Here is a 72,089-nt window from a genome sequence, read left to right on the forward strand (position 1 = left end):
TACGGGTGTTTTTGCCGTTTTGTATTTTTACTTCAAAATAAGGTATGTGCAGTGTGCATAGGAATGTGTTCATAGTTTTTTTTATATATATACTAGTAGCCCATTTGCACGAAGATTCGTGCAATAGACCTTCATTCACCTGGCTGCCTGCACCAGTTTTCTGCCGGCACCGGGGACCCAGGCCTTGGCTGTGGCCACCGCCTTCTGCCTTTTTCAGGGTCGGGGCTTGGCCCCGGGCGGTGGCCTTGGGCTCGGCCGCACCCAGCGTCCCTGCTAAGGATCGCAGGAGCCGACCCCCAGTGGTTTCCTGCGATCGGTGCAGGCTCCCCGCTGGGCGGCTTTCCCGGCCTTGGGCTCCGCCGCACCCCAACGTCCCTGCCACACCCCAACGTCCCTGCAACGGTTTCCTGGTGGGCGTGGTTAGTGGGCGTGGCTTGGTTAGTGGGCGTGGCTTGGGTGTAGCGACAGTGCGGTCAATTTGCATATTTGTCTATTATAAGGTAAGATATTTTATTGATTTCATACAGAGGAAGAAGGGAGAGGGACAGAGAGTTAGAAACATTGATGAGAGAGAAACATCGATCAGCTGCCTCCCGCACACCCCGCAACTGGGGATGTGCCCGCAACCAAGGTACATGCCCTTGACCGGAATCGAACCTGGGACCCTTCAGTCCGCAGGCCGACGCTCTATCCACTGAGCCAAACTGGTTTTGGCTATAGTGGTTTTTTTTAAACTATAGTCCGGCCCTCCCACGGTCTGAGGGACAGTGAACTGGCCCCCTGTTTAAAAAGTTTGAGGACCCCTGCTCTAGACCCTTGGGATACCACGTGAGGTCTGAGGGCCCCCCTGGGCGCTTGTTAGAAATGCAGAATTTCGGCCCCACGCTACACCTCCTCAATTTTGGCGGGGGGGGGGGGGGGGGCCCCAGGAACCTCACCATCCTAGAAGGTGACACTGGCAGAGCATGTGCCGTATATCACACACCGCACGCTCAACTCTGGTACCCCAACTGAGGTTCCTGAAGATGAGGCAACGGAATCACTTGGTCAAGGGTCAAGGTCCCCGGTAGAAGGTAGCCCGGTTGTACAGAAGGTCACAGAAGGCACGGAGGTGCCCAGGTATGAGGTGTGTGGGGCTGAAGTCACCTGCTAGCCTGTTTTAGCTGCCCCCCCATCCTACCAGGGACAGAGTGGCTGGGAGCAGTAAAAGTCCTGCCTGGGTTTTCATGGACCCAGGTGTGACCTTTGACCCAGGTGGGCCCCTAGAGACGAGCCAGGCCACCCACGCTAGTCCCTGGCCCAGGAATGCACCTTGTCGGCCGTGCCCAGGGCTGGAGTCTCCCCAGCCCTGCACAGCGTTGCCTGCTCCCTGGCCTGCAGGCCCTCACGCATTCTCCTTCCTCCAGGGAGGGAGGTCACGACCATCCATCAACTTCGGGATGATGACATCATGAGGACACAGACCAACTACGTGGAGGTAGGAGCCGGGAGCCAAAGGATGTGAGGGCGGGACCTCCTCCAGAAAGTGGGGGAGGCACTGGTGATCTAAACAGGCCCCTAACTGAGCAACTACTATAGCCCAAGCATCATGCAAGACACGTTTCTGTAATCCTCGAAATCGCCCCGCAAAGTCACACCCATCTGGTTTATGACAGGCTCAGCGTGAGGTCACGGGCCGAGGCCGATGAGTTGGGGACTGGGATTGAACCCACAGGACTGCCAAGTTCATGCTTCATCCACTCTTACTCGGTGGCTGACCAAAATACAGTGCTGTACCCCGCTGCCCTGACTTCCCTAACAGGCTGAGTACCAGAGGCTTGGGGAAGGACCAGGACCCTCTATAGGGAGTCATTTATGTTTATGGGGAGTCTGACCTCTGTGTACCTTTCGAGGAGGACACTCCATGTTTAGGTTCCAGCGGGAGTCACTCATGATTATGGGGAGTCTGACCTCTGTGTACCTTTCTAGGGGGACACTCCATGTTTATGATCTATAGTGAGTCATTCATGTTTATGGGGAGTCTGACCTCTGTGTACCTTTCATGGGGGACACTCCATGTTTATGTTTTATAGGGAGTCACTCATGTTTATGGGGAGTCTGACCTCTGTGTACCTTTCGAGGGGGACACTCAATGTTTAGGTTCTATAGGGAGTCATTCATGTTGATTGGAAATCTGACCTCTGTGTACCTTTCGAGGGGGACACTCCATGTTTAGGTTCTATAGGGAGTCATTCATGTTTATGGGGAGTCTGGCCTCTGTGTACCTTTCTAGGGGGACACTCCATGTTTATGTTTTATAGGGAGTCATTCATGTTTATTGGGAGTCTGACCTCTGTGTACCTTTCTAGGGGGACACTCCATGTTTATGTTTTATAGGGAGTCATTCATGTTTATTGGGAGTCTGACCTCTGTGTACCTTTCTAGGGGGACACTCCATGTTTATGTTTTATAGGGAGTCATTCATATTGATTGGTAGTCTGACCTCTGTGTACCTTTGGTGGGGGACACTCCATGTTTATGTTCTTTAGGGAGTCATTCATGTTGATTGGTAGTATGACCTCTGTGTACCTTTCATGGGGGACACTCTATGTTTAAGTTCTAAAGGGAGTCATTCATGTTTATTGGGAGTCTTACCGCTGTGTACCTTTCGAGGAGGACACTCCATGTTTATGATCTATAGTGAGTCATTCATGTTTATGGGTAGTCTGACCTCTGTGTACCTTTCATGGGGGACACTCCATGTTTATGTTTTATAGGGAGTCACTCATGTTTATTGGGAGTCTGACCTCTGTGTACCTTTCTTGGGGGACACGCCATGTTTATGTTCTATAGAGTCACTCATGTTAATTGGTACTCTGACCTCTGTGTACCCTTCATTGGGGACACTCTATGTTTAGGTTCTATAGGGAGTCACTCATGTTTATTGGTAGTCTGACCTCTGTGTACCTTTCTAGGGGGACACGCCATATTTATGTTCTATAGGGAGTCATTCATGTTTATGGAAAGTCTGACCTCTGTGTACCTTTCTAGGGGGACACTCCATGTTTATGTTTTATAGAGAGTCATTCATGTTTATTGGGAGTCTGACCTCTGAGTACCTTTCTAGGGGGACACTCCATGTTTAGGTTCTATAGGGAGTCATTCATGTTTATTGGGAGTCTGACCTCTGTGTACCTTTCAAGGGGGACACTCCATGTTTATGTTCTATAGAGAGTCATTCATGTTTATTGGTAGTCTGACCTCTGTGTACTTTTCGAGGGGGACACTCCATGTTTATGTTCTATAGGGAGTCACTCATGTATATTGGGAGTCTGACCTCTGTGTACCTTTTGAGGGGGACACACCATGTTTATGTTCTATAGGGAGTCATTCATGTTTATTGGGAGTCTGACCTCTGAGTACCTTTCGAGGGTGACACTCCATGTTTGTTCTATAGGGCATCACTCATGTTTATTGGTAGTCTGACCTCTGTGTACCTTTCGTGGGGGACACTCCATGTTTGTTCTATAGGGAGTCACTCATGTTTATTGGTAGTCTGACCTCTGAGTACCTTTCGAGGGGGACACTCCATGTTTATGATCTATAGAGTCAATCATGTTTATGGACAGTCTGACCTCTGTGTACCGTTCGTGGGGGATACTCCATGCTTATGTTCTATAGGGAGTCATTCATGTTTATGGGGAGTCTGACCTCTGTGTACCGTTCGTGGGGGATACTCCATGCTTATGTTCTATAGAAAGTCATTCATGTTTATTGGTAGTCTGACCACTGTGTACCTTTCGAGGGGACACTCCATGTTTATGTCCTATAGGGAGTCACTCATGTTTATTAGTAGTCTGACCTCTGTGTACCTTTCGTGGGGACACTCCATGTTTATGTTCTTTTTTTTCTGTAATTTATTGATTAAGGTATCACATATTTGTCCTCAAACCCCTCCCCTCCCCCTTACCATCCCAAAACTCTCCACACGCGTGCCCCCCCCCCCCCCCCCCGTTGTCTGTGATCACTTGGTAGGCTCATATGCAAACACACAAGTCCTTTGGTTGATCTATCTCCTTTATCCCCACCCTCCCCTACCTTCGCTCTGAGGTCTGACAGTCTGATCAATGCTGTTCTTGTTCTTCAGTCTATGTTGTTCATCATTTCCCTTAGATGAGTGAGCTCATGTGATACTAGGAATACAATTATAGGAACCGAAAATGAGACAAGCAATAATGGTTATGCTGAGAGGCAAATGAATCCGTCGATACTGAGTTTCTTTTGGGCCAACAGTTGTTTTGAGTCCCAATTTCTATGTCCAACAGTTCTTTATGTGTACATAACAGCAATGATATCTCAGTTCTGGATGGTGGACAAATGGTGGTAATGCAGGTCCGACCCTCTCTGGTTTGGTCCTGGGCAATCTGCAGTGACGCACATCTGCTGACTGCTAGTATGGCAAGGCATCGTCAGCGTCTTCCATCTCTGGACTGTTTCTCGTCTTCATGGCTGGAGCACTCCTGTCAATTCCTCTCTGTTGCAGGATTCCACATGGTCTCGGAGTTGTTTTCTGAAAATATACAAACATATTTCCAATCTCCATGTTTATGTTCCATAGGGAGTCATTCATATTTATTGGCAGTCGAAATCTGTGTACCTTGCGTGGGGGACACTCCATGTTTATGTTCAATAGGGAGTCATTCATGTTTATGGGGAGTCTGACCTCTGTGTACCTTTCGCGGGGGACACTCCATGTTTATATTCTATAGAAAGTCACTCATGTTAATTGGTAGTGTGACCTCTGTGTACCTTTCGTGAAGGACAGTCCAGGTTTATGTTCTATAGGGTGTCACACATGTTTATGCCTAGTATGACCTCTGTGTACCTTTCGTGGGGGACACTCCATGTTTATGTTCTATAGAGAGTCATTCATGTTGATTGGTAGTCAGACCTCTGTGTACCTTTCGAGGGGGAAACTCTATGATTAGGTTCATGTTTATGGGGAGTCAGATCTCTGTGTTCCTTTCGTGGGGGACACTCCATGTTTAGGTTCTATTGGTAGTCTCTCCTGTTTATGGCGAGTAGGACCTCTGTGTACCTTTCGAGGGGGACACTCCATTTTAGGTTCTATAGAAACTCATATTTATGGGGAGTTTGAACTCTGAGTACCTTTCATGGGGGACACTCCATGTTTGTTCTATAGGGGGTCATACATGTTTATTGGTAGTCTGACTTATTTGTACCTTTGGATGGGGACACCCCACATTTAGGTTCTGTAAGGCGTCACTGCTGTTAATGGGGAGTCTTATCTTGTGTATCTTTCGAGGGGGACACTCCACGTTTAGGTTCTATAGGGAGTCACTCATGTTTATAGGGAGTCTGACCTGTGTGTACCTTTTTAGGGGGACACTACATGTTTAGGTACACAGAGGTCAGACTACCAATAAACATGAGTGACTCCCTGTATAACATACACATGGAGTGTTCCCCTCGAAAGGTGCACAGGGGTCAGACTCCCGATAAACAAGAATTACTCCCTATAGAACATAAAGATGGGTGTCCCCCACGAAAAATACACAGAGGTCAGACTCCCGATAAACATGAATGACTCCCGATAGAACATATACATGGAGTGTCCCCCTCAAAAGGTACACAGAGGTCAGTTTCCACATAAACATGAGTGACTCCCTATAAAACCAAAACATGGAGTGTCCCCCTGAAAGGTATACAGAGGTCAGACTCCCCATTAACATGAGTGACTCCCTATAGAACCTAAACATGGAGTGTCCCCCACGAAAGGTACACAGAGGTCAGACTCCCCATAAACATGAGTGACTCCCGCTGGAACCTAAACATGGAGTGTCCCCCTGGAAAGATACACAGAGGTCAGACTCCCCATAAACATGAGTGACTCCCTCTGGAACCTAAACATGGAGTATCCCCCTCGAAAGGTACTCACAGGTCAGACTCCCCATAAGAATGAGTGACTCCCTATACAACCTAATCATGGAGTGTCCCCCTCGAAAGGTACTCAGAGGTCAGACTCCCTATAAACATGAGTGACTCCCTATAGAACCTAAACATGGCGTGTCCCTCGTGAAAGGTACAATGAGGTCAGACTCCCCATAAACATAAGTGACTCCCGCTGGAACCTAAACATGGAGTGTCCCCCTGAAAGGTACACAGAGGTCAGATTCCCCATAAACGTGAGTGACTCCCTTTAGAAAGTAAAGATGGAGTGTCCCCCACGAAAGGCACTCAGAGGTCAGACTCCCCATAAACATGAGTGACTCCCTTTAGAAAGTAAAGATGGAGTATCCCCCACGAAAGGTACCCAGAGGTCAGACTCCCCATAAACATGAGTGTCCCCCTCGAAAGGTACTCAGAGGCCAGACTCCTCATAAACATTAGTGACTCCCTATAGAACCTAAACATGGAGTGTCCCCCACGAAAGGTACAATGAGGTCAGACTCCCCATAAACATGAGTGACTCCCAGTGGAACCTAAACATGGAGTGTCTCCCACGAAAGGTACTCAGAGGTCAGACTCCCCATAAACATGAGTGACTCCCTATAGACCCTAAACATGGATGTCTCCCAGTTAAGGTACAAAGAGGTCAGACTCCCCATAAACATGAGCGACTCCCTTTAGAAAGTAAACATGGAATGTCACCCTGAAAGGTACTCAGAGGTCAGACTCCTCATAAACATGAGTGACTCCCTTTGGAACCTAATCATGGAGTGTCCCCCGCGAAAGGTTCACAGAGGTCAGACTCCCCATAAACATGAGTGACTCCCTATAGAACCTAAACATGGAGTGTCACCCTCGAAAGGTACTCAGAGGTCAGACTCCCCATAAGGATGAGTGACTCCCCATAAACATGAGTGACTCCCTTTAGAAAGTAAACATGGAGTGTCCCCCACGAAAGGTACAAAGAGGACAGACTCCCCATAAACATGAGTGACTCCCTCTGGAACCTAAACATGGAGTGTCCCCCGAAAAGGTAATTAGAGGTCAGACTCCCCATAAACATGAGTGACTCCCTTTAGAAAGTAAACATGGAATGTCCTCCTGAAAGGTACCCAGAGGTCAGACTCCCCATAAACATGAGTGTCCCCCTCGAAAGGTACTCAGAGGTCAGACTCCTCATAAACATGAGTGACTCCCTATAGAACGTAATCATGGAGTGTCCCCCAGGAAAGGTACAATGAGGTCAGACTCCCCATAAACATGAGTGTGCCCCTCGAAAGGTACCCAGAGGTCAGACTCCCCATAAACATGAGTGACTCCCTATAGACCCTAAACATGGATGTCTCCCAGTTAAGGTACAAAGATGTCACACTCCCCATAAACATGAGTGACTCCCTATAGATCCTAAACATGGGGTGTCCCCCGCAGAAGGTACACAGAGGTCAGACTCCCCATAAACATGAGTGACTCCCTATAGAACCTACACATGGAGAGTCCCCCACGAAAGGTACACAGAGGTCAGACTCCCCATAAACATGAGTGATTCCCTTTAGAAAGTAAACATGGAATGTCCCCCTGAAAGTTACAAAGAGGACAGACTCCCCATAAACATGAGTGACTCCCTTTAGAAAGTAAACATGGAATGTCCCCCTGAAAGGTACCCAGAGGTCAGACTCCCCATAAACATGAGTGTCCACCTCGAAAGGTACTCAGAGGTCAGACTCCTCATAAACATGAGTGACTCCCTATAGAACCTAAACATGGAGTGTCCCCCACGAAAGGTACAATGAGGTCAGACTCCCCATAAACATGAGTGACTCCCGCTGGAACCTAAACATGGAGTGTCCCCCGCGAAAGGTACCCAGAGGTCAGACTCCCCATAAACATGAGTGACTCCCTATAGAACCTAAACATGGAGTGTCCCCCGCGAAAGGTACTCAGAGGTCAGACTCCCCATAAACATGAGTGACTCCCTATAGAACCTAAACATGGAGTGTCCCCCACGCAAGGTACTCAGAGGTCAGACTCCCCATAAACATGAGTGACTCCCTATAGAACCTAAACATGGGGTGTCCCCCGCGGAAGGTACACAGAGGTAGACTCCCCATAAACATGAGTGATTCCCTATAGAACCTAAACATGGAGTGTCCCCCACGAAAGGTACTCAGAGGTCAGACGCCCCATAAACATGAGTGACTCCCTATAGAACCTAAACATGGAGGGTCCCCCACGAAAGGTACAATGAGGTCAGACTCCCCATAAACATGAGTGACTCCCTATAGAACCTAAACATGGAGTGTCCCCCGCGAAAGGTACTCAGAGGTCAGACTCCCCATAAACATGAGTGACTCCCTATAGAACCTAAACATGCAGTGTCCCCCACAAAAGGTACTCAGAGGTCAGACTCCCCATAAACATGAGTGTCCCCCTCGAAAGGTACTCAGAGGTCAGACTCCTCATAATCATGAGTGACTCCCTATAGAATCTAAACATGGGGTGTCCCCCGCAGAAGGTGCACAGAGGACAGACTCCCCATAAACGTGATTCCCTATATAACCAAAACATGGAGTGTACCCTGAAAGGTACCCAGAGGTCAGACTCCCCATAAACATGAGTGTCCCCCTCGAAAGGTACTCAGAGGTCAGACTCCTCATAAACATGAGTGACTCCCTATAGAACCTAAACATGGAGTGTCCCCCAGGAAAGGTACAATGAGGTCAGACTCCCCATAAACATGAGTGACTCCCTCTGGAACCTAAACATGGAGTGTCCCCCGTGTAAGGTACCCAGAGGTCAGACTCCCCATAAACATGAGTGACTCCCTATAGACCCTAAACATGGATGTCTCCCAGTTAAGGTACAAAGAGGTCAGACTCCCCATAAACATGAGTAACTCCCTATAGAATCTAAACATGGGGTGTCCCCCGCGGAAGGTACTCAGAGGTCAGACTCCCCATAAACATGAGTGATTCCCTATAGAACCTAAACATGGAGTGTCCCCCACAAAAGGTACTCAGGTCAGACTCCCCATAAACATGAGTGTCCCCCTCGAAAGGTACTCAGAGGTCAGACTCCTCATAATCATGAGTGACTCCCTATAGAATCTAAACATGGGGTGTCCCCCGCAGAAGGTGCACACGGGTCAGACTCCCCATAAACGTGATTCCCTATATAACCAAAACATGGAGTGTCCCCTGAAAGGTACACAGAGGTCAGACTCCCCATAAACATGAGTGACTCCCTTTAGAAAGTAAACATGGAGTGTCCCCCACGAAAGGTACACAGAGGTCAGACTCCCCATAAACATGAGTGACTCCCTTTAGAAAGTAAACATGGAGTGTCCCCCATGAAAGGTACAATGAGGTCAGACTCCCCATAAACATGAGTGACTCCCTCTGGAACCTAAACATGGAGTGTCCCCCACGAAAGGTACAAAGAGGACAGACTCCCCATAAACATGAGTGACTCCCTTTAGAAAGTAAACAGGGAATGTCCCAATGAAAGGTACCCAGAGGTCAGACTCCCCATAAACATGAGTGTCCCCCTCGAAAGGTACTCAGAGGTCAGACTCCTCATAAACATGAGTGACTCCCTATAGAACCTAAACATGGAGTGTCCCCCACGAAAGGTACAATGAGGTCAGACTCCCCATAAACATGAGTGTCCCCCTCGAAAGGTACCCAGAGGTCAGACTCCACATAAACATGAGTGTCCCCCTCGAAAGGTACTCAGAGGTCAGACTCCTCATAAACATGAGTGACTCCCTATAGAACCTCAACATGGAGTGTCCCCCACGAAAGGTACAATGAGGTCAGACTCCCCATAAACATGAGTGTCCCCCTCGAAAGGTACCCAGAGGTCAGACTCCACATAAACATGAGTGTCCCCCTCGAAAGGTACCCAGAGGTCAGACTCCCCATAAACATGAGTGACTCCCTATAGAATCTAAACATGGGGTGTCCCCGGCGGAAGGTTAACAGAGGTCAGACTCCCGATAAACTTGAGTGACTCCCTATAGAACCTAAACATTGAGTGTCCCCCGCGAAAGGTACACAGTGGTCAGACTCCTCATAAACATGAGTGACTCCCTATACAATCTAAACATGGAGTGTCCCCCACGAAAGGTACACAGAGGTCAGACTCCCATAAACATGAGTGTCCCCCTCGAAAGATACTCAGAGGTTAGACTCCCCATTAGCATGAGTGACTCCCTCTGAAACCTAAACATGGAATGTCCCCCTGAAAGGTACCCAGAGGTCAGACTCCCAATAAACATGAGTGACTCCCTATAGACCCTAAACATGGATGTCTCCCAGTTAAGGTACAAAGATGTCACACTCCCCATAAACATGAGTGACTCCCTATAGATCCTAAACATGGGGTGTCCCCCGCGGAAGGTACACAGAGGTCAGACTCCCCATAAACATGAGTGACTCCCTATAGAACCTACACATGGAGAGTCCCCCACGAAAGGTACACAGAGGTCAGACTCCCCATAAACATGAGTGATTCCCTTTAGAAAGTAAACATGGAATGTCCCCCTGAAAGTTACAAAGAGGACAGACTCCCCATAAACATGAGTGACTCCCTTTAGAAAGTAAACATGGAATGTCCCCCTGAAAGGTACCCAGAGGTCAGACTCCCCATAAACATGAGTGTCCACCTCGAAAGGTACTCAGAGGTCAGACTCCTCATAAACATGAGTGACTCCCTATAGAACCTAAACATGGAGTGTCCCCCACGCAAGGTACTCAGAGGTCAGACTCCCCATAAACATGAGTGACTCCCTATAGAACCTAAACATGGGGTGTCCCCCACGAAAGGTACTCAGAGGTCAGACTCCCCATAAACATGAGTGACTCCCTATAGAAACTAAACATGGAGTGTCCCCCACGAAAGGTACAATGAGGTCAGACTCCCCATAAACATGAGTGACTCCCGCTGGAACCTAAACATGGAGTGTCCCCCGCGAAAGGTACCCAGAGGTCAGACTCCCCATAAACATGAGTGACTCCCTATAGAACCTAAACATGGAGTGTCCCCCGCGAAAGGTACTCAGAGGTCAGACTCCCCATAAACATGAGTGACTCCCTATAGAACCTAAACATGGAGTGTCCCCCACGCAAGGTACTCAGAGGTCAGACTCCCCATAAACATGAGTGACTCCCTATAGAACCTAAACATGGGGTGTCCCCCACGAAAGGTACTCAGAGGTCAGACTCCCCATAAACATGAGTGACTCCCTATAGAAACTAAACATGGAGTGTCCCCCACGAAAGGTACAATGAGGTCAGACTCCCCATAAACATGAGTGACTCCCGCTGGAACCTAAACATGGAGTGTCCCCCGCGAAAGGTACCCAGAGGTCAGACTCCCCATAAACATGAGTGACTCCCTATAGAACCTAAACATGGAGTGTCCCCCGCGAAAGGTACTCAGAGGTCAGACTCCCCATAAACATGAGTGACTCCCTATAGAACCTAAACATGGAGTGTCCCCCACGCAAGGTACTCAGAGGTCAGACTCCCCATAAACATGAGTGACTCCCTATAGAACCTAAACATGGGGTGTCCCCCACGAAAGGTACTCAGAGGTCAGACTCCCCATAAACATGAGTGACTCCCTATAGAACCTAAACATGGAGTGTCCCCCACGAAAGGTACTCAGAGGTCAGACTCCCCATAAACATGAGTGACTCCCTATAGAACCTAAACATGGAGTGTCCCCCACGAAAGGTACAATGAGGTCAGACTCCCCATAAACATGAGTGACTCCCTATAGAACCTAAACATGGAGTGTCCCCCGCGAAAGGTACTCAGAGGTCAGACTCCCCATAAACATGAGTGACTCCCTATAGAACCTAAACATGCAGTGTCCCCCACAAAAGGTACTCAGAGGTCAGACTCCCCATAAACATGAGTGACTCCCTATAGAACCTAAACATGCAGTGTCCCCCACAAAAGGTACTCAGAGGTCAGACTCCTCATAATCATGAGTGACTCCCTATAGAATCTAAACATGGGGTGTCCCCCGCAGAAGGTGCACAGAGGTCAGACCCCCCATAAACGTGATTCCCTATATAACCAAAACATGGAGTGTACCCTGAAAGGTACACAGAGGTCAGACTCCCCATAAACATGAGTGACTCCCTTTACAAAGTAAACATGGAGTGTCCCCCACGAAAGGTACACAGAGGTCAGACTCCCCATAAACATGAGTGACTCCCTTTAGAAAGTAAACATGGAGTGTCCCCCACGAAAGGTACAATGAGGTCAGACTCCCCATAAACATGAGTGACTCCCTCTGGAACCTAAACATGGAGTGTCCCCCGCGAAAGGTACTTAGAGGTCAGACTCCCAATAAACATGAGTGACTCCCTTTAGAAAGTAAACATGGAATGTCCTCCTTGAAAAGTACACAGAGGTCAGACTCCCCATAAAGATGAGTGTCCCCCTCGAAAGGTACTCAGAGGTCAGACTCCTCATAAACATGAGTGACTCCGTGTAGAACCTAAACATGGAGTGTCCCCCATGAAAGGTACAATGAGGTCAGACTCCCCATAAACATGAGTGTCCCCCTGGAAAGGTACCCAGAGGTCAGACTCCCCATAAACATGAGTGTCCCCCTCGAAAGGTACTCAGAGGTCAGACTCCTCATAAACATGAGTGACTCCCTATAGAACCTAAACATGGAGTGTCCCCCAGGAAAGGTACAATGAGGTCAGACTCCCCATAAACATGAGTGACTCCCTCTGGAACCTAAACATGGAGTGTCCCCCGCGAAAGGTACCCAGAGATCAGACTCCCCATAAACATGAGTGACTCCCTATAGACCCTAAACATGGATGTCTCCCAGTTAAGGTACAAAGAGGTCAGACTCCCCATAAACATGAGTGACTCCCTATAGAATCTAAACATGGGGTGTCCCCCGCGGAAGGTACTCAGAGGTCAGACTCCCCATAAACATGAGTGATTCCCTATAGAACCTAAACATGGAGTGTCCCCCACAAAAGGTACTCAGAGGTCAGACTCTCCATAAACATGAGTGTCCCCCTCGAAAGGTACTCAGAGGTCAGACTCCTCATAATCATGAGTGACTCCCTATAGAATCTAAACATGGGGTGTCCCCCGCAGAAGGTGCACACGGGTCAGACTCCCCATAAACGTGATTCCCTATATAACCAAAACATGGAGTGTCCCCTGAAATGTACACAGAGGTCAGACTCCCCATAAACATGAGTGACTCCCTTTAGAAAGTAAACATGGAGTGTCCCCCATGAAAGGTACAATGAGGTCAGACTCCCCATAAACATGAGTGACTCCCTCTGGAACCTAAACATGGAGTGTCCCCCACGAAAGGTACAAAGAGGACAGACTCCCCATAAACATGAGTGACTCCCTTTAGAAAGTAAACAGGGAATGTCCCCCTGAAAGGTACCCAGAGGTCAGACTCCCCATAAACATGAGTGTCCCCCTCGAAAGGTACTCAGAGGTCAGACTCCTCATAAACATGAGTGACTCCCTATAGAACCTAAACATGGAGTGTCCCCCACGAAAGGTACAATGAGGTCAGACTCCCCATAAACATGAGTGTCCCCCTCGAAAGGTACCCAGAGGTCAGACTCCTCATAAACATGAGTGTCCCCCTCGAAAGGTACTCAGAGGTCAGACTCCTCATAAACATGAGTGACTCCCTATAGAACCTAAACATGGAGTGTCCCCCACGAAAGGTACCCAGAGGTCAGACTCCCCATAAACATGAGTGACTCCCTATAGAATCTAAACATGGGGTGTCCCCGGCGGAAGGTTAACAGAGGTCAGACTCCCCATAAACATGAGTGACTCCCTATAGAACCTAAACATTGAGTGTCCCCCGCGAAAGGTACACAGAGGTCAGACTCCCCATAAACATGAGTGACTCCCTATACAATCTAAACATGGAGTGTCCCCCACGAAAGGTACACAGAGGTCAGACTCCCCATAAACATGAGTGTCCCCCTCGAAAGGTACTCAGAGGTTAGATTCCTCAATAACATGAGTGACTCCCTATAGAACCTAAACATGGAATGTCCCCCTGAAAGGTACACAGAGGTCAGACTCCTCATAAACATGAGTGACTCCCTATAGAACCTAAACATGGAGTGTCCCCCACGAAAGGTACAATGAGGTCAGACTCCCCATAAACATGAGTGACTCCCGCTGGAACCTAAACATGGAGTGTCCCCCGCGAAAGGTACCCAGAGGTCAGACTCCCCATAAACATGAGTGACTCCCTATAGAACCTAAACATGGAGTGTCCCCCGCGAAAGGTACTCAGAGGTCAGACTCCCCATAAACATGAGTGACTCCCTATAGAACCTAAACATGGAGTGTCCCCCACGCAAGGTACTCAGAGGTCAGACTCCCCATAAACATGAGTGACTCCCTATAGAACCTAAACATGGGGTGTCCCCCGCGGAAGGTACACAGAGGTAGACTCCCCATAAACATGAGTGATTCCCTATAGAACCTAAACATGGAGTGTCCCCCACGAAAGGTACTCAGAGGTCAGACGCCCCATAAACATGAGTGACTCCCTATAGAACCTAAACATGGAGTGTCCCCCGCGAAAGGTACAATGAGGTCAGACTCCCCATAAACATGAGTGACTCCCTATAGAACCTAAACATGGAGTGTCCCCCGCGAAAGGTACTCAGAGGTCAGACTCCCCATAAACATGAGTGACTCCCTATAGAACCTAAACATGCAGTGTCCCCCACAAAAGGTACTCAGAGGTCAGACTCCCCATAAACATGAGTGTCCCCCTCGAAAGGTACTCAGAGGTCAGACTCCTCATAATCATGAGTGACTCCCTATAGAATCTAAACATGGGGTGTCCCCCGCAGAAGGTGCACAGAGGACAGACTCCCCATAAACGTGATTCCCTATATAACCAAAACATGGAGTGTACCCTGAAAGGTACCCAGAGGTCAGACTCCCCATAAACATGAGTGTCCCCCTCGAAAGGTACTCAGAGGTCAGACTCCTCATAAACATGAGTGACTCCCTATAGAACCTAAACATGGAGTGTCCCCCAGGAAAGGTACAATGAGGTCAGACTCCCCATAAACATGAGTGACTCCCTCTGGAACCTAAACATGGAGTGTCCCCCGTGAAAGGTACCCAGAGGTCAGACTCCCCATAAACATGAGTGACTCCCTATAGACCCTAAACATGGATGTCTCCCAGTTAAGGTACAAAGAGGTCAGACTCCCCATAAACATGAGTAACTCCCTATAGAATCTAAACATGGGGTGTCCCCCGCGGAAGGTACTCAGAGGTCAGACTCCCCATAAACATGAGTGATTCCCTATAGAACCTAAACATGGAGTGTCCCCCACAAAAGGTACTCAGGTCAGACTCCCCATAAACATGAGTGTCCCCCTCGAAAGGTACTCAGAGGTCAGACTCCTCATAATCATGAGTGACTCCCTATAGAATCTAAACATGGGGTGTCCCCCGCAGAAGGTGCACACGGGTCAGACTCCCCATAAACGTGATTCCCTATATAACCAAAACATGGAGTGTACCCTGAAAGGTACCCAGAGGTCAGACTCCCCATAAACATGAGTGTCCCCCTCGAAAGGTACTCAGAGGTCAGACTCCTCATAAACATGAGTGACTCCCTATAGAACCTAAACATGGAGTGTCCCCCAGGAAAGGTACAATGAGGTCAGACTCCCCATAAACATGAGTGACTCCCTCGAAAGGTACTCAGAGGTCAGACTCCTCATAAACATGAGTGACTCCCTATAGAACCTAAACATGGAGTGTCCCCCAGGAAAGGTACAATGAGGTCAGACTCCCCATAAACATGAGTGACTCCCTCTGGAACCTAAACATGGAGTGTCCCCCGTGTAAGGTACCCAGAGGTCAGACTCCCCATAAACATGAGTGACTCCCTATAGACCCTAAACATGGATGTCTCCCAGTTAAGGTACAAAGAGGTCAGACTCCCCATAAACATGAGTAACTCCCTATAGAATCTAAACATGGGGTGTCCCCCGCGGAAGGTACTCAGAGGTCAGACTCCCCATAAACATGAGTGATTCCCTATAGAACCTAAACATGGAGTGTCCCCCACAAAAGGTACTCAGGTCAGACTCCCCATAAACATGAGTGTCCCCCTCGAAAGGTACTCAGAGGTCAGACTCCTCATAATCATGAGTGACTCCCTATAGAATCTAAACATGGGGTGTCCCCCGCAGAAGGTGCACACGGGTCAGACTCCCCATAAACGTGATTCCCTATATAACCAAAACATGGAGTGTCCCCTGAAAGGTACACAGAGGTCAGACTCCCCATAAACATGAGTGACTCCCTTTAGAAAGTAAACATGGAGTGTCCCCCACGAAAGGTACACAGAGGTCAGACTCCCCATAAACATGAGTGACTCCCTTTAGAAAGTAAACATGGAGTGTCCCCCATGAAAGGTACAATGAGGTCAGACTCCCCATAAACATGAGTGACTCCCTCTGGAACCTAAACATGGAGTGTCCCCCACGAAAGGTACAAAGAGGACAGACTCCCCATAAACATGAGTGACTCCCTTTAGAAAGTAAACAGGGAATGTCCCAATGAAAGGTACCCAGAGGTCAGACTCCCCATAAACATGAGTGTCCCCCTCGAAAGGTACTCAGAGGTCAGACTCCTCATAAACATGAGTGACTCCCTATAGAACCTAAACATGGAGTGTCCCCCACGAAAGGTACAATGAGGTCAGACTCCCCATAAACATGAGTGTCCCCCTCGAAAGGTACCCAGAGGTCAGACTCCACATAAACATGAGTGTCCCCCTCGAAAGGTACTCAGAGGTCAGACTCCTCATAAACATGAGTGACTCCCTATAGAACCTCAACATGGAGTGTCCCCCACGAAAGGTACAATGAGGTCAGACTCCCCATAAACATGAGTGTCCCCCTCGAAAGGTACCCAGAGGTCAGACTCCACATAAACATGAGTGTCCCCCTCGAAAGGTACCCAGAGGTCAGACTCCCCATAAACATGAGTGACTCCCTATAGAATCTAAACATGGGGTGTCCCCGGCGGAAGGTTAACAGAGGTCAGACTCCCGATAAACTTGAGTGACTCCCTATAGAACCTAAACATTGAGTGTCCCCCGCGAAAGGTACACAGTGGTCAGACTCCTCATAAACATGAGTGACTCCCTATACAATCTAAACATGGAGTGTCCCCCACGAAAGGTACACAGAGGTCAGACTCCCATAAACATGAGTGTCCCCCTCGAAAGATACTCAGAGGTTAGACTCCCCATTAGCATGAGTGACTCCCTCTGAAACCTAAACATGGAATGTCCCCCTGAAAGGTACCCAGAGGTCAGACTCCCAATAAACATGAGTGACTCCCTATAGACCCTAAACATGGATGTCTCCCAGTTAAGGTACAAAGATGTCACACTCCCCATAAACATGAGTGACTCCCTATAGATCCTAAACATGGGGTGTCCCCCGCGGAAGGTACACAGAGGTCAGACTCCCCATAAACATGAGTGACTCCCTATAGAACCTACACATGGAGAGTCCCCCACGAAAGGTACACAGAGGTCAGACTCCCCATAAACATGAGTGATTCCCTTTAGAAAGTAAACATGGAATGTCCCCCTGAAAGTTACAAAGAGGACAGACTCCCCATAAACATGAGTGACTCCCTTTAGAAAGTAAACATGGAATGTCCCCCTGAAAGGTACCCAGAGGTCAGACTCCCCATAAACATGAGTGTCCACCTCGAAAGGTACTCAGAGGTCAGACTCCTCATAAACATGAGTGACTCCCTATAGAACCTAAACATGGAGTGTCCCCCACGCAAGGTACTCAGAGGTCAGACTCCCCATAAACATGAGTGACTCCCTATAGAACCTAAACATGGGGTGTCCCCCACGAAAGGTACTCAGAGGTCAGACTCCCCATAAACATGAGTGACTCCCTATAGAAACTAAACATGGAGTGTCCCCCACGAAAGGTACAATGAGGTCAGACTCCCCATAAACATGAGTGACTCCCTATAGAACCTAAACATGGAGTGTCCCCCGCGAAAGGTACTCAGAGGTCAGACTCCCCATAAACATGAGTGACTCCCTATAGAACCTAAACATGGAGTGTCCCCCACGCAAGGTACTCAGAGGTCAGACTCCCCATAAACATGAGTGACTCCCTATAGAACATAAACATGGGGTGTCCCCCACGAAAGGTACTCAGAGGTCAGACTCCCCATAAACATGAGTGACTCCCTATAGAAACTAAACATGGAGTGTCCCCCACGAAAGGTACAATGAGGTCAGACTCCCCATAAACATGAGTGACTCCCGCTGGAACCTAAACATGGAGTGTCCCCCGCGAAAGGTACCCAGAGGTCAGACTCCCCATAAACATGAGTGACTCCCTATAGAACCTAAACATGGAGTGTCCCCCGCGAAAGGTACTCAGAGGTCAGACTCCCCATAAACATGAGTGACTCCCTATAGAACCTAAACATGGAGTGTCCCCCACGCAAGGTACTCAGAGGTCAGACTCCCCATAAACATGAGTGACTCCCTATAGAACCTAAACATGGGGTGTCCCCCACGAAAGGTACTCAGAGGTCAGACTCCCCATAAACATGAGTGACTCCCTATAGAACCTAAACATGGAGTGTCCCCCACGAAAGGTACTCAGAGGTCAGACTCCCCATAAACATGAGTGACTCCCTATAGAACCTAAACATGGGGTGTCCCCCGCGGAAGGTACACAGAGGTAGACTCCCCATAAACATGAGTGATTCCCTATAGAACCTAAACATGGAGTGTCCCCCACGAAAGGTACTCAGAGGTCAGACGCCCCATAAACATGAGTGACTCCCTATAGAACCTAAACATGGAGGGTCCCCCACGAAAGGTACAATGAGGTCAGACTCCCCATAAACATGAGTGACTCCCTATAGAACCTAAACATGGAGTGTCCCCCGCGAAAGGTACTCAGAGGTCAGACTCCCCATAAACATGAGTGACTCCCTATAGAACCTAAACATGCAGTGTCCCCCACAAAAGGTACTCAGAGGTCAGACTCCCCATAAACATGAGTGACTCCCTATAGAACCTAAACATGCAGTGTCCCCCACAAAAGGTACTTAGAGGTCAGACTCCTCATAATCATGAGTGACTCCCTATAGAATCTAAACATGGGGTGTCCCCCGCAGAAGGTGCACAGAGGTCAGACTCCCCATAAACGTGATTCCCTATATAACCAAAACATGGAGTGTACCCTGAAAGGTACACAGAGGTCAGACTCCCCATAAACATGAGTGACTCCCTTTACAAAGTAAACATGGAGTGTCCCCCACGAAAGGTACACAGAGGTCAGACTCCCCATAAACATGAGTGACTCCCTTTAGAAAGTAAACATGGAGTGTCCCCCACGAAAGGTACAATGAGGTCAGACTCCCCATAAACATGAGTGACTCCCTCTGGAACCTAAACATGGAGTGTCCCCCGCGAAAGGTACTTAGAGGTCAGACTCCCAATAAACATGAGTGACTCCCTTTAGAAAGTAAACATGGAATGTCCTCCTTGAAAAGTACACAGAGGTCAGACTCCCCATAAAGATGAGTGTCCCCCTCGAAAGGTACTCAGAGGTCAGACTCCTCATAAACATGAGTGACTCCGTGTAGAACCTAAACATGGAGTGTCCCCCATGAAAGGTACAATGAGGTCAGACTCCCCATAAACATGAGTGTCCCCCTGGAAAGGTACCCAGAGGTCAGACTCCCCATAAACATGAGTGTCCCCCTCGAAAGGTACTCAGAGGTCAGACTCCTCATAAACATGAGTGACTCCCTATAGAACCTAAACATGGAGTGTCCCCCAGGAAAGGTACAATGAGGTCAGACTCCCCATAAACATGAGTGACTCCCTCTGGAACCTAAACATGGAGTGTCCCCCGCGAAAGGTACCCAGAGATCAGACTCCCCATAAACATGAGTGACTCCCTATAGACCCTAAACATGGATGTCTCCCAGTTAAGGTACAAAGAGGTCAGACTCCCCATAAACATGAGTGACTCCCTATAGAATCTAAACATGGGGTGTCCCCCGCGGAAGGTACTCAGAGGTCAGACTCCCCATAAACATGAGTGATTCCCTATAGAACCTAAACATGGAGTGTCCCCCACAAAAGGTACTCAGAGGTCAGACTCTCCATAAACATGAGTGTCCCCCTCGAAAGGTACTCAGAGGTCAGACTCCTCATAATCATGAGTGACTCCCTATAGAATCTAAACATGGGGTGTCCCCCGCAGAAGGTGCACACGGGTCAGACTCCCCATAAACGTGATTCCCTATATAACCAAAACATGGAGTGTCCCCTGAAATGTACACAGAGGTCAGACTCCCCATAAACATGAGTGACTCCCTTTAGAAAGTAAACATGGAGTGTCCCCCATGAAAGGTACAATGAGGTCAGACTCCCCATAAACATGAGTGACTCCCTCTGGAACCTAAACATGGAGTGTCCCCCACGAAAGGTACAAAGAGGACAGACTCCCCATAAACATGAGTGACTCCCTTTAGAAAGTAAACAGGGAATGTCCCCCTGAAAGGTACCCAGAGGTCAGACTCCCCATAAACATGAGTGTCCCCCTCGAAAGGTACTCAGAGGTCAGACTCCTCATAAACATGAGTGACTCCCTATAGAACCTAAACATGGAGTGTCCCCCACGAAAGGTACAATGAGGTCAGACTCCCCATAAACATGAGTGTCCCCCTCGAAAGGTACCCAGAGGTCAGACTCCTCATAAACATGAGTGTCCCCCTCGAAAGGTACTCAGAGGTCAGACTCCTCATAAACATGAGTGACTCCCTATAGAACCTAAACATGGAGTGTCCCCCACGAAAGGTACCCAGAGGTCAGACTCCCCATAAACATGAGTGACTCCCTATAGAATCTAAACATGGGGTGTCCCCGGCGGAAGGTTAACAGAGGTCAGACTCCCCATAAACATGAGTGACTCCCTATAGAACCTAAACATTGAGTGTCCCCCGCGAAAGGTACACAGAGGTCAGACTCCCCATAAACATGAGTGACTCCCTATACAATCTAAACATGGAGTGTCCCCCACGAAAGGTACACAGAGGTCAGACTCCCCATAAACATGAGTGTCCCCCTCGAAAGGTACTCAGAGGTTAGATTCCTCAATAACATGAGTGACTCCCTATAGAACCTAAACATGGAATGTCCCCCTGAAAGGTACACAGAGGTCAGACTCCTCATAAACATGAGTGATTGCCTATAAAACCTAAACATGGAATGTCCTCTACGAAATGTACAAGGAGGTCAGACTCCCCATAAACATGAGTGACTCCCTATAGAATCTAAACATGGGGTGTCCCCTGCAGAAGGTACTCAGAGGTCAGACTCCCCATAAACGTGAGCGACTCCCTTTAGAAAGTAAACATGGAGTGTCCCCCGCGAAAGGTACACAGAGGTGAGACTCCCCATAAACATGAGTGACTCCCTATAGAACCTAAACATGGAGTATCCCCCACGAAAGGTACAAAGTGGTCAGACTCCCCATAAACATGAGTGACTCCTGATGGTACCTAAACATGGAGTGTCCCCCTGGAAAGGTACTCAGAGGTCAGACTCCCCATAAGGATGAGTGACTCCCCATAAACATGAGTGACTCCCTTTAGAAAGTAAACATGGAGTGTCCCCCATGAAAGGTACAATGAGGTCAGACTCCCCATAAACATGAGTGACTCCCTCTGGAACCTAAACATGGAGTGTCCACCACGAAAGGTACAAAGAGGACAGACTCCCCATAAACATGAGTGACTCCCTCTGGAACCTAAACATGGAGTGTCCCCTGAAAAGGTAATTAGAGGTCAGACTCCCCATAAACATGAGTGACTCCCTTTAGAAAGTAAACATGGAATGTCCTCCTGAAAGGTACCCAGAGGTCAGACTCCCCATAAACATGAGTGTCCCCCTCGAAAGGTACTCAGAGGTCAGACTCCTCATAAACATGAGTGACTCCCTATAGAACGTAAACATGGAGTGTCCCCCAGGAAAGGTACAATGAGGTCAGACTCCCCATAAACATGAGTGTCCCCCTCGAAAGGTACTCAGAGGTCAGACTCCTCATAAACATGAGTGACTCCCTATAGAACCTAAACATGGAGTGTCCCCACGAAAGGTACAATGAGGTCAGACTCCCCATAAACATGAGTGACTCCCTCTGGAACCTAAACATGGAGTGTCCCCCGCGAAAGGTACCCAGAGGTCAGACTCCCCATAAACATGAGTGACTCCCTATAGAACCTAAACATTGAGTGTCCCCCGCGAAAGGTACAAAGAGGTCAGACTCCCCATAAACATGAGTGACTCCCTATAGAATCTAAACATGGGGTGTCCCCCGCGGAAGGTTCACAGAGGTCAGACTCCCCATAAACATGAATGACTCCCTATAGAACCTAAACATTGAGTGTCCCCCGCGAAAGGTACACAGTGGTCAGACTCCCCATAAACATGAGTGACTCCCTATACAATCTAAACATGGAGTGTCCCCCGCGAAAGGTACACAGAGGTCAGACTCCCCATAAACATGAGTGACTCCCTATAGAACCTAAACATTGAGTGTCCCCCGCGAAAGGTACACAGTGGTCAGACTCCCCATAAACATGAGTGACTCCCTATACAATCTAAACATGGAGTGTCCCCCACGAAAGGTACACAGAGGTCAGACTCCCCATAAACATGAGTGTCCCCCTGGAAAGGTACCCAGAGGTCAGACTCCCCATAAACATGAGTGTCCCCCTCGAAAGGTACTCAGAGGTCAGACTCCTCATAAACATGAGTGACTCCCTATAGAACCTAAACATGGAGTGTCCCCCAGGAAAGGTACAATGAGGTCAGACTCCCCATAAACATGAGTGACTCCCTCTGGAACCTAAACATGGAGTGTCCCCCGCGAAAGGTACCCAGAGGTCAGACTCCCCATAAACATGAGTGATTCCCTATAGAACCTAAACATGGAGTGTCCCCCACAAAAGGTACTCAGGTCAGACTCCCCATAAACATGAGTGTCCCCCTCGAAAGGTACTCAGAGGTCAGACTCCTCATAATCATGAGTGACTCCCTATAGAATCTAAACATGGGGTGTCCCCCGCAGAAGGTGCACACGGGTCAGACTCCCCATAAACGTGATTCCCTATATAACCAAAACATGGAGTGTCCCCTGAAAGGTACACAGAGGTCAGACTCCCCATAAACATGAGTGACTCCCTTTAGAAAGTAAACATGGAGTGTCCCCCATGAAAGGTACACAGAGGTCAGACTCCCCATAAACATGAGTGACTCCCTTTAGAAAGTAAACATGGAGTGTCCCCCATGAAAGGTACAATGAGGTCAGACTCCCCATAAACATGAGTGACTCCGTCTGGAACCTAAACATGGAGTGTCCCCCACGAAAGGTACAAAGAGGACAGACTCCCCATAAACATGAGTGACTCCCTTTAGAAAGTAAACAGGGAATGTCCCCCTGAAAGGTACCCAGAGGTCAGACTCCCCATAAACATGAGTGACTCCCTATAGAACCTAAACATGGAGTGTCCCCCGCGAAAGGTACTCAGAGGTCAGACTCCCCATAAACATGAGTGACTCCCTATAGAACCTAAACATGGAGTGTCCCCCACGCAAGGTACTCAGAGGTCAGATTCCCCATAAACATGAGTGACTCCCTTTAGAAAGTAAACATGGAGTGTCCTCCACGAAAGGTACACAGAGGTCAGACTCCCATAAACATGAGTGTCCCCCTCGAAAGATACTCAGAGATTAGACTCCCCATTAGCATGAGTGACTCCCTATAGAACCTAAACATGGAGTGTCCCCCGCGAATGTTACTCAGAGGTCAGACTCCCTATAAACATGAGTAACCCCCTATAAACCCTAAACATGGAGTGTCTCCCAGGTAAGGTACAAAGAGGTCACACTCCCCATAAACATGAGTGACTCCTGATAGAACCTAAACATGGAGTGTCCCCCACAAAAGGTACAAAGAGGACAGACTCCCCATAAACATGAGTGACTCCCTTTGGAAAGTAAACATGAAATGTCCTCCTGAAAGGTACCCAGAGGTCAGACTCCACATAAACATGAGTGTCCCCCTCGAAAGGTACTCAGAGGTCAGACTTCCCATAAACATGAGTGACTCCCTTTATAAGGTAAACATGGAATGTCCCCCTGAAAGGTACCCAGAGGTCAGACACCCCATAAACATGAGTGTCCCCCTCGAAAGGTACTCAGAGGTCAGACTCCTCATAAACATGAGTGACTCCCTATAGAACCTAAACATGGAGTGTCCCCCACGAAAGGAACAATGAGGTCAGACTCCCCATAAACATTAGTGACTCCCTTTAGAAAGTAAACATGGAATGTCCCCCTGAAAGGAACACAGAGGTCAGACTCCTCATAAACATGAGTGACTCCCTATAGAACCTAAACATGGAGTGTCCCCCACGAAAGGTACACAGAGGTCAGACTCCCCATAAACATGCAGTGTCTCCCAGGAAAGGTACAAAGAGGACAGACTCCCCATAAAAATGAGTGACTCCCGCTGGTACCAAAACATGGAGTGTCCCCCTGAAAGGTACACAGAGGTCAGACTCCCCATAAACATGAGTGACTCCCTCTGGAAGCTAAACATAGAGTGTCCCCCGCGAAAGGTCCTCTGAGGTCAGACTCCCCATAAACATGAGTGACTCCCTATAGAATCTAAACATGGGGTGTCCCCCAGGAAAGGTACAAGAGGTCAGATTTCCCCATAAACATGTGTGACTCCATTTAGAAAGTAAACATGGAGTGTCCCCCACGAAAGGTACACAGAGGTCAGACTCCCATAAACATGAGTGTCCCCCTCGAAAGATACTCAGAGATTAGACTCCCCATTAGCATGAGTGACTCACTATAGAACCTAAACATGAAGTGTCCCCCGCGAATGTTACTCAGAGGTCAGACTACCTATAAACATGAGTGACCCCCTATAAACCCTAAACATGGAGTGTCTCCCTGGTAAGGTACAAAGAGGTCAGACTCCCCATAAACATGAGAGACTCCCTTTAGAAAGTAAACATGAATTGTCCTCCTGAAAGGTACACAGAGGTCAGACTCCCCATAAACATGAGTGTCCCCCTCGAAAGGTACTCAGAGGTCAGACTTCCAATAAACATGAGTGACTCCCTTTATAAAGTAAACATGGAATGTCCCCCTGAAAGGTACCCAGAGGTCAGACTCCCCATAAACATGAGTGTCCCCCTCGAAAGGTACTCAGAGGTCAGACTCCTCATAAACATGAGTGACTCCCTATAGAACCTAAACATGGAGTGTCCCCTCGAAAGGAACAATGAGGTCAGACTCCCCATAAACATGAGTGACTCCCGCTGGAACCTAAACATGGAGTGTCCCCCGCGAAAGGTACCCAGATGTCAGACTCCCCATAAACATGAGTGACTCCCTATAGAATCTAAACATGGAGTGTCCCCCGCGGAAGGTACACAGAGGTCAGACTCCCCATAAACATGAGTGACTCCCTCTGGAACCTAAACATGGAGTGTCCCCCTGGAAAGGTACACAGAGGTCAGACTCCCCATAAACATGAGTGACTCCCTATAGAACCTAAACATGGGGTGTCCCCCGCGAAAAGTACTCAGAGGATAGACTCCCAATAAACATGAGAGACTCCCTCTGAAACATAAACATGGAGTGTCCCCCACGAAAGGTACTCAGAGGTCAGACTCCCCATAAACATGAGTGACTCCCTATAGAACCTAAACATGGGGTGTCCCCCGCGAAAAGTACTCAGAGGATAGACTCCTAATAAACATGAGAGACTCCCTCTGAAACATAAACATGGAGTGTCCCCCACGAAAGGTACTCAGAGGTCAGACTCCCCATAAACATGAGTGACTCCCTATAGAACCTAAACATGGGGTGTCCCCCACGAAAGGTAAAATGAGGTCAGACTCCCCATAAACATGAGTGACTCCCGCTGGAACCTAAACATGGAGTGTCTCCCGCGAAAGGTACCCAGAGTTCAGACTCCCCATAAACATGAGTGACTCCCTATAGAACCTAAACATGGAGTGTCCCCCACGAAAGGAACAATGAGGTCAGACTCCCCATAAACATGAGTGACTCCCGCTGGAACCTAAACATGGAGTGTCCCTCGCGAAAGGTACCCAGAGTTCAGACTCCCCATAAACATGAGTGACTCCCTATAGAATCTAAACATGGAGTGTCCCCCGCGGAAGGTACACAGAGGTCAGACTCCCATTAACATGAGTGACTCCCTATAGAATCTAAACATGGGGTGTCCCCCGCATAAGGTACACAGAGGTCAGACTCCCCATAAACATGAGTGATTCCCTATATAACCTAAACATGGAGAGTCCCCCACGAAAGGTACACAGAGGTCAGATTCCCCATAAACATGAGTGACTCCCTATAGAATCTAAATATGGGGTGTCCCCCACGAAAGGTACACAGAGGTCAGATTCCCCATACACATGTGTGACTGCCTTTAGAAAGTAAACATGGAGTGTCCCCCACGAAAGGTACACAGAGGTCAGACTCCCATAAACATGAGTGTCCCCCTCGAAAGATACTCAGAGATTAGACTCCCCATTAGCATGAGTGACTCCCTATAGAACCTAAACATGGAGTGTCCCCCGCGAATGTTACTCAGAGGTCAGACTCCCTATAAACATGAGTGACCCCCTATAGACCCTAAACATGGATGTCTCCCAGTTAAGGTACAAAGAGGTCAGACTCCCCATAAACATGAGTGACTCCCTATAGAATCTAAACATGGGGTGTCCCCCGCGGAAGGTACTCAGAGGTCAGACTCCCCATAAACATGAGTGATTCCCTATAGAACCTAAACATGGAGTGTCCCCCACAAAAGGTACTCAGAGGTCAGACTCTCCATAAACATGAGTGTCCCCCTCGAAAGGTACTCAGAGGTCAGACTCCTCATAATCATGAGTGACTCCCTATAGAATCTAAACATGGGGTGTCCCCCGCAGAAGGTGCACACGGGTCAGACTCCCCATAAACGTGATTCCCTATATAACCAAAACATGGAGTGTCCCCTGAAAGGTACACAGAGGTCATACTCCCCATAAACATGAGTGACTCCCTTTAGAAAGTAAACATGGAGTGTCCCCCATGAAAGGTACAATGAGGTCAGACTCCCCATAAACATGAGTGACTCCCTCTGGAACCTAAACATGGAGTGTCCCCCACGAAAGGTACAAAGAGGACAGACTCCCCATAAACATGAGTGACTCCCTTTAGAAAGTAAACAGGGAATGTCCCCCTGAAAGGTACCCAGAGGTCAGACTCCCCATAAACATGAGTGTCCCCCTCGAAAGGTACTCAGAGGTCAGACTCCTCATAAACATGAGTGACTCCCTATAGAACCTAAACATGGAGTGTCCCCCACGAAAGGTACCCAGAGGTCAGACTCCCCATAAACATGAGTGACTCCCTATAGAATCTAAACATGGGGTGTCCCCGGCGGAAGGTTAACAGAGGTCAGACTCCCCATAAACATGAGTGACTCCCTATAGAACCTAAACATTGAGTGTCCCCCGCGAAAGGTACACAGTGGTCAGACTCCCCATAAACATGAGTGACTCCCTATACAATCTAAACATGGAGTGTCCCCCACGAAAGGTACACAGAGGTCAGACTCCCCATAAACATGAGTGTCCCCCTCGAAAGGTACTCAGAGGTTAGATTCCTCAATAACATGAGTGACTCCCTATAGAACCTAAACATGGAATGTCCCCCTGAAAGGTACACAGAGGTCAGACTCCTCATAAACATGAGTGATTCCCTATAAAACCTAAACATGGAATGTCCTCTACGAAATGTACAAGGAGGTCAGACTCCCCATAAACATGAGTGACTCCCTATAGAATCTAAACATGGGGTGTCCCCTGCAGAAGGTACTTAGAGGTCAGACTCCCCATAAACGTGAGCGACTCCCTTTAGAAAGTAAACATGGAGTGTCCCCCGCGAAAGGTACACAGAGGTGAGACTCCCCATAAACATGAGTGACTCCCTATAGAACCTAAACATGGAGTATCCCCCACGAAAGGTACAAAGTGGTCAGACTCCCCATAAACATGAGTGACTCCTGCTGGTACCTAAACATGGAGTGTCCCCCTGGAAAGGTACTCAGAGGTCAGACTCCCCATAAGGATGAGTGACTCCCCATAAACATGAGTGACTCCCTTTAGAAAGTAAACATGGAGTGTCCTCCATGAAAGGTACAATGAGGTCAGACTCCGCATAAACATGAGTGACTCCCTCTGGAACCTAAACATGGAGTGTCCCCCACGAAAGGTACAAAGAGGACAGACTCCCCATAAACATGAGTGACTCCCTCTGGAACCTAAACATGGATTGTCCCCTGAATAGGTAATTAGAGGTCAGACTCCCCATAAACATGAGTGACTCCCTTTAGAAAGTAAACATGGAATGTCCTCCTGAAAGGTACCCAGAGGTCAGACTCCCCATAAACATGAGTGTCCCCCTCGAAAGGTACTCAGAGGTCAGACTCCTCATAAACATGAGTGACTCCCTATAGAACGTAAACATGGAGTGTCCCCCAGGAAAGGTACAATGAGGTCAGACTCCCCATAAACATGAGTGTCCCCCTCGAAAGGTACTCAGAGGTCAGACTCCTCATAAACATGAGTGACTCCCTATAGAACCTAAACATGGAGTGTCCCCACGAAAGGTACAATGAGGTCAGACTCCCCATAAACATGAGTGACTCCCTCTGGAACCTAAACATGGAGTGTCCCCCGCGAAAGGTACCCAGAGGTCAGACTCCCCATAAACATGAGTGACTCCCTATAGAACCTAAACATTGAGTGTCCCCCGCGAAAGGTACAAAGAGGTCAGACTCCCCATAAACATGAGTGACTCCCTATAGAATCTAAACATGGGGTGTCCCCCGCGGAAGGTACACAGATGTCAGACTCCCCATAAACATGAGTGACTCCCTATAGAACCTAAACATTGAGTGTCCCCCGCGAAAGGTACACAGTGGTCAGACTCCCCATAAACATGAGTGACTCCCTATACAATCTAAACATGGAGTGTCCCCCGCGAAAGGTACACAGAGGTCAGACTCCCCATAAACATGAGTGACTCCCTATAGAACCTAAACATTGAGTGTCCCCCGCGAAAGGTACACAGTGGTCAGACTCCCCATAAACATGAGTGACTCCCTATACAATCTAAACATGGAGTGTCCCCCACGAAAGGTACACAGAGGTCAGACTCCCCATAAACATGAGTGTCCCCCTGGAAAGGTACCCAGAGGTCAGACTCCCCATAAACATGAGTGTCCCCCTCGAAAGGTACTCAGAGGTCAGACTCCTCATAAACATGAGTGACTCCCTATAGAACCTAAACATGGAGTGTCCCCCACGAAAGGTACAATGAGGTCAGACTCCCCATAAACATGAGTGACTCCCTCTGGAACCTAAACATGGAGTGTCCCCCGCGAAAGGTACCCAGAGGTCAGACTCCCCATAAACATGAGTGACTCCCTATAGACCCTAAACATGGATGTCTCCCAGTTAAGGTACAAAGAGGTCAGACTCCCCATAAACATGAGTGACTCCCTATAGAATCTAAACATGGGGTGTCCCCCGCGGAAGGTACTCAGAGGTCAGACTCCCCATAAACATGAGTGATTCCCTATAGAACCTAAACATGGAGTGTCCCCCACAAAAGGTACTCAGGTCAGACTCCCCATAAACATGAGTGTCCCCCTCGAAAGGTACTCAGAGGTCAGACTCCTCATAATCATGAGTGACTCCCTATAGAATCTAAACATGGGGTGTCCCCCGCAGAAGGTGCACACGGGTCAGACTCCCCATAAACGTGATTCCCTATATAACCAAAACATGGAGTGTCCCCTGAAAGGTACACAGAGGTCAGACTCCCCATAAACATGAGTGACTCCCTTTAGAAAGTAAACATGGAGTGTCCCCCACGAAAGGTACAATGAGGTCAGACTCCCCATAAACATGAGTGACTCCCTCTGGAACCTAAACATGGAGTGTCCCCCACGAAAGGTACAAAGAGGACAGACTCCCCATAAACATGAGTGACTCCCTTTAGAAAGTAAACATGGAGTGTCCCCCATGAAAGGTACAATGAGGTCAGACTCCCCATAAACATGAGTGACTCCCTCTGGAACCTAAACATGGAGTGTCCCCCACGAAAGGTACAAAGAGGACAGACTCCCCATAAACATGAGTGACTCCCTTTAGAAAGTAAACAGGGAATGTCCCCCTGAAAGGTACCCAGAGGTCAGACTCCCCATAAACATGAGTGACTCCCTCTGGAACCTAAACATGGAGTGTCCCCCACGAAAGGTACAAAGAGGACAGACTCCCCATAAACATGAGTGACTCCCTCTGGAACCTAAACATGGAGTGTCCCCCGAAAAGGTAATTAGAGGTCAGACTCCCCATAAACATGAGTGACTCCCTTTAGAAAGTAAACATGGAATGTCCTCCTGAAAGGTACCCAGAGGTCAGACTCCCCATAAACATGAGTGTCCCCCTCGAAAGGTACCCAGAGGTCAGACTCCCCATAAACATGAGTGTCCCCCTCGAAAGGTACTCAGAGGTCAGACTCCTCATAAACATGAGTGACTCCCTATAGAACCTAAACATGGAGTGTCCCCCACGAAAGGTACAATGAGGTCAGACTCCCCATAAACATGAGTGACTCCCTCTGGAACCTAAACATGGAGTGTCCCCCGCGAAAGGTACCCAGAGGTCAGACTTCCCATAAACATGAGTGACTCCCTATAGAACCTAAACATTGAGTGTCCCCCGCGAAAGGTACAAAGAGGTCAGACTCCCCATAAACATGAGTGACTCCCTATAGAATCTAAACATGGGGTGTCCCCCGCGGAAGGTTCACAGAGGTCAGACTCCCCATAAACATGAGTGACTCCCTATAGAACCTAAACATGGAGTGTCCCCCACAAAAGGTACACAGAGGTCAGACTCCCCATAAACATGAGTGACTCCCTATAGAATCTAAACATGGGGTGTCCCCCGCAGAAGGTACACAGAGGTCAGACTCCCCATAAACATGAGTGATTCCCTATATAACCTAAACATGGAGAGTCCCCCACGAAAGGTACACAGAGGTCAGATTCCCCATAAACATGAGTGACTCCCTTTAGAAAGTAAACATGGAGTGTCCTCCACGAAAGGTACACAGAGGTCAGACTCCCATAAACATGAGTGTCCCCCTCGAAAGATACTCAGAGATTAGACTCCCCATTAGCATGAGTGACTCCCTATAGAACCTAAACATGGAGTGTCCCCCGCGAATGTTACTCAGAGGTCAGACTCCCTATAAACATGAGTAACCCCCTATAAACCCTAAACATGGAGTGTCTCCCAGGTAAGGTACAAAGAGGTCACACTCCCCATAAACATGAGTGACTCCTGATAGAACCTAAACATGGAGTGTCCCCCACAAAAGGTACAAAGAGGACAGACTCCCCATAAACATGAGTGACTCCCTTTGGAAAGTAAACATGAAATGTCCTCCTGAAAGGTACCCAGAGGTCAGACTCCCCATAAACATGAGTGTCCCCCTCGAAAGGTACTCAGAGGTCAGACTTCCCATAAACATGAGTGACTCCCTTTATAAAGTAAACATGGAATGTCCCCCTGAAAGGTACCCAGAGGTCAGACTCCCCATAAACATGAGTGTCCCCCTCGAAAGGTACTCAGAGGTCAGACTCCTCATAAACATGAGTGACTCCCTATAGAACCTAAACATGGAGTGTCCCCCACGAAAGGAACAATGAGGTCAGACTCCCCATAAACATTAGTGACTCCCTTTAGAAAGTAAACATGGAATGTCCCCCTGAAAGGAACACAGAGGTCAGACTCCTCATAAACATGAGTGACTCCCTATAGAACCTAAACATGGAGTGTCCCCCACGAAAGGTACACAGAGGTCAGACTCCCCATAAACATGCAGTGTCTCCCAGGAAAGGTACAAAGAGGACAGACTCCCCATAAAAATGAGTGACTCCCGCTGGTACCAAAACATGGAGTGTCCCCCTGAAAGGTACACAGAGGTCAGACTCCCCATAAACATGAGTGACTCACTCTGGAAGCTAAACATAGAGTGTCCCCCGCGAAAGGTCCTCTGAGGTCAGACTCCCCATAAACATGAGTGACTCCCTATAGATTCTAAACATGGGGTGTCCCCCAGGAAAGGTACAAGAGGTCAGATTTCCCCATAAACATGTGTGACTCCATTTAGAAAGTAAACATGGAGTGTCCCCCACGAAAGGTACACAGAGGTCAGACTCCCATAAACATGAGTGTCCCCCTCGAAAGATACTCAGAGATTAGACTCCCCATTAGCATGAGTGACTCACTATAGAACCTAAACATGAAGTGTCCCCCGCGAATGTTACTCAGAGGTCAGACTACCTATAAACATGAGTGACCCCCTATAAACCCTAAACATGGAGTGTCTCCCAGGTAAGGTACAAAGAGGTCAGACTCCCCATAAACATGAGAGACTCCCTTTAGAAAGTAAACATGAATTGTCCTCCTGAAAGGTACACAGAGGTCAGACTCCCCATAAACATGAGTGTCCCCCTCGAAAGGTACTCAGAGGTCAGACTTCCAATAAACATGAGTGACTCCCTTTATAAAGTAAACATGGAATGTCCCCCTGAAAGGTACCCAGAGGTCAGACTCCCCATAAACATGAGTGTCCCCCTCGAAAGGTACTCAGAGGTCAGACTCCTCATAAACATGAGTGACTCCCTATAGAACCTAAACATGGAGTGTCCCCTCGAAAGGAACAATGAGGTCAGACTCCCCATAAACATGAGTGACTCCCGCTGGAACCTAAACATGGAGTGTCCCCCGCGAAAGGTACCCAGATGTCAGACTCCCCATAAACATGAGTGACTCCCTATAGAATCTAAACATGGAGTGTTCCCCGCGGAAGGTACACAGAGGTCAGACTCCCCATAAACATGAGTGACTCCCTATAAAACCTAAACATGCAGTGTCCCCCACGAAAGGTACAATGAGGTCAGACTCCCCATAAACATGAGTGACTCCCTCTGGAACCTAAACATGGAGTGTCCCCCTGGAAAGGTACACAGAGGTCAGACTCCCCATAAACATGAGTGACTCCCTATAGAACCTAAACATGGGGTGTCCCCCGCGAAAAGTACTCAGAGGATAGACTCCCAATAAACATGAGAGACTCCCTCTGAAACATAAACATGGAGTGTCCCCCACGAAAGGTACTCAGAGGTCAGACTCCCCATAAACATGAGTGACTCCCTATAGAACCTAAACATGGGGTGTCCCTCGCGAAAAGTACACAGAGGATAGACTCCTAATAAACATGAGAGACTCCCTCTGAAACATAAACATGGAGTGTCCCCCACGAAAGGTACTCAGAGGTCAGACTCCCCATAAACATGAGTGACTCCCTATAGAACCTAAACATGGGGTGTCCCCCACGAAAGGTAAAATGAGGTCAGACTCCCCATAAACATGAGTGACTCCCGCTGGAACCTAAACATGGAGTGTCTCCCGCGAAAGGTACCCAGAGTTCAGACTCCCCATAAACATGAGTGACTCCCTATAGAACCTAAACATGGAGTGTCCCCCACGAAAGGAACAATGAGGTCAGACTCCCCATAAACATGAGTGACTCCCGCTGGAACCTAAACATGGAGTGTCCCTCGCGAAAGGTACCCAGAGTTCAGACTCCCCATAAACATGAGTGACTCCCTATAGAATCTAAACATGGAGTGTCCCCCTCGAAAGGTACTCAGAGGTCAGACTCCTCATAATCATGAGTGACTTCCTATAAAACCAAAACATGGAGTGTCCCCCTGAAAGGTACACAGAGGTCAGACACCCCATAAACATGAGTGACTCCCTATAGAATCTAAACATGGGGTGTCGCCCGCAGAAGGTACACAGAGGTCAGACTCCCCATAAACATGAGTGATTCCCTATATAACCTAAACATGGAGAGTCCCCCACGAAAGGTACAATGAGGTCAGACTCCCCATAAACATGCAGTGTCTCCCAGGAAAGGTACAAAGAGGAAAGACTCCCCATAAACATGAGTGACTCCCTATAGAATCTAAACATGGGGTGTCCCCCACGAAAGGTACACAGAGGTCAGATTCCCCATACACATGTGTGACTCCCTTTAGAAAGTAAACATGGAGTGTCCCCCACGAAAGGTACACAGAGGTCAGACTCCCATAAACATGAGTCTCCCCCTCGAAAGATACTCAGAGATTAGACTCCCCATTAGCATGAGTGACTCCCTATAGAACCTAAACATGGAGTGCCCCCGCGAATGTTACTCAGAGGTCAGACTCCCTATAAACATGAGTAACCCCCTATAAACCCTAAACATGGAGTGTCTCCCAGGTAAGGTACAAAGAGGTCAGACTCCCCATAAACATGAGTGACTCCCTATAGAACCTAAACATGGGTGTCCCCCGCGAAAGGTACGCAGAGGTCAGACTCCCCATAAACATGAGTGACTCCCGCTGGAATCTAAACATGGAGTTTCCCCCGCGAAAGGTACTCAGAGGTCAGACTCCTCATAATCATGAGTGTCCTCCTATAAAACCAAAACATGGAGTGTCCCCCTGAAAGGTACAAAGAGGACAGACTCCCCATAAACATGAGTGACTCCCTTTAGAAAGTAAACATGAAATGTCCTCCTGAAAGGTACCCAGTAATCAGACTCCCCATAAACATGAGTGTCCCCCTCGAAAGGTACTCAGAGGTCAGACTCCTCATAAATATGAGTGATTCCCTATAGAACATAAACATGGAGTGTCCCCCACTAAACGTACAATGAGGTCAGACTCCCCATAAACAGGAGTGACTCCCGCTGGAACCTATACATGGAGTGTCCCCCGCGAACGGTACCCAGCGGTCAGACTCCCCATAAACATGAGTGACTCCCTATAGACCCTAAACATGGATGTCTCCCAGTTAAGGTACAAAGGTCAGACTCCCCATAAACATGAGTGACTACCTATAGAATCTAAACATGGGGTGTCCCCCGCAGAAGATACTCAGAGGTCAGACTCCCCATAAACATGAGTGACTCCCTTTAGAAAGTAAACATGGAATGTCCCCCTGAAAGGTACACAGAGGTCAGACTCCTCATAAACATGAGTGACTCCCTATAGAACCTAAACATGGAGTGTCCCCCACGAAAGGTACACAGAGGTCAGACTCCGCATAAACATGAGTGACTCCCTATAGAACCTAAACATGGAGTGTCCCCCACGAAAGGTACACAGAGGTCAGACTCCCCATAAACATGAGTGACTCCCGCCGGTACCTAAACATGGAGTGTCCCCCTGAAAAGGTACACAAGGTCAGACTCCCCATAAACATGAGTGACTCCCTATAGAACCTAAACATGGAGTGTCCCCCACGAAAGGTACTCAGAGGTCAGACTCCCCATAAACATGGAGTGTCCCCCGCGAAAGGTACTCAGAGGTCAGACACCCCATAAACATGCGTGACTCCCGCTGGAACCTAAACATGGAGTGTCCGCCTCGAAAGATACTCAGAGGTCAGACTCCCCATAAACATGAGTGACTCCCTATAGAATCTAAACATGGGGTGTCCCCCGCGGAAGGTACACAGAGGTCAGACTCCCCGTAAACATGAGTGACTCCCTATAGAATCTAAACATGGGGTGTCCCCCGCAGAAGGTACACAGAGGTCAGACTCCCCATAAACATGAGTGACTCCCTATAGAACCTAAACATGGGGTGTCCCCCGCGAAAGGTACTCAGAGGACAGACTCCCAATAAACATGAGAGACTCTCTCTGAAACCTAAACATGGAGTGTCCCCCACAAAAGGTACTCAGAGGTCAGACTCCCCATAAACATGAGTGACTCCCTATAATACCTAAACATGGGGTGTCCCCCACGAAAGGTACAATGAGGTCAGACTCCCCATAAACATGAGTGACTCCCGCTGGAACCTAAAAATGGAGTGTCCCCCGCGAAAGGTACCCAGAGTTCAGACTCCCCATAAACATGAGTGACTCCCTATAGACCCTAAACATGGATGTCTCCCAGTTAAGGTACAAAGAGGTCACACTCCCCATAAACATGAGTGACTCCCTATAGAATCTAAACATGGGGTGTCCCCCACGAAAGGTACACAGAGCTCAGATTCCCCATAAACATGTGTGACTCCCTTTAGAAAGTAAACATGGAGTGTCCCCCACGAAAGGTACACAGAGGTCAGACTCCCATAAACATGAGTGTCCCCCTCGAAAGATACTCAGAGATTAGACTCCCCATTAGCATGAGTGACTCCGTATAGAACCTAAACATGGAGTGTCCCCCCCGAATGTTACTCAGAGGTCAGACTCCCTATAAACATGAGTGACTCCCTATAAACCCTAAACATGGAGTGTCTCCCAGGTAAGGTACAAAGAGGTCAGACTCCCCATAAACATGAGCGACTCCCGCTGGAATCTAAACATGGAGTTTCCCCCACAAAAGGTACAAAGAGGACAGACTCCCCATAAACATGAGTGACTCCCTTTAGAAGGTAAACATGGAATGTCCTCCTGAAAGGTACCCAGAGGTCAGACTCCCCATAAACATGAGTGTCCCCCTCGAAAGGTACTCAGAGGCCAGACTCCTCATAAATATGAGTGATTCCCTATAGAACATAAACATGGAGTGTCCCCCACTAAACGTACAATGAGGTCAGACTCCCCATAAACATGAGTGACTCCCTATAGAATCTAAACATGGGGTGTCCCCCGCAGAAGGTACTCAGAGGTCAGACTCCCCATAAACATGAGTGACTCCGTATAGACCTTAAACATGGATGTCTCCCAGTTAAGGTACAAAGAGGTCAGACTCCCCATAAACATGAGTGACTCCCTTTAGAAAGTAAACATGGAGTGTCCCCCACGAAAGGTACACAGAGGTCAGACTCCCATAAACATGAGTCCCCCTCGAAAGATACTCAGAGATTAGACTCCCCATTAGCATGAGTGACTCCCTATAGAACCTAAACATGGAGTGTCCCCCGCGAATGTTACTCAGAGGTCAGACTCCCTATAAACATGAGTGACTCCCTATAAACCCTAAACATGGAGAGTCTCCCAGGTAAGGTACAAAGAGGTCAGACTCCCCATAAACATGAGTGACTCCCTATAGAACCTAAACATGGATTGTACCCCGCGAAAGGTACGCAGAGGTCAGACTCCCCATAAACATGAGTGACTCCCGCTGGAATCTAAACAAAGAGTTTCCCCCACAAAAGGTACAAAGAGGACAGACTCCCCAGAAACATGAGTGACTCCCTTTAGAAGGTAAACATGGAATGTCCTCCTGAAAGGTACCCAGAGGTCAGACTCCCCATAAACATGAGTGTCCTCCTCGAAAGGTACTCAGAGGTCAGACTCCTCATAAATATGAGTGATTCCCTATAGAAAATAAACATGGAGTGTCCCCCACTAAACGTACAATGAGGTCAGACTCCCCATAAACATGAGTGACTCCCGCTGGAACCTATACATGGAGTGTCCCCCGCGAATGATACCCAGAGGTCAGACTCCCCATAAACATGAGTGACTCCCTATAGACCTTAAACATGGATGTCTCCCAGTTAAGGTACAAACAGGTCAGACTCCCCATAAACATGAGTGACTCCCTATAGAATCTAAACATGGGGTGTCCCCCGCAGAAGGTACTCAGAGGTCAGACTCCCCATAAACATGAGTGACTCCCTTTAGAAAGTAAACATGGAATGTCCCCCTGAAAGGTACATAGAGGTCAGACTCCTAATAAACATGAGTGACTCCCTATAGAACCTAAACATGGAGTGTCCCCCACGAAAGGTACAAAGAGGTCAGACTCCCCATAAACATGAGTGACTCCCGCTGGTACCTAAACATGGAGTGTCCCCCTGGAAAGGTACACAGAGGTCAGACTCCCCATAAACATGAGTGACTCCCTATAGAAGCTAAACATGGAGTGTCCCCCACGAAAGGTACACAGAGGTCAGACTCCCCATAAACATGAGTGACTCCCGCTGGTACCTAAACATGGAGTGTCCCCCTGGAAAGGTACACAGAGGTCAGACTGCCCAGAAACATGAGTGACTCCCTATAGAACCTAAACATGGAGTGTCCCCCACGAAAGGTACTCAGAGGTCAGACTCCCCATAAACATGAGTGACTCCCTATAGAACCTAAACATGGAGTGTCCCCCACGAAAGGTACTCAGAGGTCAGACTCCCCATAAACATGAGTGACTCCCTATAGAACCTAAACATGGAGTGTCCCCCGCGAAAGGTACTCAGAGATCAGACTCCCAATAAACATGAGTGACTCCCTATAGAACCTAAACATGGAGTGTCCCCCTCGAAAGGTACTCAGAGGTCAGACTCCCAATAAACATGAGTGACTCCCTCTGAAACCTAAACATGGAGTGTCCCCCTCGAAAGGTACTCAGAGGTCAGACTCCCCATAAACATGAGTGACTCCCTATAGAATCTAAACATGGGGTGTTCCCCGCGGAAGGTACACAGAGGTAGACTCCCCATAAATATGAGTGACTCCCTATACAATCTAAACATGGAGTGTCCCCCTCGAAAGGTACTCAGAGGTCAGACTCCTTATAATCATGAGTGACTTCCTATAAAACCAAAACATGGAGTGTCCCCATGAAATGTACACAGAGGTCAGACTCCCCATAAACATGAGTGACTCCCTATAGAATCTAAACATGGGGTGTCCCCCGCAGAAGGTACACCGAGGTCAGACTCCCCATAAACATGAGTGATTCCCTATATAACCTAAACATGGAGAGTCCCCCACGAAAGGTACACAGAGGTCAGACTCCCCATAAAAATGAGTGACTCCCTTTAGAAAGTAAACATGGAGTGTCCCCCACGAAAGGTACACAGAGGTCAGACTCCCCATAAACATACAGGGTCTCCCAGGAAAGGTACAAAGAGGACAGACTCCCCATAAACATGAGTGACTCCCGCTGGTACCTAAACATGGAGTGTCCCCCACGAAAGGTACACAGAGGTCAGACTCCCCATAAACATGGAGTGTCTCCCAGGAAAGGTACAATGAGGTCAGACTCCCCATAAACATGAGTGATTCCCGCTGGTACCTAAACATGGAGTGTCCCCCTGAAAGGTACACAGAGGTCAGACTCCCCATAAACATGAGTGACTCCCTCTGGAAGCTAAACATGGAGTGTCCCCCGCGAAAGGTACTCAGAGGTCAGACTCCCCATAAACATGAGTTACTCCCTATAGAATCTAAACATGGGGTGTCCCCCATGAAAGGTACACAGAGGTCAGACTCCCATAAACATGAGTGTCCCCCTCGAAAGATACTCAGAGATTAGACTCCCCATTAGCATGAGTGACTCCCTATAGAACCTAAACATGGAGTGTCCCCCGCGAATGTTACTCAGAGGTCAGACTCCCTATAAACATGAGTGACCCCCTATAAACCCTAAACATGGAGTGTCTCCCAGGTAAGATACAAAGAGGTCAGACTCCCCATAAACATGAGTGACTCCCTATAGAACCAAAACATGGGTGTCCCCCGCGAAAGGTACGCAGAGGTCAGACTCCCCATAAACATGAGTGACTCCCTATAGAACCTAAACATGGAGTGTCCCCCACGAAAGGTACAAAGAGGTCAGACTCCCCATAACCATGAGTGACTCCCGCTGGTACCTAAACATGGAGTGTCCCCCACGAAAGGTACACAGAGGTCAGACTCCCCATAAACATGAGTGACTCCCTATACAATCTAAACATGGGGTGTCCCCCGCGGAAGGTACACAGAGGTCAGATTCCCCATAAACATGAGTGACTCCCTTTAGAAAGTAAACATGGAGTGTCCCCCACGAAAGGTACAATGAGGTCAGACTCCCCATAAACATGAGTGACTCCCGCTGGTACCTAAACATGGAGTGTCCCACACGAAAGGTACTCAGAGGGCAGACTCCCCATAAACTTGAGTGACTCCCTATAGAATCTAAACATGGGGTGTCCCCCACGAAAGGTACACGGAGGTCAGATTCCCCATAAATATGAGTGACTCCCTTTAGAAATTAAACATGCAGTGTCCCCCACGAAAGGTACACAGAGGTCAGACTCCCATAAACATGAGTGTCCCCCTCGAAAGATACTCAGAGGTTAGACTCCCCATTAGCATGAGTGACTCCCTATAGAACCTAAACATGAGTGTCCCCGAGAAAGGCACAATAAGGTCAGACTCCCAATAAACATGAGTGACTCCCTCTGAAACCTAAACATGGAGTGTCCCCCACGAAAGGTATCCAGAGTTCAGACTCCCCATAAACATGAGTGACTCCCTATAGAATTTAAACATGGAGTGTCCCCCGCGGAAGGTACACAGAGGTCAGACTCCCATAAACATGAGTGACTCCCTATAGAATCTAAACATGGGGTGTCCCCCGCAGAAGGTACACAGAGGTCAGACTCCCCATAAGCATGAGTGATTCCCTATAAAACCTAAACATGGAGTGTCCCCCACGAAAGGTACAATGAGGTCAGACTCCCCATAAACATGAGTGACTCCCTCTGGAACCTAAACATGGAGTGTCCCCCTGGAAAGGTACTCAGAGGTCAGACTCCCCATAAACATGAGTGACTCCCTATAGAACCTAAACATGGAGTGTCCCCCACGAAAGGTACAAAGAGGTCAGACTCCCCATAACCATGAGTGACTCCCGCTGGTACCTAAACATGGAGTGTCCCCCACGAAAGGTACACAGAGGTCAGACTCCCCATAAACATGAGTGACTCCCTATAGAACCTAAACATGGAGTGTCCCCCACGAAAGGTACACAGAGGTCAGACTCCCCATAAACATGAGTGACTCCCGCTGGTACCTAAACATGGACTGTTCCCCTGGAAAGGTACACAGAGGTCAGACTCCCCATAAACATGAGTGACTCCCTATAGAACCTAAACATGGAGTGTCCCCCACGAAAGGTACTCAGAGGTCAGACTCCCCATAAACATGAGTGACTCCCTATGGAACCTAAACATGGAGTGTCCCCCGCGAAAGGTACTCAGAGATCAAACTCCCAATAAACATGAGTGACTCCCTATAGAACCTAAACATGGAGTGTCCCCCGCGAAAGGTACTCAAAGGTCAGACTCCCCATAAACATGAGTGACTCCCTATAGAATCTAAACATGGGGTGTTCCCCGCGGAAGGTACACAGAGGTCAGACTCCTCATAATCATGAGTGACTTCCTATAAAACCAAAACATGGAGTGTCCCCATGAAAGGTACAAAGAGGTCAGACTCCCCATAAACATGAGTGACTCCCTATAGAACCTAAACATGGGGTGTCCCCCACGAAAGGTACAAAGAGGTCAGACTCTCCATAAACATGAGTGACTCCCGCTGGTACCTAAACATAGAGTGTCCCCCACGAAAGGTACACAGAGATCAGACTCCCCATAAACATGGAGTGTCTCCCACGAAAGGTACAATGAGGTCAGACTCCCCATAATCATGAGTGACTCCCGCTGGTACCTAAACATGGAGTGTCCACCGCGAAAGGTACTCAGAGGTCAGACTCCCCATAAACTTGAGTGACTCCCTATAGAATCTAAACATGGAGTGTCTCCCACGAAAGGTACAATGAGGTCAGACTCCCCATAATCATGAGTGACTCCCTCTGAAACCTAAACATGGAGTGTCCCCCACGAAAGGTACTCAGAATTCAGACTTCCCATAAACATGAGTGACTCCCTTTATAAAGTAAACATGGAATGTCCCCCTGAAAGGTACCCAGAGGTCAGACTCCCCATAAACATGAGTGTCCCCCTCGAAAGGTACTCAGAGGTCAGACTCCTCATAAACATGAGTGACTACCTATAGAACCTAAACATGGAGTGTCCCCCACGAAAGGAACAACGAGGTCAGACTCCCCATAAACATGAGTGACTCCCGCTGGAACCTAAACATGGAGTGTCCCCCGCGAAAGGTACCCAGAGTTCAGACTCCCCATAAACATGAGTGACTCCCTATAGAATCTAAAAATGGAGTGTCCCCCGCGGAAGGTACCCAGAGGTCAGACTCCCCATAAACATGAGTGTCCCCCTCGAAAGGTACTCAGAGGTCAGACTCCTCATAAATATGAGTGATTCCCTATAGAAAATAAACATGGAGTGTCCCCCACTAAACGTACAATGAGGTCAGACTCCCCATAAACATGAGTGACTCCCGCTGGAACCTATACATGGAGTGTCCCCCGCGAATGGTACCCAGAGGTCAGACTCCCCATAAACATGAGTGACTCCCTATAGACCCTAAACATGGATGTCTCCCAGTTAAGGTACAAAGAGGTCAGACTCCCCATAAACATGAGTGACTCCCTATAGAATCTAAACATGGGGTGTCCCCCACAGAAGGTACTCAGAGGTCAGACTCCCTATAAACATGAGTGACTCCCTTTAGAAAGTAAATATGGAATGTCCCCCTGAAAGGTACACAGAGGTCAGACTCCTCATAAACATGAGTGACTCCCGCTGGTAACTAAACATGGAGTGTCCCCCTGGAAAGGTACACAGAGGTCAGACTCCCCATAAACATGAGTGACTCCCTATAGAACCTAAACATGGAGTGTCCCCCACGAAAGGTACACAGAGGTCAGACTCCCCATAAACATGAGTGACTCCCACTGGTACCTAAACATGGAGTGTCCCCCTGGAAAGGTACACAGAGGTCAGACTCCCCATAAACATGAGTGACTCCCTAGAGAACCTAAACATGGAGTGTCCCCCACGAAAGGTACTCAGAGGTCAGACTCCCCATAAACATGAGTGACTCCCTATAGAACCTAAACATGGAGTGTCCCCCACGAAAGGTACACAGAGGTCAGACTCCCCATAAACATGAGTGACTCCCGCTGGTACCTAAACATGGAGTGACCCCCTGGAAAGGTACACAGAGGTCAGACTCCCCATAAACATGAGTGACTCCCTAGAGAACCTAAACATGGAGTGTCCCCCACGAAAGGTACTCAGAGGTCAGACTCCCCATAAACATGAGTGACTCCCTATAGAACCTAAACATGGAGTGTCCCCCGCGAAAGGTACTCAGAGGTCAGACTCCGCATAAACATGAGTGACTCCCTATAGAACCTAAACATGGAGTGTCCCCCACGAAAGGTACACAGAGGTCAGACTCCCCATAAACATGAGTGTCTCCTTATAGAACCTAAACATGGAGTGTCCCCCGCGAAAGGTACTCAGAGGTCAGACTCCCAATAAACATGAGTGACTCCCTATAGAACCTAAACATGGAGTGTCCCCCGCGAAAGGTACTCAGAGGTCAGACTCCCCATAAACATGAGTGACTCCCTATAGAACCTAAACATGGAGTGTCCCCCACGAAAGCTACACACAAGTCAGACTCCCCATAAACATCAGTGACTCCCTATAGAACCTAAATATGGAGTATCCCCCGCGAAAGGTACTCAGAGGTCAGACTCCACATAAACGTGAGTGACTCCCTATAGAATCTAAACATGGGGTGTCCCCCGCGGAAGGTACACAAAGGTAGACTCCCCATAAACATGAGTGACTCCCTATAGAACCTAAACATGGGGTGTCCCCCGCAGAAGGTACACAGAGGTCAGACTCCCCATAAACATGAGTGATTTTCTATAGAACCTAAACATGGAGTGTCCCCCACAAAAGGTACTCAGAGGTCAGACTCCCCATAAACATGAGTGACTCCCTATGGAACCTAAACATGGAGTGTCCCCCGCGAAAGGTACTCAGAGATCAAACTCCCCATAAACATGAGTGACTCCCTATAGAATCTAAACATGGGGTGTTCCCCGCGGAAGGTACACAGAGGTCAGACTCCTCATAATCATGAGTGACTTCCTATAAAACCAAAACATGGAGTGTCCCCATGAAAGGTACAAAGAGGTCAGACTCCCCATAAACATGAGTGACTCCCTATAGAACCTAAACATGGGGTGTCCCCCACGAAAGGTACAAAGAGGTCAGACTCCCCATAAACATGAGTGACTCCCTATAGAACCTAAACATGGGGTGTCCCCCACGAAAGGTACACAGAGGTCAGACTCCCCATAAACATGGAGTGTCTCCCACGAAAGGTACAATGAGGTCAGACTCCCCATAATCATGAGTGACTCCCGCTGGTACCTAAACATGGAGTGTCCCCCGCGAAAGGTACTCAGAGGTCAGACTCCCCATAAACTTGAGTGACTCCCTATAGAATCTAAACATGGAGTGTCTCCCACGAAAGGTACAATGAGGTCAGACTCCCCATAATCATGAGTGACTCCCTCTGAAACCTAAACATGGAGTGTCCCCCACGAAAGGTACTCAGAAGTCAGACTTCCCATAAACATGAGTGACTCCCTTTATAAAGTAAACATGGAATGTCCCCCTGAAAGGTACCCAGAGGTCAGACTCCCCATAAACATGAGTGTCCCCCTCGAAAGGTACTCAGAGGTCAGACTCCTCATAAACATGAGTGACTACCTATAGAACCTAAACATGGAGTGTCCCCCACGAAAGGAACAACGAGGTCAGACTCCCCATAAACATGAGTGACTCCCGCTGGAACCTAAACATGGAGTGTCCCCCGCGAAAGGTACCCAGAGTTCAGACTCCCCATAAACATGAGTGACTCCCTATAGAATCTAAAAATGGAGTGTCCCCCGCGGAAGGTACCCAGAGGTCAGACTCCCCATAAACATGAGTGTCCCCCTCGAAAGGTACTCAGAGGTCAGACTCCTCATAAATATGAGTGATTCCCTATAGAAAATAAACATGGAGTGTCCCCCACTAAACGTACAATGAGGTCAGACTCCCCATAAACATGAGTGACTCCCGCTGGAACCTATACATGGAGTGTCCCCCGCGAATGGTACCCAGAGGTCAGACTCCCCATAAACATGAGTGACTCCCTATAGACCCTAAACATGGATGTCTCCCAGTTAAGGTACAAAGAGGTCAGACTCCCCATAAACATGAGTGACTCCCTATAGAATCTAAACATGGGGTGTCCCCCGCAGAAGGTACTCAGAGGTCAGACTCCCTATAAACATGAGTGACTCCCTTTAGAAAGTAAACATGGAATGTCCCCCTGAAAGGTACACAGAGGTCAGACTCCTCATAAACATGAGTGACTCCCGCTGGTAACTAAACATGGAGTGTCCCCCTGGAAAGGTACACAGAGGTCAGACTCCCCATAAACATGAGTGACTCCCTATAGAACCTAAACATGGAGTGTCCCCCACGAAAGGTACACAGAGGTCAGACTCCCCATAAACATGAGTGACTCCCACTGGTACCTAAACATGGAGTGTCCCCCTGGAAAGGTACACAGAGGTCAGACTCCCCATAAACATGAGTGACTCCCTAGAGAACCTAAACATGGAGTGTCCCCCACGAAAGGTACTCAGAGGTCAGACTCCCCATAAACATGAGTGACTCCCTATAGAACCTAAACATGGAGTGTCCCCCACGAAAGGTACACAGAGGTCAGACTCCCCATAAACATGAGTGACTCCCGCTGGTACCTAAACATGGAGTGACCCCCTGGAAAGGTACACAGAGGTCAGACTCCCCATAAACATGAGTGACTCCCTAGAGAACCTAAACATGGAGTGTCCCCCACGAAAGGTACTCAGAGGTCAGACTCCCCATAAACATGAGTGACTCCCTATAGAACCTAAACATGGAGTGTCCCCCGCGAAAGGTACTCAGAGGTCAGACTCCGCATAAACATGAGTGACTCCCTATAGAACCTAAACATGGAGTGTCCCCCACGAAAGGTACACAGAGGTCAGACTCCCCATAAACATGAGTGTCTCCTTATAGAACCTAAACATGGAGTGTCCCCCGCGAAAGGTACTCAAAGGTCAGACTCCCAATAAACATGAGTGACTCCCTCTGAAACCTAAACATGGAGTGTCCCCCGCGAAAGGTACTCAGAGGTCAGACTCCCCATAAACATGAGTGACTCCCTATAGAACCTAAACATGGAGTGTCCCCCACGAAAGCTACACAGAGGTCAGACTCCCCATAAACATGAGTGACTCACTATAGAACCTAAATATGGAGTATCCCCCGCGAAAGGTACTCAGAGGTCAGACTCCACATAAACGTGAGTGACTCCCTATAGAATCTAAACATGGGGTGTCCCCCGCGGAAGGTACACAGAGGTAGACTCCCCATAAACATGAGTGACTCACTATAGAACCTAAACATGGGGTGTCCCCCGCAGAAGGTACACAGAGGTCAGACTCCCCATAAACATGAGTGATTTTCTATAGAACCTAAACATGGAGTGTCCCCCACAAAAGGTACTCAGAGGTCAGACTCCCCATAAACATGAGTGACTCCCTATGGAACCTAAACATGGAGTGTCCCCCGCGAAAGGTACTCAGAGATCAAACTCCCAATAAACATGAGTGACTCCCTATAGAACCTAAACATGGAGTGTCCCCCGCGAAAGGTACTCAGAGGTCAGACTCCCCATAAACATGAGTGACTCCCTATAGAATCTAAACATGGGGTGTTCCCCGCGGAAGGTACACAGAGGTCAGACTCCTCATAATCATGAGTGACTTCCTATAAAACCAAAACATGGAGTGTCCCCATGAAAGGTACAAAGAGGTCAGACTCCCCATAAACATGAGTGACTCCCTATAGAACCTAAACATGGGGTGTCCCCCACGAAAGGTACAAAGAGGTCAGACTCCCCATAAACATGAGTGACTCCCGCTGGTACCTAAACATGGAGTGTCCGCCACGAAAGGTACACAGAGGTCAGACTCCCCATAAACATGGAGTGTCTCCCACGAAAGGTACAATGAGGTCAGACTCCCCATAATCATGAGTGACTCCCGCTGGTACCTAAACATGGAGTGTCCCCCGCGAAAGGTACTCAGAGGTCAGACTCCCCATAAACTTGAGTGACTCCCTATAGAATCTAAACATGGAGTGTCTCCCACGAAAGGTACAATGAGGTCAGACTCCCCATAATCATGAGTGACTCCCTCTGAAACCTAAACATGGAGTGTCCCCCACGAAAGGTACTCAGAAGTCAGACTTCCCATAAACATGAGTGACTCCCTTTATAAAGTAAACATGGAATGTCCCCCTGAAAGGTACCCAGAGGTCAGACTCCCCATAAACATGAGTGTCCCCCTCGAAAGGTACTCAGAGGTCAGACTCCTCATAAACATGAGTGACTACCTATAGAACCTAAACATGGAGTGTCCCCCACGAAAGGAACAACGAGGTCAGACTCCCCATAAACATGAGTGACTCCCGCTGGAACCTAAACATGGAGTGTCCCCCGCGAAAGGTACCCAGAGTTCAGACTCCCCATAAACATGAGTGACTCCCTATAGAATCTAAAAATGGAGTGTCCCCCGCGGAAGGTACCCAGAGGTCAGACTCCCCATAAACATGAGTGTCCCCCTCGAAAGGTACTCAGAGGTCAGACTCCTCATAAATATGAGTGATTCCCTATAGAAAATAAACATGGAGTGTCCCCCACTAAACGTACAATGAGGTCAGACTCCCCATAAACATGAGTGACTCCCGTTGGAACCTATACATGGAGTGTCCCCCGCGAATGGTACCCAGAGGTCAGACTCCCCATAAACATGAGTGACTCCCTATAGACCCTAAACATGGATGTCTCCCAGTTAAGGTACAAAGAGGTCAGACTCCCCATAAACATGAGTGACTCCCTATAGAATCTAAACATGGGGTGTCCCCCGCAGAAGGTACTCAGAGGTCAGACTCCCTATAAACATGAGTGACTCCCTTTAGAAAGTAAACATGGAATGTCCCCCTGAAAGGTACACAGAGGTCAGACTCCTCATAAACATGAGTGACTCCCGCTGGTAACTAAACATGGAGTGTCCCCCTGGAAAGGTACACAGAGGTCAGACTCCCCATAAACATGAGTGACTCCCTATAGAACCTAAACATGGAGTGTCCCCCACGAAAGGTACACAGAGGTCAGACTCCCCATAAACATGAGTGACTCCCACTGGTACCTAAACATGGAGTGTCCCCCTGGAAAGGTACACAGAGGTCAGACTCCCCATAAACATGAGTGACTCCCTAGAGAACCTAAACATGGAGTGTCCCCCACGAAAGGTACTCAGAGGTCAGACTCCCCATAAACATGAGTGACTCCCTATAGAACCTAAACATGGAGTGTCCCCCACGAAAGGTACACAGAGGTCAGACTCCCCATAAACATGAGTGACTCCCGCTGGTACCTAAACATGGAGTGACCCCCTGGAAAGGTACACAGAGGTCAGACTCCCCATAAAAATGAGTGACTCCCTAGAGAACCTAAACATGGAGTGTCCCACACGAAAGGTACTCAGAGGTCAGACTCCCCATAAACATGAGTGACTCCCTATAGAACCTAAACATGGAGTGTCCCCCGCGAAAGGTACTCAGGGGTCAGACTCCGCATAAACATGAGTGACTCCCTATAGAACCTAAACATGGAGTGTCCCCCACGAAAGGTACACAGAGGTCAGACTCCCCATAAACATGAGTGTCTCCTTATAGAACCTAAACATGGAGTGTCCCCCGCGAAAGGTACTCAGAGGTCAGACTCCCAATAAACATGAGTGACTCCCTCTGAAACCTAAACATGGAGTGTCCCCCGCGAAAGGTACTCAGAGGTCAGACTCCCCATAAACATGAGTGACTCCCTATAGAACCTAAACATGGAGTGTCCCCCACGAAAGCTACACAGAGGTCAGACTCCCCATAAACATGAGTGACTCCCTATAGAACCTAAATATGGAGTATCCCCCGTGAAAGGTACTCAGAGGTCAGACTCCACATAAACGTGAGTGACTCCCTATAGAATCTAAACATGGGGTGTCCCCCGCGGAAGGTACACAGAGGTAGACTCCCCATAAACATGAGTGACTCCCTATAGAACCTAAACATGGGGTGTCCCCCGCAGAAGGTACACAGAGGTCAGACTCCCCATAAACATGAGTGATTTTCTATAGAACCTAAACATGGAGTGTCCCCCACAAAAGGTACTCAGAGGTCAGACGCCCCATAATCATGAGTGACTCCCTATAGAACCTAAACATGGAGTGTCCCCCACGAAAGGTACAATGACGTCAGACTCCCCATAAACATGAGTGACTCCCTATAGAATCTAAACATGGGGTGTCCCCCGCGAAAGGTACACAGAGGTCAGACTCCCCATAAACAGGAGTGACTCCCTCTGGAACCTATACATGGAGTGTCCCCCTCGAAAGGTACTCAGAGGTCAGACTCCCTATAAACATAAGTGACTCCCTATAGACCCTAAACATGCAGTGTCTCCCAGTTAAGGTACAAAAAGGTCAGACTCCCCATAAACATGAGTGACTCCCTAAAGAACCTAAACATGGAGTGTCCCCCACAAAAGGTACAAAGAGTTCAGACTCCCCATATACATGAGTGACTCCCTATAGAACCTAAACATGGAGTGTCCCCCACAAAAGGTACTCAGAGGTCAGACTCCCCATAAACATGAGTGACTCCCTATAGAATCTAAACATGGAGTGTCCCCCGCGAAAGATACTCAGAGGTCAGAATCCCCATAAACATGAGTGACTCCCTATAGAACCTAAACATTGAGTGTCCCCCGCGAAAGGTACACAGTGGTCAGACTCCCCAAAACATGAGTGACTCCCTATACAATCTAAACATGGAGTGTCCCCCGCGAAAGGTACACAGAGGTCAGACTCCCCATAAACATGAGTGATACCCTATAGAACCTAAACATGGAGTGTCCCCCTCGAAAGGTACTCAGAGGTCAGACTCACCATAAACATTAGTGTCCCCGTCGAAAGGGACTCAGAGTTCAGACTCCTCATAATCATGAGTGACTTCCTATAAAACCAAAACATGGAGTGTCCCCCTGAAAGGTACACAGAAGTCAGACTCCCCATTAACATGAGTGACTCCCTATAGAACCTAAACATGGAGTGTCCCCCACGAAAGGTACAATGAGGTCAGACTCCCCATAAATATGAGTGACTCCCTATAGAATCTAAACATGGGGTGTCCCCCGCGGAAGGTACACAGAGGTCAGACTCCCCATAAACATGAGTGACTCCCTATAGAAGCTAACCATAGGGTGTCCCCGCGGAAGGTACACAGAGGTCAGACTCCCCATAAACCTGAGTGACTCCCTATAGAACCTAAACATGGAGAGTCCCCCACGAAAGGTACTCAGAGGTCAGACTCCCCATAAACATGAGTATCCACCTCGAAAGGTACTCAGAGGTCAGACTCCTCATAAACATGAGTGACTCCCTATAGAACCAAAACATGGAGTGTCCCCCTGAAAGGTACACAGAGGTAAGACTCCCCCTTAACATGACTGACTCCCTATAGAACCTAAACATGGAGTGTCCACTACGAAAGGTACAATGAGGCCAGACTCCCCATAAACATGAGTGACTCCCGCTGGAATCTAAACATGGAGTGTCCCCCGCGAAAGGTACAAAGAGGTCAGACTCCCCATAAACATGAGTGACTCCTGATAGAACCTACACATGGAGTGTCCCCCAAAAAAGGTACAAAGAGGACAGACTCCCCATAAACATGAGTGACTCCCTTTAGAAAGTAAACATGGAAATTCCCCCTGAAAGGTACCCAGAGGTCAAACTCCCCATAAACATGAGTGTCCCCCTCGAAAGGTACTCAGAGGTCAAATTCCTCATAAACATGAGTGACTCCCTATAGAACCTAAACATGGAGTGTCCCCCACGAAAGGTACTCAGAAGTCAGACTCCCCATAAACATGAGTGACTCCCACTGGTACCTAAACATGGAGTGTCCCCCTGGAAAGGTACACAGAGGTCAGACTCCCCATAAACATGAGTGACTCCCTAGAGAACCTAAACATGGAGTGTCACCCACGAAAGGTACTCAGAGGTCAGACTCCCCATAAACATGAGTGACTCCCGCTGGTACCTAAACATGGAGTGACCCCCTGGAAAGGTACACAGAGGTCAGACTCCCCATAAACATGAGTGACTCCTGATAGCATCTAAACATGGAGTGTCCCCCACAAAAGGTACAAAGAGGACAGACTCCCCATAAACATGAGTGACTCCCTATAGAATCTAAACATGGGGTGTCCCCCGCGGAAGGTACACAGCGGTCAGACTCCCCATAAACTTGAGTGACTCCCTATAGAATCTAAACATGGGGTGTCCCCCACGAAAGGTACACAGAGGTCAGATTCCCCATAAACATGAGTGACTCCCTTTAGAAAGTAAACATGGAGTGTCCCCCACGAAAGGTACACAGAGGTCAGACTCCCCATAAAAATGAGTGACTCCCTTTAGAAAGTAAACATGGAGTGTCCCCCACGAAAGGTACAATGAGGTCAGACTCCCCATAAACATGAGTGACTCCCGCTGGTACCTAAACATGGAGTGTCCCACGCGAAAGGTACTCAGAGGGCAGACTCCCCATAAACTTGAGTGACTCCCTATAGAATCTAAACATGGGGTGTCCCCCACGAAAGGTACACGGAGGTCAGATTCCCCATAAATATGAGTGACTCCCTTTAGAAATTAAACATGCAGTGTCCCCCACGAAAGGTACACAGAGGTCAGACTCCCATAAACATGAGTGTCCCCCTCGAAAGATACTCAGAGGTTAGACTCCCCATTAGCATGAGTGACTCCCTATAGAACCTAAACATGAGTGTCCCCGAGAAAGGCACAATAAGGTCAGACTCCCAATAAACATGAGTGACTCCCTCTGAAACCTAAACATGGAGTGTCCCCCACGAAAGGTATCCAGAGTTCAGACTCCCCATAAACATGAGTGACTCCCTATAGAATTTAAACATGGAGTGTCCCCCGCGGAAGGTACACAGAGGTCAGACTCCCCATAAACATGAGTGACTCCCTATAGAATCTAAACATGGGGTGTCCCCCGCAGAAGGTACACAGAGGTCAGACTCCCCATAAGCATGAGTGATTCCCTATAAAACCTAAACATGGAGTGTCCCCCACGAAAGGTACAATGAGGTCAGACTCCCCATAAACATGAGTGACTCCCTCTGGAACCTAAACATGGAGTGTCCCCCTGGAAAGGTACTCAGAGGTCAGACTCCCCATAAACATGAGTGACTCCCTATAGAACCTAAACATGGGGTGTCCCCCGCGAAAGGTACTCAGAGGACAGACTCCCAATAAACATGAGAGACTCCCTCTGAAACCTAAACATGGAGTGTCCCCCACGAAAGGTACTCAGAGGTCAGACTCCCCATAAACATGAGTGACTCCCTATAGAACCTAAACATGGGGTGTCCCCCACGAAAGGTACAATGAGGTCAGACTCCCCATAAACATGAGTGACTCCCGCTGGAACCTGAACATGGAGTGTCCCCCGCGAAAGGTACCCAGAGATCAGACTCCCCATAAACATGAGTGACTCCCTATAGACCCTAAACATGGATGTCTCCCAGTTAAGGTACAAAGAGGTCACACTCCCCATAAACATGAGTGACTCCCGCTGGAATCTAAACATGGAGTTTCCCCCACAAAAGGTACAAAGAGGACAGACTCCCCATAAACATGAGTGACTCCCTTTAGAAGGTAAACATGGAATGTCCTCCTGAAAGGTACCCAGAGGTCAGACTCCCCATAAACATGAGTGTCCCCCTCGAAAGGTACTCAGAGGTCAGACTCCCCATAAACATGAGTGATTCCCTATAGAAAATAAACATGGAGTGTCCCCCACTAAACGTACAATGAGGTCAGACTCCCCATAAACATGAGTGACTCCCTTTAGAAAGTAAACATGGAATGTCCCCCTGAAAGGTACACAGAGGTCAGACTCCTCATAAACATGAGTGACTCCCTATAGAACCTAACCATGGAGTGTCCCCCACGAAAGGTACAAAGAGGTCAGACTCCCCATAACCATGAGTGACTCCCGCTGGTACCTAAACATGGAGTGTCCCCCACGAAAGGTACACAGAGGTCAGACTCCCCATAAACATGAGTGACTCCCTATAGAACCTAAACATGGAGTGTCCCCCATGAAAGGTACACAGAGGTCAGACTCCCCATAAACATGAGTGACTCCCGCTGGTACCTAAACATGGAGTGTTCCCCTGGAAAGGTACACAGAGGTCAGACTCCCCATAAACATGAGTGACTCCCTATAGAACCTAAACATGGAATGTCCCCCACGAAAGGTACTCAGAGGTCAGACTCCCCATAAACATGAGTGACTCCCTATGGAACCTAAACATGGAGTGTCCCCCGCGAAAGGTACTCAGAGATCAAACTCCCAATAAACATGAGTGACTCCCTATAGAACCTAAACATGGAGTGTCCCCCGCGAAAGGTACTCAAAGGTCAGACTCCCCATAAACATGAGTGACTCCCTATAGAATCTAAACATGGGGTGTTCCCCGCGGAAGGTACACAGAGGTCAGACTCCTCATAATCATGAGTGACTTCCTATAAAACCAAAACATGGAGTGTCCCCATGAAAGGTACAAAGAGGTCAGACTCCCCATAAACATGAGTGACTCCCTATAGAACCTAAACATGGGGTATCCCCCACGAAAGGTACAAAGAGGTCAGACTCCCCATAAACATGAGTGACTCCCGCTGGTACCTAAACATGGAGTGTCCCCCACGAAAGGTACACAGAGGTCAGACTCCCCATAAACATGGAGTGTCTCCCACGAAAGGTACAATGAGGTCAGACTCCCCATAATCATGAGTGACTCCCGCTGGTACCTAAACATGGAGTGTCCCCCGCGAAAGGTACTCAGAGGTCAGACTCCCCATAAACTTGAGTGACTCCCTATAGAATCTAAACATGGAGTGTCTCCCACGAAAGGTACAATGAGGTCAGACTCCCCATAATCATGAGTGACTCCCTCTGAAACCTAAACATGGAGTGTCCCCCACGAAAGATACTCAGAAGTCAGACTTCCCATAAACATGAGTGACTCCCTTTATAAAGTAAACATGGAATGTCCCCCTGAAAGGTACCCAGAGGTCAGACTCCCCATAAACATGAGTGTCCCCCTCGAAAGGTACTCAGAGGTCAGACTCCTCATAAACATGAGTGACTACCTATAGAACCTAAACATGGAGTGTCCCCCACGAAAGGAACAACGAGGTCAGACTCCCCATAAACATGAGTGACTCCCGCTGGAACCTAAACATGGAGTGTCCCCCGCGAAAGGTACCCAGAGTTCAGACTCCCCATAAACATGAGTGACTCCCTATAGAATCTAAAAATGGAGTGTCCCCCGCGGAAGGTACCCAGAGGTCAGACTCCCCATAAACATGAGTGTCCCCCTCGAAAGGTACTCAGAGGTCAGACTCCTCATAAATATGAGTGATTCCCTATAGAAAATAAACATGGAGTGTCCCCCACTAAACGTACAATGAGGTCAGACTCCCCATAAACATGAGTGACTCCCGCTGGAACCTATACATGGAGTGTCCCCCGCGAATGGTACCCAGAGGTCAGACTCCCCATAAACATGAGTGACTCCCTATAGACCCTAAACATGGATGTCTCCCAGTTAAGGTACAAAGAGGTCAGACTCCCCATAAACATGAGTGACTCCCTATAGAATCTAAACATGGGGTGTCCCCCGCAGAAGGTACTCAGAGGTCAGACTCCCTATAAACATGAGTGACTCCCTTTAGAAAGTAAACATGGAATGTCCCCCTGAAAGGTACACAGAGGTCAGACTCCTCATAAACATGAGTGACTCCCGCTGGTAACTAAACATGGAGTGTCCCCCTGGAAAGGTACACAGAGGTCAGACTCCCCATAAACATGAGTGACTCCCTAGAGAACCTAAACATGGAGTGTCCCCCACGAAAGGTACACAGAGGTCAGACTCCCCATAAACATGAGTGACTCCCACTGGTACCTAAACATGGAGTGTCCCCCTGGAAAGGTACACAGAGGTCAGACTCCCCATAAACATGAGTGACTCCCTAGAGAACCTAAACATGGAGTGTCCCCCACGAAAGGTACTCAGAGGTCAGACTCCCCATAAACATGAGTGACTCCCTATAGAACCTAAACATGGAGTGTCCCCCACGAAAGGTACACAGAGGTCAGACTCCCCATAAACATGAGTGACTCCCGCTGGTACCTAAACATGGAGTGACCCCCTGGAAAGGTACACAGAGGTCAGACTCCCCATAAACATGAGTGACTCCCTAGAGAACCTAAACATGGAGTGTCCCCCACGAAAGGTACTCAGAGGTCAGACTCCCCATAAACATGAGTGACTCCCTATAGAACCTAAACATGGAGTGTCCCCCGCGAAAGGTACTCAGAGGTCAGACTCCGCATAAACATGAGTGACTCCCTATAGAACCTAAATATGGAGTGTCCCCCACGAAAGGTACACAGAGGTCAGACTCCCCATAAACATGAGTGTCTCCTTATAGAACCTAAACATGGAGTGTCCCCCGCGAAAGGTACTCAGAGGGCAGACTCCCAATAAACATGAGTGACTCCCTCTGAAACCTAAACATGGAGTGTCCCCCGCGAAAGGTACTCAGAGGTCAGACTCCCCATAAACATGAGTGACTCCCTATAGAACCTAAACATGGAGTGTCCCCCACGAAAGCTACACAGAGGTCAGACTCCCCATAAACATGAGTGACTCCCTATAGAACCTAAATATGGAGTATCCCCCGCGAAAGGTACTCAGAGGTCAGACTCCACATAAACGTGAGTGACTCCCTATAGAATCTAAACATGGGGTGTCCCCCGCGGAAGGTACACAGAGGTCAGACTCCCCATAAACATGAGTGATTTTCTATAGAACCTAAACATGGAGTGTCCCCCACAAAAGGTACTCAGAGGTCAGACGCCCCATAATCATGAGTGACTCCCTATAGAACCTAAACATGGAGTGTCCCCCACGAAAGGTACAATGACGTCAGACTCCCCATAAACATGAGTGACTCCCTATAGAATCTAAACATGGGGTGTCCCCCGCGAAAGGTACACAGAGGTCAGACTCCCCATAAACAGGAGTGACTCCCTCTGGAACCTATACATGGAGTGTCCCCCTCGAAAGGTACTCAGAGGTCAGGCTCCCTATAAACATAAGTGACTCCCTATAGACCCTAAACATGCAGTGTCTCCCAGTTAAGGTACAAAAAGGTCAGACTCCCCATAAACATGAGTGACTCCCTAAAGAACCTAAACATGGAGTGTCCCCCACAAAAGGTACTCAGAGGTCAGACGCCCCATAATCATGAGTGACTCCCTATAGAACCTAAACATGGAGTGTCCCCCACGAAAGGTACTCAGAAGTCAGACTTCCCATAAACATGAGTGACTCCCTTTATAAAGTAAACATGGAATGTCCCCCTGAAAGGTACCCAGAGGTCAGACTCCCCATAAACATGAGTGTCCCCCTCGAAAGGTACTCAGAGGTCAGACTCCTCATAAACATGAGTGACTACCTATAGAACCTAAACATGGAGTGTCCCCCACGAAAGGAACAACGAGGTCAGACTCCCCATAAACATGAGTGACTCCCGCTGGAACCTAAACATGGAGTGTCCCCCGCGAAAGGTACCCAGAGTTCAGACTCCCCATAAACATGAGTGACTCCCTATAGAATCTAAAACTGGAGTGTCCCCCGCGGAAGGTACCCAGAGGTCAGACTCCCCATAAACATGAGTGTCCCCCTCGAAAGGTACTCAGAGGTCAGACTCCTCATAAATATGAGTGATTCCCTATAGAAAATAAACATGGAGTGTCCCCCACTAAACGTACAATGAGGTCAGACTCCCCATAAACATGAGTGACTCCCGCTGGAACCTATACATGGAGTGTCCCCCGCGAATGGTACCCAGAGGTCAGACTCCCCATAAACATGAGTGACTCCCTATAGACCCTAAACATGGATGTCTCCCAGTTAAGGTACAAAGAGGTCAGACTCCCCATAAACATGAGTGACTCCCTATAGAATCTAAACATGGGGTGTCCCCCACAGAAGGTACTCAGAGGTCAGACTCCCTATAAACATGAGTGACTCCCTTTAGAAAGTAAATATGGAATGTCCCCCTGAAAGGTACACAGAGGTCAGACTCCTCATAAACATGAGTGACTCCCGCTGGTAACTAAACATGGAGTGTCCCCCTGGAAAGGTACACAGAGGTCAGACTCCCCATAAACATGAGTGACTCCCTATAGAACCTAAACATGGAGTGTCCCCCACGAAAGGTACACAGAGGTCAGACTCCCCATAAACATGAGTGACTCCCACTGGTACCTAAACATGGAGTGTCCCCCTGGAAAGGTACACAGAGGTCAGACTCCCCATAAACATGAGTGACTCCCTAGAGAACCTAAACATGGAGTGTCCCCCACGAAAGGTACTCAGAGGTCAGACTCCCCATAAACATGAGTGACTCCCTATAGAACCTAAACATGGAGTGTCCCCCACGAAAGGTACACAGAGGTCAGACTCCCCATAAACATGAGTGACTCCCGCTGGTACCTAAACATGGAGTGACCCCCTGGAAAGGTACACAGAGGTCAGACTCCCCATAAACATGAGTGACTCCCTAGAGAACCTAAACATGGAGTGTCCCCCACGAAAGGTACTCAGAGGTCAGACTCCCCATAAACATGAGTGACTCCCTATAGAACCTAAACATGGAGTGTCCCCCGCTAAAGGTACTCAGAGGTCAGACTCCGCATAAACATGAGTGACTCCCTATAGAACCTAAACATGGAGTGTCCCCCACGAAAGGTACACAGAGGTCAGACTCCCCATAAACATGAGTGTCTCCTTATAGAACCTAAACATGGAGTGTCCCCCGCGAAAGGTACTCAGAGGTCAGACTCCCAATAAACATGAGTGACTCCCTCTGAAACCTAAACATGGAGTGTCCCCCGCGAAAGGTACTCAGAGGTCAGACTCCCCATAAACATGAGTGACTCCCTATAGAACCTAAACATGGAGTGTCCCCCACGAAAGCTACACAGAGGTCAGACTCCCCATAAACATGAGTGACTCCCTATAGAACCTAAATATGGAGTATCCCCAGCGAAAGGTACTCAGAGGTCAGACTCCACATAAACGTGAGTGACTCCCTATAGAATCTAAACAAGGGGTGTCCCCCGCGGAAGGTACACAGAGGTAGACTCCCCATAAACATGAGTGACTCCCTATAGAACCTAAACATGGGGTGTCCCCCGCAGAAGGTACACAGAGGTCAGACTCCCCATAAACATGAGTGATTTTCTATAGAACCTAAACATGGAGTGTCCCCCACAAAAGGTACTCAGAGGTCAGACTCCCCATAAACATGAGTGACTCCCTATGGAACCTAAACATGGAGTGTCCCCCGCGAAAGGTACTCAGAGATCAAACTCCCAATAAACATGAGTGACTCCCTATAGAACCTAAACATGGAGTGTCCCCCGCGAAAGGTACTCAGAGGTCAGACTCCCCATAAACATGAGTGACTCCCTATAGAATCTAAACATGGGGTGTTCCCCGCGGAAGGTACACAGAGGTCAGACTCCTCATAATCATGAGTGACTTCCTATAAAACCAAAACATGGAGTGTCCCCATGAAAGGTACAAAGAGGTCAGACTCCCCATAAACATGAGTGACTCCCTATAGAACCTAAACATGGGGTGTCCCCCACGAAAGGTACAAAGAGGTCAGACTCCCCATAAACATGAGTGACTCCCGCTGGTACCTAAACATGGAGTGTCCCCCACTAAAGGTACACAGAGGTCAGACTCCCCATAAACATGGAGTGTCTCCCACGAAAGGTACAATGAGGTCAGACTCCCCATAATCATGAGTGACTCCCGCTGGTACCTAAACATGGAGTGTCCCCCGCGAAAGGTACTCAGAGGTCAGACTCCCCATAAACTTGAGTGACTCCCTATAGAATCTAAACATGGAGTGTCTCCCACGAAAGGTACAATGAGGTCAGACTCCCCATAATCATGAGTGACTCCCTCTGAAACCTAAACATGGAGTGTCCCCCACGAAAGGTACTCAGAAGTCAGACTTCCCATAAACATGAGTGACTCCCTTTATAAAGTAAACATGGAATGTCCCCCTGAAAGGTACCCAGAGGTCAGACTCCCCATAAACTTGAGTGTCCCCCTCGAAAGGTACTCAGAGGTCAGACTCCTCATAAACATGAGTGACTACCTATAGAACCTAAACATGGAGTGTCCCCCACGAAAGGAACAACGAGGTCAGACTCCCCATAAACATGAGTGACTCCCGCTGGAACCTAAACATGGAGTGTCCCCCGCGAAAGGTACCCAGAGTTCAGACTCCCCATAAACATGAGTGACTCCCTATAGAATCTAAAAATGGAGTGTCCCCCGCGGAAGGTACCCAGAGGTCAGACTCCCCATAAACATGAGTGTCCCCCTCGAAAGGTACTCAGAGGTCAGACTCCTCATAAATATGAGTGATTCCCTATAGAAAATAAACATGGAGTGTCCCCCACTAAACGTACAATGAGGTCAGACTCCCCATAAACATGAGTGACTCCCGCTGGAACCTATACATGGAGTGTCCCCCGCGAATGGTACCCAGAGGTCAGACTCCCCATAAACATGAGTGACTCCCTATAGACCCTAAACATGGATGTCTCCCAGTTAAGGTACAAAGAGGTCAGACTCCCCATAAACATGAGTGACTCCCTATAGAATCTAAACATGGGGTGTCCCCCGCAGAAGGTACTCAGAGGTCAGACTCCCTATAAACATGAGTGACTCCCTTTAGAAAGTAAACATGGAATGTCCCCCTGAAAGGTACACAGAGGTCAGACTCCTCATAAACATGAGTGACTCCCGCTGGTAACTAAACATGGAGTGTCCCCCTGGAAAGGTACACAGAGGTCAGACTCCCCATAAACATGAGTGACTCCCTAGAGAACCTAAACATGGAGTGTCCCCCACGAAAGGTACACAGAGGTCAGACTCCCCATAAACATGAGTGACTCCCACTGGTACCTAAACATGGAGTGTCCCCCTGGAAAGGTACACAGAGGTCAGACTCCCCATAAACATGAGTGACTCCCTAGAGAACCTAAACATGGAGTGTCCCCCACGAAAGGTACTCAGAGGTCAGACTCCCCATAAACATGAGTGACTCCCTATAGAACCTAAACATGGAGTGTCCCCCACGAAAGGTACACAGAGGTCAGACTCCCCATAAACATGAGTGACTCCCGCTGGTACCTAAACATGGAGTGACCCCCTGGAAAGGTACACAGAGGTCAGACTCCCCATAAACATGAGTGACTCCCTAGAGAACCTAAACATGGAGTGTCCCCCACGAAAGGTACTCAGAGGTCAGACTCCCCATAAACATGAGTGACTCCCTATAGAACCTAAACATGGAGTGTCCCCCGCGAAAGGTACTCAGAGGTCAGACTCCGCATAAACATGAGTGACTCCCTATAGAACCTAAATATGGAGTGTCCCCCACGAAAGGTACACAGAGGTCAGACTCCCCATAAACATGAGTGTCTCCTTATAGAACCTAAACATGGAGTGTCCCCCGCGAAAGGTACTCAGAGGTCAGACTCCCAATAAACATGAGTGACTCCCTCTGAAACCTAAACATGGAGTGTCCCCCGCGAAAGGTACTCAGAGGTCAGACTCCCCATAAACATGAGTGACTCCCTATAGAACCTAAACATGGAGTGTCCCCCACGAAAGCTACACAGAGGTCAGACTCCCCATAAACATGAGTGACTCCCTATAGAACCTAAATATGGAGTATCCCCCGCGAAAGGTACTCAGAGGTCAGACTCCACATAAACGTGAGTGACTCCCTATAGAATCTAAACATGGGGTGTCCCCCGCGGAAGGTACACAGAGGTAGACTCCCCATAAACATGAGTGACTCCCTATAGAACCTAAACATGGGGTGTCCCCCGCAGAAGGTACACAGAGGTCAGACTCCCCATAAACATGAGTGATTTTCTATAGAACCTAAACATGGAGTGTCCCCCACAAAAGGTACTCAGAGGTCAGACGCCCCATAATCATGAGTGACTCCCTATAGAACCTAAACATGGAGTGTCCCCCACGAAAGGTACAATGACGTCAGACTCCCCATAAACATGAGTGACTCCCTATAGAATCTAAACATGGGGTGTCCCCCGCGAAAGGTACACAGAGGTCAGACTCCCCATAAACAGGAGTGACTCCCTCTGGAACCTATACATGGAGTGTCCCCCTCGAAAGGTACTCAGAGGTCAGGCTCCCTATAAACATAAGTGACTCCCTATAGACCCTAAACATGCAGTGTCTCCCAGTTAAGGTACAAAAAGGTCAGACTCCCCATAAACATGAGTGACTCCCTAAAGAACCTAAACGTGGAGTGTCCCCCACAAAAGGTACAAAGAGTTCAGACTCCCCATATACATGAGTGACTCCCTATAGAACCTAAACATGGAGTGTCCCCCACAAAAGGTACTCAGAGGTCAGACTCCCCATAAACATGAGTGACTCCCTATAGAATCTAAACATGGAGTGTCCCCCGCGAAAGATACTCAGAGGTCAGAATCCCCATAAACATGAGTGACTCCCTATAGAACCTAAACATTGAGTGTCCCCCGCGAAAGGTACACAGTGGTCAGACTCCCCAAAACATGAGTGACTCCCTATACAATCTAAACATGGAGTGTCCTCCGCGAAAGGTACACAGAGGTCAGACTCCCCATAAACATGAGTGATACCCTATAGAACCTAAACATGGAGTGTCCCCCACGAAAGGTACTCAGAGGTCAGACTCACCATAAACATTAGTGTCCCCGTTGAAAGGGACTCAGAGTTCAGACTCCTCATAATCATGAGTGACTTCCTATAAAACCAAAACATGGAGTGTCCCCCTGAAAGGTACACAGAAGTCAGACTCCCCATTAACATGAGTGACTCCCTATAGAACCTAAACATGGAGTGTCCCCCACGAAAGGTACAATGAGGTCAGACTCCCCATTAATATGAGTGACTCCCTATAGAATCTAAACATGGGGTGTCCCCCGCGGAAGGTACACAGAGGTCAGACTCCCAATAAACATGAGTGACTCCCTATAGAAGCTAACCATAGGGTGTCCCCGCGGAAGGTACACAGAGGTCAGACTCCCCATAAACCTGAGTGACTCCCTATAGAACCTAAACATGGAGAGTCCCCCACGAAAGGTACTCAGAGGTCAGACTCCCCATAAACATGAGTATCCACCTCGAAAGGTACTCAGAGGTCAGACTCCTCATAAACATGAGTGACTCCCTATAGAACCAAAACATGGAGTGTCCCCCTGAAAGGTACACAGAGGTAAGACTCCCCCTTAACATGAGTGACTCCCTATAGAACCTAAACATGGAGTGTCCACTACGAAAGGTACAATGAGGCCAGACTCCCCATAAACATGAGTGACTCCCGCTGGAATCTAAACATGGAGTGTCCCCCGCGAAAGGTACAAAGAGGTCAGACTCCCCATAAACATGAGTGACTCCTGATAGAACCTACACATGGAGTGTCCACCAAAAAAGGTACAAAGAGGACAGACTCCCCATAAACATGAGTGACTCCCTTTAGAAAGTAAACATGGAAATTCCCCCTGAAAGGTACCCAGAGGTCAAACTCCCCATAAACATGAGTGTCCCCCTCGAAAGGTACTCAGAGGTCAAATTCCTCATAAACATGAGTGACTCCCTATAGAACCTAAACATGGAGTGTACCCCACGAAAGGTACTCAGAAGTCAGACTCCCCATAAACATGAGTGACTCCCACTGGTACCTAAACATGGAGTGTCCCCCTGGAAAGGTACACAGAGGTCAGACTCCCCATAAACATGAGTGACTCCCTAGAGAACCTAAACATGGAGTGTCCCCCACGAAAGGTACTCAGAGGTCAGACTCCCCATAAACATGAGTGACTCCCTATAGAACCTAAACATGGAGTGTCCCCCGCGAAAGGTACTCAGAGGTCAGACTCCGCATAAACATGAGTGACTCCCTATAGAACCTAAACATGGAGTGTCCCCCACGAAAGGTACACAGAGGTCAGACTCCCCATAAACATGAGTGTCTCCCTATAGAACCTAAACATGGAGTGTCCCCCGCGAAAGGTACTCAGAGGTCAGACTCCCAATAAACATGAGTGACTCCCTCTGAAACCTAAACATGGAGTGTCCCCCGCGAAAGGTACTCAGAGGTCAGACTCCCCATAAACATGAGTGACTCCCTTTAGAACCTAAACATGGAGTGTCCCCCACGAAAGCTACACAGAGGTCAGACTCCCCATAAACATGAGTGACTCCCTATAGAACCTAAATATGGAGAGTCCCCCACGAAAGCTACACAGAGGTCAGACTCCCCATAAACATGAGTGACTCCCTATAGAACCTAAACATGGAGAGTCCCCCACGAAAGGTACTCAGAGGTCAGACTCCCCATAAACATGAGTATCCACCTCGAAAGGTACTCAGAGGTCAGACTCCTCATAAACATGAGTGACTCCCTATAGAACCAAAACATGGAGTGTCCCCCTGAAAGGTACACAGAGGTAAGACTCCCCCTTAACATGAGTGACTCCCTATAGAACCTAAACATGGAGTGTCCCCCACGAAACCTACACAGAGGTCAGACTCCCCATAAACATGAGTGACTCCCTATAGAACCTAAATATGGAGTATCCCCCGCGAAAGGTACTCAGAGGTCAGACTCCACATAAACGTGAGTGACTCCCTATAGAATCTAAACATGGGGTGTCCCCCGCGGAAGGTACACAGAGGTAGACTCCCCATAAACATGAGTGACTCCCTATAGAACCTAAACATGGGGTGTCCCCCGCAGAAGGTACACAGAGGTCAGACTCCCCATAAACATGAGTGATTTTCTATAGAACCTAAACATGGAGTGTCCCCCACAAAAGGTACTCAGAGGTCAGACGCCCCATAATCATGAGTGACTCCCTATAGAACCTAAACATGGAGTGTTCCCCACGAAAGGTACAATGACGTCAGACTCCCCATAAACATGAGTGACTCCCTATAGAATCTAAACATGGGGTGTCCCCCGCGAAAGGTACACAGAGGTCAGACTCCCCATAAACAGGAGTGACTCCCTCTGGAACCTATACATGGAGTGTCCCCCTAGAAAGGTACTCAGAGGTCAGACTCCCTATAAACATAAGTGACTCCCTATAGACCCTAAACATGCAGTGTCTCCCAGTTAAGGTACAAAAAGGTCAGACTCCCCATAAACATGAGTGACTCCCTAAAGAACCTAAACATGGAGTGTCCCCCACAAAAGGTACAAAGAGTTCAGACTCCCCATATACATGAGTGACTCCCTATAGAACCTAAACATGGAGTGTCCCCCACAAAAGGTACTCAGAGGTCAGACTCCCCATAAACATGAGTGACTCCCTATAGAATCTAAACATGGAGTGTCCCCCGCGAAAGATACTCAGAGGTCAGAATCCCCATAAACATGAGTGACTCCCTATAGAACCTAAACATTGAGTGTCCCCCGCGAAAGGTACACAGTGGTCAGACTCCCCAAAACATGAGTGACTCCCTATACAATCTAAACATGGAGTGTCCCCCGCGAAAGGTACACAGAGGTCAGACTCCCCATAAACATGAGTGATACCCTATAGAACCTAAACATGGAGTGTCCCCCACGAAAGGTACTCAGAGGTCAGACTCACCATAAACATTAGTGTCCCCGTCGAAAGGGACTCAGAGTTCAGACTCCTCATAATCATGAGTGACTTCCTATAAAACCAAAACATGGAGTGTCCCCCTGAAAGGTACACAGAAGTCAGACTCCCCATTAACATGAGTGACTCCCTATAGAACCTAAACATGGAGTGTCCCCCACGAAAGGTACAATGAGGTCAGACTCCCCATAAATATGAGTGACTCCCTATAGAATCTAAACATGGGGTGTCCCCCGCGGAAGGTACACAGAGGTCAGACTCCCCATAAACATGAGTGACTCCCTATAGAAGCTAACCATAGGGTGTCCCCGCGGAAGGTACACAGAGGTCAGACTCCCCATAAACCTGAGTGACTCCCTATAGAACCTAAACATGGAGAGTCCCCCACGAAAGGTACTCAGAGGTCAGACTCCCCATAAACATGAGTATCCACCTCGAAAGGTACTCAGAGGTCAGACTCCTCATAAACATGAGTGACTCCCTATAGAACCAAAACATGGAATGTCCCCCTGAAAGGTACACAGAGGTAAGACTCCCCCTTAACATGAGTGACTCCCTATAGAACCTAAACATGGAGTGTCCACTACGAAAGGTACAATGAGGCCAGACTCCCCATAAACATGAGTGACTCCCACTGGAATCTAAACATGGAGTGTCCCCCGCGAAAGGTACAAAGAGGTCAGACTCCCCATAAACATGAGTGACTCCTGATAGAACCTACACATGGAGTGTCCCCCAAAAAAGGTACAAAGAGGACAGACTCCCCATAAACATGAGTGACTCCCTTTAGAAAGTAAACATGGAAATTCCCCCTGAAAGGTACCCAGAGGTCAAACTCCCCATAAACATGAGTGTCCCCCTCGAAAGGTACTCAGAGGTCAAATTCATCATAAACATGAGTGACTCCCTATAGAACCTAAACATGGAGTGTCCCCCACGAAAGGTACTCAGAAGTCAGACTCCCCATAAACATGAGTGACTCCCACTGGTACCTAAACATGGAGTGTCCCCCTGGAAAGGTACACAGAGGTCAGACTCCCCATAAACATGAGTGACTCCCTAGAGAACCTAAACATGGAGTGTCCCCCACGAAAGGTACTCAGAGGTCAGACTCCCCATAAACATGAGTGACTCCCTATAGAACCTAAACATGGAGTGTCCCCGCGAAAGGTACTCAGAGGTCAGACTCCGCATAAACATGAGTGACTCCCTATAGAACCTAAACATGGAGTGTCCCCCACGAAAGGTACACAGAGGTCAGACTCCCCATAAACATGAGTGTCTCCCTATAGAACCTAAACATGGAGTGTCCCCCGCGAAAGGTACTCAGAGTCAGACTCCCAATAAACATGAGTGACTCCCTCTGAAACCTAAACATGGAGTGTCCCCCGCGAAAGGTACTCAGAGGTCAGACTCCCCATAAACATGAGTGACTCCCTATAGAACCTAAACATGGAGTGTCCCCCACGAAAGCTACACAGAGGTCAGACTCCCCATAAACATGAGTGACTCCCTATAGAACCTAAATATGGAGTGTCCCCCGCGAAAGGTACTCAGAGGTCAGACTCCACATAAACGTGAGTGACTCCCTATAGAATCTAAACATGGGGTGTCCCCCGCGGAAGGTACACAGAGGTAGACTCCCCATAAACATGAGTGATTTTCTATAGAACCTAAACATGGAGTGTCCCCCACAAAAGGTACTCAGAGGACAGACGCCCCATAATCATGAGTGACTCCCTATAGAACCTAAACATGGAGTGTCCCCCACGAAAGGTACAATGACGTCAGACTCCCCATAAACATGAGTGACTCCCTATAGAATCTAAACATGGGGTGTCCCCCGCGAAAGGTACACAGAGGTCAGACTCCCCATAAACAGGAGTGACTCCCTCTGGAACCTATACATGGAGTGTCCCCCTCGAAAGGTACTCAGAGGTCAGACTCCCTATAAACATAAGTGACTCCCTATAGACCCTAAACATGCAGTGTCTCCCAGTTAAGGTACAAAAAGGTCAGACTCCCCATAAACATGAGTGACTCCCTAAAGAACCTAAACATGGAGTGTCCCCCACAAAAGGTACAAAGAGTTCAGACTCCCCATATACATGAGTGACTCCCTATAGAACCTAAACATGGAGTGTCCCCCACAAAAGGTACTCAGAGGTCAGACTCCCCATAAACATGAGTGACTCCCTATAGAATCTAAACATGGAGTGTCCCCCGCGAAAGGTACTCAGAGGTCAGAATCCCCATAAACATGAGTGACTCCCTATAGAACCTAAACATTGAGTGTCCCCCGCGAAAGGTACACAGTGGTCAGACTCCCCAAAACATGAGTGACTCCCTATAGAATCTAAACATGGGGTGTCCCCCGCGGAAGGTACACAGAGGTCAGACTCCCCATAAACATGAGTGACTCCCTATAGAAGCTAACCATAGGGTGTCCCCGCGGAAGGTACACAGAGGTCAGACTCCCCATAAACCTGAGTGACTCCCTATAGAACCTAAACATGGAAAGTCCCCCACGAAAGGTACTCAGAGGTCAGACTCCCCATAAACATGAGTATCCACCTCGAAAGGTACTCAGAGGTCAGACTCCTCATAAACATGAGTGACTCCCTATAGAACCAAAACATGGAGTGTCCCCCTGAAAGGTACACAGAGGTAAGACTCCCCCTTAACATGAGTGACTCCCTATAGAACCTAAACATGGAGTGTCCACTACGAAAGGTACAATGAGGCCAGACTCCCCATAAACATGAGTGACTCCCGCTGGAATCTAAACATGGAGTGTCCCCCGCGAAAGGTACAAAGAGGTCAGACTCCCCATAAACATGAGTGACTCCTGATAGAACCTACACATGGAGTGTCCCCCAAAAAAGGTACAAAGAGGACAGACTCCCCATAAACATGAGTGACTCCCTTTAGAAAGTAAACATGGAAATTCCCCCTGAAAGGTACCCAGAGGTCAAACTCCCCATAAACATGAGTGTCCCCCTCGAAAGGTACTCAGAGGTCAAATTCCTCATAAACATGAGTGACTCCCTATAGAACCTAAACATGGAGTGTCCCCCACGAAAGGTACTCAGAAGTCAGACTCCCCATAAACATGAGTGACTCCCTATAGACCCTAAACATGGATGTCTCCCAGTTAAGGTACAAAGAGGTCAGCCTCCCCATAAACATGAGTGACTCCCTATAGAATCTAAACATGGGGTGTCCTCCGCGGAAGGTACACAGAGGTCAGACTCCCCATAAACATGAGTGACTCCCTATAGAATCTAAACATGGGGTGTCCCCCGCGGAAGGTACACAGAGGTCAGATTCCCCATAAACATGAGTGACTCATTATAGAATCTGAACATGGATGTCCCCCACGAAAGGTACACAGAGGTCAGATTCCCCATAAACATGAGTGACTCCCTTTAGAAAGTAAACATGGAGTGTCCCCCACGAAAGGTACAATGAGGTCAGACTCCCCATAAACATGAGTGACTCCCGCTGGAACCTAAACATGGAGTGTCCCCCGCGAAAGGTACTCAGAAATCAGACTCCCCATAAACATGAGTGACTCCCTATAGACCCTAAACATGGATGTCTCCCAGTTAAGGTACAAAGAGGTCAGACTACCCATAAACATGAGTGACTCCCTATAGAATCTAAACATGGGGTGTCCCCCGCAGAAGGTACACAGAGTTCAGACTCCCCATAAACATGAGTGACTCCCTATAGAATCTAAACATGGGGTGTCCCCCGCGGAAGGTACACAGAGGTCAGACTCCCCATAAACATGAGTGACTCCGTATAGAATCTAAACATGGGGTGTCCCCCGCGGAGGTACACAGAGGTCAGACTCCCCATAAACATGAGTGATTCCCTATATAACCTAAACATGGAGAGTCCCCCACGAAAGGTACACAGAGGTCAGACTCCCCATAAACATGAGTGACTCCCTTTAGAAAGTAAACATGGAATGTCCCCCTGACAGGTACCCAGAGGTCAGACTCCCCATAAACATGAGTGTCCCCATCGAAAGGTACTCAGAGGTCAAATTCCCCATAAACATGAGTGACTCCCTATAGAACCTAAACATGGAGTGTCCCCCACGAAAGGTACTCAGAAGTCAGACTCCCCATAAACATGAGTGACTCCCTATAGACCCTAAACATGGATGTCTCCCAGTTAAGGTACAAAGAGGTCAGACTCCCCATAAACATGAGTGACTCCCTATAGAATCTAAAATGGAGTGTCCCCCGCGGAAGGTACACAGAGGTCAGACTCCCCATAAACATGAGTGACTCCCTATAGAATTAAACAGGGGGTGTCCCCCGCAGAAGGGACACAGAGGTCAGACTCCCCATAAACATGAGTGATTCCGTGCTGAAACCGGTTTGGCTCAGTGGATAGAGCGTCGGTCTGCGGACTGAAGGGTCCCAGGTTCGATTCCGGTCAAGGGCATGTACATTGGTTGCGGGCGCATCCCCGGTGGTGGGTGTGCAGGAGGCAGCTGGTCGATGTTTCTCTCTCATCGATGTTTCTAGCTCTCTGTCTCTCTCCCTTCCTCCCTGTAAAAAATCAATAAAATATATTAAAAAAAAAAAAAAAAAAAACATGAGTGATTCCCTATAAAACCTAAACATGGAGTGTCCCCTTGAAAGGTACTCAGAGGTCAGACTCCCCATAAACATGAGTGACTCCCTCTGGAACCTAAAAATGGAGTGTCCCCCTGGAAAGGTACACAGAGGTCAGACTCCCCATAAACATGAGTGACTCCCTATAGAACCTAAACATGGGGTGTCCCCCGCGAAGGTACTCAGAGGACAGACTCCCAATAAACATGAGTGACTCCCTCTGAAACCTAAACATGGAGTGTCCCCCACGAAAGGTACTCAGAGGGCAGACTCCCCATACACATGAGTGTCCCCCGCGAAAGGTACCCAGAGGTCAGACTCCTCATAAACATGAGTGACTCCCTATAGAACCTAAACATGGAGTGTCCCCCACGAAAGGTACAATGAGGTCAGACTCCCCATAAACATGAGTGACTCCCTATAGACCCTAAACATGGATGTCTCCCAGTTAAGGTACAAAGAGGTCAGACTCCCCATAAACATGAGTGACTCCCTATAGAATCTAAACATGGGGAGTCCCCCGCGGAAGGTACACAGAGGTCAGACTCCCTATACACATGAGTGACTCCCTATAGAATCTAAACATGGGGTGTCCCCCGCAGAAGGTACACAGAGGTCAGACTCCCCATAAACATGAGTGATTCCCTATAGAACCTAAACATGGAGTGTCCCCCCCAAAAGGTACTCAGAGGTCAGACTCCCCATAAACATGAGTGACTCCCTATAGAACCTAAACCTGGAGTATCCCCCGCGAAAGGTACTCAGAGGTCAGAATCCCCATAAACATGAGTGACTCCCTCTGGAACCTAAACATGGAGTGTCCTCCTCAAAAGATACTCAGAGGTCAGACTCCCCACAAACATGATTGACTCCCTATAGAATCTAAACATGGGGTGTCCCCCGCGGAAGGTACACAGAGGTCAGACTCCCCATAAACATGAGTGCCTCCCTATAGAAGCTAAACATGGGGTGTCCCCCATGAAAGGTACACAGAGGTCAGACTCCCCATAAACATGAGTGATTCCCTATAGAACCTAAACATGGAGAGTCCCCCACGAAAGGTACAAAGAGGATAGACTCCCCATAAACATGAGTGACTCCCTTTAGAAAGTAAACATGGAATGTCCCCATGAAAAGTACCCACAGGTCGGACTCCCCATAAACATGAGTGTCCCCCTCGAAAGGTACTCAGAGGTCAGACTCATCATAAACATGAGTGACTCCCTATAGAACCTAAACATGGAGTGTCCCCCACGAAAGGTACAATGAGGTCAGACTCCCCATAAACATGAGTGACTCCCGCTGGAACCTAAACATGGAGTTTCCCCCGCGAAAGGTACGCAGAGGTCAGACTCCCCATAAACATGAGTGACTCCCTATAGACCCTAAACATGGATGTCTCCCAGTTAAGGTACAAAGAGGTCAGACTCCCCATAAACATGAGTGACTCCCTATAGAATCTAAACATGGGGTGTCCCCCGCGGAAGGTTCACAGAGGTCAGACTCCCCATAAACATGAGTGACTCATTATAGAATCTAAACATGGAGTGTCCCCCACAAAAGGTACACAGAGGTCAGACTCCCCATAAACATGAGTGACTCCCTATAGAACCTAAACATGGAGTGTCCCCCACGAAATGTACTCAAAGGTCAGACTCCCCATAAACATGAGTGACTCCCTACAGAAAGTAAACCTGGAGTATCCACCGCGGAAGGTACACAGAGGTCAGACTCCCCATAAACATGAGTGACTCCCTATAGAATCTAAACATGGGGTGTCACCCGCAGAAGGTACACAGAGGTCAAACTCCCCATAAACATGAGTGATTTCCTATAGAACCTAAACATGGAGTGTCCCCCACGAAAAGTACACAGAGGTAAGACTCCCCATAAACATGAGTGACTCCCTCTGAAACCTAAACATGGAGTGTCCCCCACGAAAGGTACTCAGAGGTCAGACTCCCAATAAATATGAGTGACTCCCTCTGAAACCTAAACATGGAGTGTCCCCCACGAAAGGTACTCAGAGGTCAGACTCCCCATAAACATGAGTGACTCCCGCTGGAACCTAAACATGGAGTGTCCCCCACGAAAGGTACAATGAGGTCAGACTCCCCATAAACATGAGTGACTCCCGCTAGAACCTAAACATGGGGTGTCCCCCTTGAAAGGTACTCAGAGGTCAGACTCCCCATAAACATGAGTGACTCCCGCTAGAACCTAAACATGGGGTGTCCCCCTTGAAAGGTACACAGAAGTCAGACTCCCCATAAACATGAGTTACTCCCTATACAATCTAAATATGGAGTGTCCCCCACGAGAGGTACACGGAGGTCAGATTCCCCATAAACATGAGTGACTACCTATAGAAAGTAAACATGGAGTGTCCCCCTGAAAGGTACCCAGAGGTCAGACTCCCCATAAACATGAGTGACTCCCTATAGAACCTAAACATGGCGTGTCCCCCACGAAAGGTACAATGAGGTCAGACTCCCCATAAACCTGAGTGA

This window comes from Cnephaeus nilssonii (assembly GCF_951640355.1).
Source record: "Cnephaeus nilssonii genome assembly, chromosome: 24".
In the NCBI taxonomy this organism is placed as follows: Eukaryota; Metazoa; Chordata; class Mammalia; order Chiroptera; family Vespertilionidae; genus Cnephaeus; species Cnephaeus nilssonii.